This window comes from Triticum aestivum, chromosome 2A, assembly GCF_018294505.1.
Source record: "Triticum aestivum cultivar Chinese Spring chromosome 2A, IWGSC CS RefSeq v2.1, whole genome shotgun sequence".
Classification (NCBI taxonomy): Eukaryota; Viridiplantae; Streptophyta; class Magnoliopsida; order Poales; family Poaceae; genus Triticum; species Triticum aestivum.
This window is the reverse complement of record NC_057797.1, coordinates 741349221-741421309: the sequence shown is the minus strand read 5'-3', so window position 1 is coordinate 741421309 and position 72089 is coordinate 741349221. Positions and strand designations below refer to the sequence as shown.

Here is a 72089-nt window from a genome sequence, read left to right as displayed (position 1 = left end):
ATGATCAGATCGTAGAAACTTTATTTTCTTGTTACGATGATTTTCAACTTCACTCTGAAATTCTTTGAACTTTTCAAACGTTTCAGACTTATGTTTCATTAAGTAGATATACCCATATCTGCTTCAATCATCTGTGAAGGTGAGAAAATAACGATATCCGCCACGAGCCTCAATATTCATCGGACCACATACATCTGTATGTATGATTTCCAACAAATCTGTTGCTCTCTCCATAGTACCGGAGAACGGCGTTTTAGTCATCTTGCCCATGAGGCACGGTTCGCAAGTACCAAGTGATTCATAATCAAGTGGTTCCAAAAGTCCATCAGTATGGAGTTTCTTCATGCTCTTTACACCAATATGACCTAAACGGCAGTGCCACAAATAAGTTGCACTATCATTTTCAACTCTGCATCTTTTGGCTTCAACATTATGAATATGTGTGTTACTACTATCGAGATTCAATAAGAATAGACCACTCTTCAAGGGTGCATGACCATAAAAGATATTACTCATATAATATCCTCATTGCTGCTCAGAAGAATTACATCCTGGAAGCACCGCTGGGTGCCAGGCCTGCTGCTGGAGCAACACCAGATGTTATGAACATCTGGCAGAGCAAAGCTGGTGACTACTTAATAGTTCAGTGTGCCATGCTTTACGGCTTAGAACCGGGACTTCAACGACGTTTTGAACGTCATGGAGCATATGAGATGTTCCAGGAGTTGAAGTTAATATTTCAAGCAAATGCCCGGATTGAGAGATATGAAGTCTCCAATAAGTTCTATAGCTGCAAGATGGAGGAGAACAGTTCTGTCAGTGAGCATATACTCAAAATGTCTGGGTATAATAATCACTTGATTCAATTGGGAGTTAATCTTCTGGATGATTGCGTCATAGACAGAATTCTCCAATCACTGCCACCAAGCTACAAGAGCTTCGTGATGAACTATAATATGCAAGGGATGAACAATACTATTCCCGAGCTCTTCGCAATGCTGAAAGCTACGGAGGTAGAAATCAAAAAGGAGCATCAAGTGTTGATGGTTAACAAGACCACTAGTTTCAAGAAAAAGGGCAAAGGGAAGAAGAAGGGGAACTTCAAGAAGAACGGCAAGCAAGTTGCTGCTCAGGAGAAGAAACCCAAGTCTGGACCTAAGCCTGAAACTAAGTGCTTCTACTTCAAGCAGACTGGTCACTGGAAGCGGAACTGCCCCAAGTATTTGGCGGATGAGAAGGATGGCAAGGTGAACAAAGGTATATGTGATATACATGTTATTGATGTGTACCTTACTAGAGCTCGCAGTAGCACCTGGGTATTTGATACTGGTTTTGTTGCGAATATTTGCAACTCGAAACAGGGACTACGGATTAAGCGAACACTGGCGAAGGACGAGGTGACGATGCGCGTGGGAAACGGTTCCAAAGTCGATGTGATCGCGGTCGGCACGCTACCTCTACATCTACCTTTGGGATTAGTATTAGACCTAAATAATTGTTATTTGGTGCCAGCGTTGAGCATGAACATTATATATGGATCTTGTTTAATACGAGACGGTTATTCATTTAAATCAGAGAATAATGGTTGTTCTATTTATATGAGTAATATCTTTTATGGTCATGCACCCTTAAAGAGTGGTCTATTCTTATTGAATCTCGATAGTAGTAATACACATATTCATAATGTTGAAGCCAAAAGATGCAGAGTTGATAATGAAAGTGCAACTTATTTGTGGCACTGTCGTTTAGGTCATATCGGTGTAAAGCGCATGAAGAAACTCCATACTGATGGACTTTTGGAACCACTTGATTATGAATCACTTGGTACTTGCGAACCGTGCCTCATGGGCAAGATGACTAAAACACCGTTCTCCGGTACTATGGAGAGAGCAACAGATTTGTTGGAAATCATACATACAGATGTATGTGGTCCGATGAATATTGAGGCTCGTGGCGGATATCGTTATTTTCTCACCTTCACAGATGATTTAAGCAGATATGGGTATATCTACTTAATGAAACATAAGTCTGAAACATTTGAAAAGTTCAAAGAATTTCAGAGTGAAGTTGAAAATCATCGTAACAAGAAAATAAAGTTTCTACGATCTGATCGTGGAGGAGAATATTTGAGTTACGAGTTTGGTGTACATTTGAAAAATTGTGGAATAGTTTCGCAACTCACGCCACCCGGAACACCACAGCGTAATGGTGTGTCCGAACGTCGTAATCGTACTTTACTAGATATGGTACGATCTATGATGTCTCTTACTGATTTACCGCTATCGTTTTGGGGTTATGCTTTAGAGACGGACGCATTCACGTTAAATAGGGCACCATCAAAATCCATTGAGACGACGCCTTATGAACTGTGGTTTGGCAAGAAACCAAAGTTGTCGTTTCTTAAAGTTTGGGGCTGCGATGCTTATGTGAAAAAGCTTCAACCTGATAAGCTCGAACCTAAATCGGAGAAATGTGTCTTCATAGGATACCCAAAGGAGACTGTTGGGTACACCTTCTATCATAGATCCGAAGGCAAGACATTCGTTGCTAAGAATGGATCCTTTCTAGAGAAGGAGTTTCTCTCGAAAGAAGTGAGTGGGAGGAAAGTAGAACTTGACGAGGTAACTGTACCTGCTCCCTTACTGGATAGTAGTCCATCACAGAAAACTGTTTCAGTGACACCTACACCAGTTAGTGAGGAAGCTAATGATAATGATCATGAAACTTCAGATCAAGATACTACTGAACCTCGTAGATCAACTAGAGTAAGATCCGCGCCAGAGTGGTACGGTAATCCTGTTCTGGAAGTCATGCTACTAGATCATGATGAACCTACGAACTATGAAGAAGCGATGGTAAGCCCAGATTCCGCAAAATGGCTTGAAGCCATGAAATCTGAGATGGGATCCATGTATGAGAACAAAGTATGGACTTTGGTTGACTTGCCCGATGATCGGCAAGCAATTGAGAATAAATGGATCTTCAAGAAGAAGACTGACGCTGATGGTAATGTTACTGTCTACAAAGCTCGACTTGTCGCGAAAGGTTTTCAACAAGTTCAAGGGGTTGACTACGATGAGACTTTCTCACCTGTAATGATGCTTAAGTCTGTCCGAATCATGTTAGCGATTGCCGCATTTTATGATTATGAAATTTGGCAGATGGATGTCAAAACTGCATTCCTGAATGGATTTCTGGAAGAAGAGTTGTATATGATGCAACCGGAAGGTTTTGTCGATCCAAAGAGAGCTAACAAAGTGTGCAAGCTCCAGCGATCCATTTATGGACTGGTGCAAGCCTCTCGGAGTTGGAATAAACGCTTTGATAGTGTGATCAAAGCATTTGGTTTTATACAGACTTCCGGAGAAGCCTGTATTTACAAGAAAGTGAGTGGGAGCTCTGTAGCATTTCTGATATTATATGTGGATGACATATTACTAATTGGAAATGATATAGAATTTCTGGATAGCATAAAGGGATACTTGAATAAGAGTTTTTCAATGAAAGACCTCGGTGAAGCTGCTTACATATTAGGCATTAAGATCTATAGAGATAGATCAAGACGCTTAATTGGACTTTCACAAAGCACATACCTTGACAAAGTTTTGAAGAAGTTCAAAATGGATCAAGCAAAGAAAGGGTTCTTGCCTGTGTTACAAGGTGTGAAGTTGAGTAAGACTCAATGCCCGACCACTGCAGAAGATAGAGAGAAAATGAAAGATGTTCCCTATGCTTCAGCCATAGGCTCTATCATGTATGCAATGCTGTGTACCAGACCTGATGTGTGCCTTGCTATAAGTTTAGCAGGGAGGTACCAAAGTAATCCAGGAGTGGATCACTGGACAGCGGTCAAGAACATCCTGAAATACCTGAAAAGGACTAAGGATATGTTTCTCGTATATGGAGGTGACAAAGAGCTCACCGTAAAAGGTTATGTTGATGCAAGCTTTGACACTGATCCGGACGATTCTAAATCGCAAACCGGATACGTCTTTACATTAAACGGTGGAGCTGTCAGTTGGTGCAGTTCTAAACAAAGCGTCGTAGCGGGATCTACATGTGAAGCGAAGTACATAGCTGCTTCGGAAGCAGCGAACGAAGGAGTCTGGATGAAGGAGTTCATATCCGATCTAGGTGTCATACCTAGTGCATCGGGTCCAATGAAAATCTTTTGTGGCAATACTGGTGCAATTGCCTTGGCAAAGGAATCCAGATTTCACAAAAGGACCAAGCACATCAAGAGACGCTTCAACTCCATCCGGGATCTAGTCCAGGTGGGAGACATAGAGATTTGCAAGATACATACGGATCTGAATGTTGCAGACCCATTGACTAAGCCTCTTCCACGAGCAAAACATGATCAGCACCAAGGCTCCATGGGTGTTAGAATCATTACAGTGTAATCTAGATTATTGACTCTAGTGCAAGTGGGAGACTGAAGGAAATATGCCCTAGAGGCAATAATAAAGTTATTATTTATTTCCTTATATCATGATAAATGTTTATTATTCATGCTAGAATTGTATTAACCGGAAATCTAATACATGTGTGAATACATAGACAAACAAAATGTCACTAGTATGCCTCTACTTGACTAGCTCGTTAATCAAAGATGCTTATGTTTCCTAACCATGAACAATGAGTTGTTATTTGATTAACGAGGTCACATCATTAGTTGAATGATCTGATTGACATGACCCATTCCTTTAGCTTAGCACCCGATCGTTTAGTATGTTGCTATTGCTTTCTTCATGACTTATACATGTTCCTATAACTATGAGATTATGCAACTCCCGTTTACCGGAGGAACACTTTGGGTACTACCAAACGTCACAACGTAACTGGGTGATTATAAAGGAGTACTACAGGTGTCTCCAAAGGTACATGTTAGGTTGGCGTATTTCGAGATTAGATTTTGTCACTCCGATTGCCGGAGAGGTATCTCTGGGCCCTCTCGGTAATGCACATCACATAAGCCTTGCAAGCATTGCAACTAATGAGTTAGTTGCGGGATGATGTATTACAGAACGAGTAAAGAGACTTGCCGGTAACGAGATTGATCTGGGTATTGGATACCGACGATCGAATCTCGGGCAAGTAACATACCGATGACAAAGGGAACAACGTATGTTGTTATGCGGTCTGACCGATAAAGATCTTCGTAGAATATGTAGGAGCCAATATGGGAATCCAGGTCCCGCTATTGGTTATTGACCGGAGACGTGTCTCGGTCATGTCTACATTGTTCTCGAACCGGTAGGGTCCGCACGCTTAAGGTTACGATGACAGTTATATTATGAGTTTATGCATTTTGATGTACCGAAGGTTGTTCGGAGTCCCGGATGTGATCACGGACATGACGAGGAGTCTCGAAATGGTCGAGACGTAAAGATTGATATATTGGAAGCCTATGTTTGGATATCGGAAGTGTTCCGGGTGAAATCGGGATTTTACCGGAGTACCGGGAGGTTACCGGAACCCCCCGGGAGCCATATGGGCCTTAATGGGCTTTAGTGGAAAGGAGAAAGGGGCAGCCCAAGGTGGCTACGCACCTCCCCCCTCCCCTAGTCCTATTAGGACTAGGAGAGGTGGCCGGCCCCCCTCTCCCTCTTTCCCCCTTGGGGAATCCTAGTCCAACTAGGATTGGGGGGGGGAGTCCTACTCCCGGAAGGAGTAGGACTCCTCCTGCGCCCTGCTCCTGGCCGGCGCCCCCCTCCCCCTTGGGTCCTTTATATACTGAGGCAGAGGCACCCCAGAAAGACACAAGTTGATCCACGTGATCTATTCCTTAGCCGTGTGCGGTGCCCCCAGCCACCATATTCCTCGATAATACTGTAGCGGAGTTTAGGCGAAGCCCTGCTGCTGTAGTGCATCAAGATCGTTACCACGCCGTCGTGCTGACGGAACTCTTCCCCGAGACTTAGCTGGATCGGAGTCCGGGGATCGTCATCGAGCTGAACGTGTGCTTGAACTCGGAGGTGCCGTAGTTTCGGTGCTTGATCGGTTGGATCGTGAAGACGTACGACTACTTCCTCTACGTTGTGTCAACGCTTCCGCAGTCGGTCTGCGTGGGTACGTAGACAACACTCTCCCCTCTCGTTGCTATGCATCACCATGATCTTGCGTGTGCGTAGGAATTTTTTTGAAATTACTACGAAACCCAACAAGAACAACCATTATTCTCTGATTTAAATGAATAACCGTCTCGCATCAAACAAGATCCAGATATAATGTTCATGCTTAACGCTGGCACCAAATAACAATTATTTAGGTCTAATATTAATCCCAAAGGTAGATGTAGAGGTAGCGTGCCGACCGCGATCACATCGACTTTGGAACCGTTTCCCGCGTGCATCGTCACCTCGTCCTTAGCCAATCTTCGCTTAATCCGTAGTCCCTGTTTCGAGTTGCAAATAGTAGCAACAGAACCAGTATCAAATACCCAGGTGCTACTGCGAGCATTAGTAAGGTACACATCAATAACATGTATATCACATATACCTTTGTTCACCTTGCCATCCTTCTTATCCGCCAAATACTTGGGGTAGTTCCGCTTCCGGTGACCAGTCTGCTTGCAGTAGAAGCACTCAGTTTCAGGCTTAGGTCCAGACTTGGGTTTCTTCTCTTGAGCAGCAACTTGCTTGCTGTTCTTCTTGAATTTCCCCTTCTTCTTCCCTTTGCCCTTTTTCTTGAAACTAGTGGTCTTGTTGACCATCAATACTTGATGCTCCTTTTTGATTTCTACCTCCGCAGCTTTCAGCATTGCGAAGAGCTCGAGAATAGTCTTATTCATCCCTTGCATATTATAGTTCATCACGAAGCTCTTGTAGCTTGGTGGCAGTGATTGGAGAATTCTGTCAATGACGCAATCATCTGGAAGATTAACTCCCATTTGAATCAAGTGATTATTATACCCAGACATTTTCAGTATATGCTCACTGACAGAACTGTTCTCCTCCATCTTGCAGCTATAGAACATATTGGAGACTTCATATCTCTCAATCCGGGCATTTGCTTGAAATATTAACTTCAACTCTTGGAACATCTCATATGCTCCATGACGTTCAAAACATCGTTGAAGTCCCGGTTCTAAGCCGTAAAGCATGGCACACTGAACTATCGAGTAGTCATCAACTTTGCTCTGCCAGACATTCACAACATCTGGTGTTGCTTCAGCAGCAGGCCTGGCACCCAACGGTGCTTCCAGGACGTAATTCTTCTGTGCAGCAATGAGGATAATCCTCAAGTTACGGACCCAGTCCGTGTAATTGCTACCATCATCTTTCAACTTTGCTTTCTCAAGGAACGCATTAAAATTCAACGGAACAACGGCATGGGCCATTTATCTACAATCATACATAAAACAAGCAAGATACTATCAGGTACTAAGTTCATGATAAATTTAGGTTCAATTAATCATATTACTTAAAGAACTCCCACTTAGATAGACATCCCTCTAATTCTCTAAGTGATCACGTGATCCAAATCAACTAAACCATGTCCGATCATCACGTGAGATGGAGTAGTTTCATTGGTGAACATCACTATGTTGATCATATCTACTATATGATTCACGCTCGGCCTTTCGGTCTCCGTGTTCCGAGGCCATATCTGTATATGCTTGGCTCGTCAAGTATAACCTGAGTATTCCGCGTGTGCAACTGTTTTGCACCCGTTGTATTTGAACGTAGAGCCTATCACACCCGATCATCACGTGGTGTCTCAGCACGAAGAACATTCGCAACGGTGCATACTCAGGGAGAACACTTCTTGATAATTTAGTGAGAGATCATCTTATAATGCTACCATCAATCAAAGCAAGATAAGATGCATAAAAGATAAACATCACATGCAATCAATATAAGTGATATGATATGGCCATCATCATCTTGTGCTTGTGATCTCCATCTCCGAAGCACCGTCATGATCACCATCGTCACCGGCGCGACACCTTGATCTCCATCATAGCATCGTTGTCGTCTCGCCAATCTTATGCTTCCACGACTATCGCTACCGCTTAGTGATAAAGTAAAGCATTACAGCGCGATTGCATTGCATATAATAAAGCGACAACCATATGGCTCCTGCCAGTTGCCGATAACTCGGTTACTGTCGTGGATTTGTCACGTCAGATGTCCTTAGTGTCAGGACTTAGTCGCGAGGTTAACGCATCTATGTGGTAGCTTGAGAGGGGTTGAGCAGAATCGAGAGACGCAGGGCGGATCAACACGCAAGACAAGGGTTTAGACAGCTTCGGGCCCCGGGAAACATCATCCGGTAAAAACCCTACATGCTGTTTGAGGCTAGGTCTCATTATCATCACGAGGGAGTCGCCGTAAACCGGCTCTCCTCTTTGTGTCTAGCCCTAAGATTGTTCTTCTTGCTTGTAGCTTGTCCTTTCTAACTTGTCCTTTCTAACTTGTCCCTCTTTGGGGAGCCCTGCCCCTCCTTATATATGTCGAAGGGGCGGGTTACATGTGGAGTCCTATTAGGATAAGGACTAATCTATCTCTAATACAAACCGGATACAAGTCCGGGTCTTCCTTGTAAAGTAAATATTCCTCACGCCTTTTCTCTTAAACCGACCCACCATTGCGTGATCCGGCCTTCCATAAACCGCCCGTTGGGCCACCGGGTCTTGTCGCTCCTCTGACCCGCCTACCGGATTACCCATGAATCGTAAACCGCCATGTCCAAGTGGGTCGTCAGTGAATCGCCAAACTCTAGCCGGGTCATACATCCGGCGGTTTATACCGCGGGGTATATCCCCGACATTAGCCCCCAGTTTAATTTGGATTCATCCATGTTAAACTGATCTGCAACAAGAACAAATTTGTCGGGTTGTGCTCCGTTTTAAGAATTCTTTTGAACCGGTATCTGATCATTCTGAAGTCCTTGTCATTTCCTTCTTCTAGAAAATCCGGGTCAATAAACAGCTTCATACTCAATTTGCTGACATTAGTTTCTCACAGAGAAATATTGTGAAGAATAATCCACTTGAATCGGCTTCCAAAGCGTCAGTTTAAGAAATTTTGGTCTTGAAATACTCATCTGAAATTCATCTGGTTTGAAGATGTAGAACTTGCCGGTTTATGATTACCACCATTGTCGGGTTATAAAAACTGATAATTCTGGGTCATGATTGTTCCCAACGCCGGTTTAATCTGGTTTACTCCAAACTGAAAATTTGGAAGATACTTCTCCCTTATATCCATATTACCTGTAGCCCCCAAGTCTTGAACAAAACAAAGTTATGGTTTAAGACTTGCTTCAATATCAATACTGCCACTTTTGAAGAAATCCATGTTGTTCATCCCAGTCACTAGTAAAAACTGAATACTCCATACTATGTAGCCCCCAAGTGTCGGGTTGTCATGCTTGCAGCAACCTGGGACTTGTAATTGTCTTATACTCATAAAAACTTCAACCAGTGTAGCCCCCAAGGGCCGGGTCATTATGCAATAATGAGCAGGGACTTTGTAGGTATAATCATGTAGATTTGAGCAATGATGTGTAGTCCCCAAGGGCCGGCTTAGTAAGATAATATTGAGCTGGGACTTGATATATACTTCAATGAAAATAACATCATATGATGTAACCCCCATCATGGGACTTGAATCCACGTCCACAAGGTTAAGAGCCTTGTGCTTTACCAACTGAGTAGCGGACCCTTCAATATAATGAATAAAAAGCTTTGCACCTTCAACTGTTGACAGGAGCAATTGGTAGCCCCCAAGGGCCGGCTCATTATAATGTGATGAGTCGGGTCTTCAATAAGATGAACAAAAAATGACTTTGCATTAGCCCCCAAGTATCATGGTGCATGCTTGCAGCGACATGAGACTTGCATAATTGATGTAATCTCAACTTTAAATAATGTAGCCCCCAAGTGCCGGGTTGTAAGCCTGCAGCAACTCAGGACTATTCCTTCAATTGTAGAATAAAAATCATATCCATTGATAATATGATAGCCATTGCGCTAAAGCGACTTTGAAAATCTTAATTGTAATACTGGTTATTGATAACCATAATAAAAATCCAGCCATGTTGGCTATTTAAATAATATACCCAATGATTTATAAGCGCATAATTCCAATGGCGCAGTCCAAATATATGTTAGCGACTTTATAGTCCAAAGCCAGGCCGGTTTAATAAACACCGGATAATTTCTCATCATATACTGGCGACTTATCGTCTTAAAGCCAGGCCGATTTAATAAACACCGGATAATTTATCATCATGCTTTATTCAACCTGTTTCTGCATACAACAAGTTTAAAGTGTCCTGGCGGTTTACCGCCGGACGGGTCATAATGCCCAACATATAACCTGGATTTATAACCAAGGTTGCACTTAAGAATAATCAAATATGAAATATATCATACCTGTGATATTGAATCACATTGCTGGTTTTACCAACTTTTTGTAGTAAGAGTGATAACCCCAATCTTGAGTGATGATAACTCCTTTCATACTATGCCGGTTGATGATAAACCGTACCGGGTTGTGATAAACACCGGTTTAACCATATATAATACTGGCGACTCGTAGTCAAACCAGACCGGGCTGATAGTCTCCGGATTATAACTTGATCCTGTATTGACAACTTGTAATTGAAAGTCAAGCCGGGTTTATGAATGCCGGTTTACTCCATAATAGGATGATAACATAAAATCAAACCGGGCAGATAGTCTCCGGATTAGGATTTGACCGTGTTCCGCCAATTTGTAATTGACAGTTTGAAACGGATTAACAATGTCGGTTTAAAAACGCAACAAAAATCAAATAATAGTTATGAAAAAATATGGAAGCAAAGGCAATGATAAGACCATTTGCAAAAAGAGGCTTTACTGAGCCGATCAGATGGTGTTACCATGGTCGGACACGACCAAGCTCCCAATAAGGTGTAGCTATGGTTCAAGTCAGCCAGGTCCCCAAATGATTCGTGGCATATATGCCAGATCAAGAGGCGTGGCAATGGTTCGGGTTCGACCAAGCCCCCAAGTGATTTTGTGGCCTTAGGCCGACCAAGAGGCGTGACTGGTTCAGACTTGACCATGTCCCCAAGTGATCTGGTGGCTGTCGCCTATCAAAAGGTGTCGCGTTGGTTCGGACACGACCAAGGCCCCCAGTGATATAAAAAGCAAATTTCAAGGGGTAAACCGGAGGCCGCTTTGAGACAGAACCTCCGTGTAACCACGCATGATGTAAAAAAGAATAGAGACCCCGCTTTATAAAGCAGAAGCCCCCATGTGATCAATATGTTAAGCCAATAAGGCAGGATATCCATGTTTGAACCGCGCATCATGGCAGCAGGTCCTCTTTGGTAATTTTTAATTTTTTTGCAAGAGATGAATTCTTCTTGAACCGGGATCTTGAACCGGATATGGAGAGCTTCAAAGCTTTGTGGGAGACATCTTTCCCTTGAACCGGATTTTAAACCGGAATCTTCATTTTCAGCCGGAAATTTTCTGACGGCCTTTAAACTCGAACTTGCGAGAAGTTAATTCCTTTTTGAACTGGAAATTCTTAAATCGGATTTGAGAGCTTCAGTGAGACTAGCTTCCCTTGAGTCGGATTTTAAACCGGAATCTTTTCTGATAACCCGGAACTTCTTCATTGAGCCGGGATTTTGTATTTGTCATATACTTTCTAAGCCGGAAATTTTCTGACGGCCTTCGAATAACAGTAGCCTCCGGGACCGGGTTATCTTTCCCTCCATTGTCCTGGGGTTTTTAACTTTGCTGAAACTGGCAAGACTTGTTGCGTCATATCATCGTAGCCCCCGAGTCTCAAGGTGACTCGAAGAGTTGGCTTGAGATTCTCCATATTTGACCGTCATATAAACCGGCATAGGTTGTATATCATCGGTGTTGATAGCCCAATGTGAATCCACAGAAGATTGAGGTGACTGCGGCGGTTTATAAATGATCCCGTATGAGCCGTGTCAGCAACTCGGCCAATAGTTCCTTCCAACTGGCGATTTGAATTTAACCAAAACTGTATTGGTGGTGACTTGTGCGCCTGCCCATTGAACCATCCAGTGAAGACGGCGGTTGATAATATATGATAATTTGCCTCCAATTTGTTGGAAGAGAAAACCGGGCTTCCCAAGTAGTGACTTGCTCATACTCAAATGAACAGCTCACGCAGACAGGCGCGGCCAGGTGTGACGATGTAGACCAGGCCGCGAGAGACGGACGGTAAAGACGACCGCTACATCTGAAGCGGCACAGAGAGATGAACCGGCCGTGGCGTTGTAAGCCGGTGCGGACGGGCAAGTTGTCCTCCTTGTTGTAAGCCGGCGCGATCGCGAGAGACGGCCACGGCGTTGTAAACCGGTGCGGGAGTCCGTTGAATAATGATGACCACCTGCGCCAAAAGACGTTGGCGTGCCTCCATCTCCGCGGTATAATATCACTTTTTGTCATAAATAATTGCTCTGCATAAATAATGTTGCAGACCAAGGCAAAGATAAACGGCTCCTTGACAAAAATAATATGTATTATTAAAACAAACTTGGATGAATATCACCTGATTTGCCCGGACAAGAGATGAGTTGGCCGCGGCGCTGAAAACTGGTGCGGACGGGCGAGTTAATCGCAGGCGCGGTAAGCCGCGCGGACAGTCAAATCAATCGTAGGCGCGGTCAGCCTCGCAGACGGGCAAATTTGATGTAGACCGGGCCACGGGGGTGGCGACTTGTGAGCGTCCGTCTGGCGGCTTATGAGAGCGGGCGCGATGTTGGAGCCCAGAACGCGCGGGCGCGAACGGACGAGTCAGCCGCATCGTGGTAGCAGGTGCAGACGCTTGAGTTGGCTATGACGTTTAAACCGGTGCAAGCCTCATGTCTATGGCATGATGTCACTTTTGTAGGGGACTTTGTCCTGCATATATTAAAAGACAGAGTAATTTGTTCTCATAAAAATTGATACGTGCTAAAAATACTGAGAACAGATAGCACCTGATTTATCTTCCGGATGAACACGGATACTAGTACTGGATAATGTTGGACGTATCAGACAGCCTACGTATCAAGTATGCTGATGATTTCCTATTCTGTTCAAGGCGCGTGTGTGGTCGGAGTTGTTCAGTGCGTAGTGCTACGCTGATCATCCCCAACCGAGAATATATTCACTGTGTGTAGACATAGTAGCTGTAGACTGACACCTGATGTGACTAGGCCACTTGAAAAAGCTTCCCGTGAGAGATTTTTTGTTTTCACGACTGGCCTAGAAATTTACGCCTTTGAGATGCTTGCTCCTCCGTGTAGCAAAGGGAGATTAAAAAACTGACTTGATATTTCTTCACGCATCCAAGTGCTAGCTGAAGTAGTATTTGCTGATGGGTGGACTAGCAGCAGAAACTGCTTCGGGACTTGGAGCTTTAGACTCGAGCGTGGAGCAATAGTGCGACGCGCCGGAGAAACCAAATACTCCCTGGTTCTTTCCTTGCAGTGCCTCATCTTTTGACTGATGCCGACAGCTCCTGCTGTTGTGTTTTTAATGCATGTGTGGCTCTTGCTGAATTTAATGCATGTGCTGCTCCTGCGTTTGTTTTTTGTCACCCTATCCTCGAGTCAACGCGGCGGCTTGGTGCGTCAGGCGACAAAGGTCGCGCGTGGCCGAGGCAGAGTCGGAGCCCGGCGGTTCGAATCTGTGATGGAAACAAAGGCTGCCGGTTGAATCCATGGTAGCAGTCGATTCGAAACAGATATACATAGCCGGTTTGAAACAGATACAAGGCCGGGCCAGAGTAGGCGGCACAGTACAGCAGCAGAGCGGCGACTTGTCGCCGAACGAAGCGAGAGCAGCTGAGGCCTCAGCAAGGTGCGGGCGGCCCGTGGTGGAGAAAAACCGGGGCGGTTGAATTCAAATCCATGCTCACATCTCCTCCAGGACGGGTCATGGCTAGCTATGGAGACTTACGTTTGCTCCCTGACATTGCTAATCTTCTCTTCCCCCTTTTTTTTCCTAGTTAACATCTAGACCAGTTGAGGCCGGGTCGAGGCAGGGGCCAGAGTTTAACCAAAACGCCTCGGAACATGAAATTGATGCCGAGGGGTGGAGTGCTGCAATCCGGCAGACCGGACAAACGACCACCGCAGAATTCGTCCACGATGTAAACCTTTGCGTGCCGGCTGATGGATTTGATGCTGACGTAGATCCTTCCAGACCGGCGCTTGTTATCCGGAAATTGCGAACTTCTCGATCCTTCAAAGAATTCCCTCCAAGAACTCAACACCATCGTGTTGTGCCCCACAGTGGGCGCCAACTGTCGTGGATTTGTCACGTCAGATGTCCTTAGTGTCAGGACTTAGTCGCGAGGCCAACGCATCTATGTGGTAGCTTGAGAGGGGTTGAGCGGAATCGAGAGACGCAGGGCGGATCAACATGCAAGACAAGGGTTTAGACAGCTTCGGGCCCCGGGAAACATCATCCGGTAAAACCCTACATGCTGTTTGAGGCTAGGTCTCATTATCATCACGAGGGAGTCGCCATAAACCGGCTCTCCTCTTTGTGTCTAGCCCTAAGATTGTTCTTCTTGCTTGTAGCTTGTCCTTTCTAACTTGTCCTTTCTAACTTGTCCCTCTTTGGGGAGCCCTGCCCCTCCTTATATATGTTGAAGGGGCGGGTTACATGTGGAGTCCTATTAGGATAAGGACTAATCTATCTCTAATACAAACCGGATACAAGTCTGGGTCTTCCTTGTAAAGTAAATATTCCTCACGCCTTTTCTCTTAAACCGACCCACCATAGCGTGATCCGGCCTTCCATAAACCGCCCGTTGGGCCACCGGGTCTTGTCGCTCCTCTGACCCGCCTACCGGATTACCCATGAATCGTAAACCGCCATGTCCAAGTGGGTCGTCAGTGAATCGCCAAACTCTAGCCGGGTCATACATCCGGCGGTTTATACCGCGGGGTATATCCCCGACAGTTACAAAACATGATCATCTCATACAATAAAATTTAGCATCATGTCTTGACCATATCACATCACAACATGCCCTGCAAAAACAAGTTAGACGTCCTCTACTTTGTTGTTGCATGTTTTACATGGCTGCTACGGGCTTAAGCAATAACTAATCTTACCTACGCATCAAAACCACAACGATAGTTTGTCAAGTTGGTGCTATTTTAACCTTCACAAGGACCGGGCGTAGACACACTCGGTTCAACTAAAGTTGGAAAAACTGTCACCCGCAAGCCACCTATGTGCAAAGCACGTCAGGAGAACCGGTCTCGCGTAAGCGTACGCATAATGTCGGTCTGGGCCGCTTCGTCCAACAATACCGCCGAACCAAAGTATGACATGCTGGTAAGCAGTATGACTTATATCGCCCACAACTCACTTGTGTTCTACTCGTGCATATAACATCAACATATAAAACCTAGGCTCGGATGCCACTGTTGGGGAACGTAGTAATTTCAAAAAAATTCCTACGCACACACAAGATCATGGTGATGCATAGCAACGAGAGGGGGAGAGTGTGATCTACGTACCCTTGTAGATCGACAATGGAAGCGTTAACTTGGTTGATGTAGTCGTACGTCTTCACGGCCCGACCGATCAAGCACCGAAACTACGGCACCTCCGAGTTCTAGCACACGTTCAGCTCGATGACGATCCCCGAACTCCGATCCAGCAAAGTGTCGGGGAAGAGTTCCGTCAGCACGACGGCGTGGTGACGATCTTGATGTACTACTGTCGCAGGGCTTCGCCTAAGCACCGCTACAATATTATCGAGGACTATGGTGGAAGGGGGCACCGCACACGGCTAAGAATATGATCACGTGGATCAACTTGTCTCTCTAGGGGGTGCCCCTGCCTCCGTATATAAAGGCTCAAGGGAGGGGGGCGGCCGGCCAGGAGAGGCGCGCCAGGAGGAGTCCTACTCCCTCCGGGAGTAGGACTCCCCCCTTTCCTAGTTGGAATAGGATTCACGGAGGGGGGGAAAAGAGGAGAGAGAGGAGGAAGGGGGCCCGGCCCCCTCTCCTTGTCCAATTAGGACCAAGGGGGGAGGGGCGCGCGGCCCATCTCTGGCCACCTCTCCTCTCTTCCACTAAGGCCCACTAAGGCCCATATACCTCCCGGGGGGTTCCGGTAACCTCCCGGTACTCCGGTAAAATCCCGATTTCACCCGGAACACTTCCGATATCCAAACATAGGCTTCCAACATATCAATCTTTATGTCTCGACCACTTCGAGACTCCTCGTCATGTTCGTGATCACATCCGGGACTCCGAACAACCTTCGGTACATCAAAATGCATAAACTCATAATATAACTGTCATGTAACCTTAAGCGTGCGGACCCTACGGGTTCGAGAACAATGTAGACATGACCGAGACACGTCTCTGGTCAATAACCAATAGCGGAACCTGGATGCTCATATTGGCTCCTACATATTCTACAAAGATCTTTTATCGGTCAGACCGCATAACAACATACGTTGTTCCCTTTCTCATCGGTATGTTACTTGCCCAAGATTCGATCTTCGATATCCTATACCTAGTTCAATCTCGTTACCGGCAAGTCTCTTTACTCGTTCTGTAATACATGATCCCGCAACTAACTCATTAGTTGCAATGCTTGCAAGGCTTAAGTGATGTGCATTACCGAGAGGGCCCAGAGATACCTCTCCGACAATCGGAGTGACAAATCCTAATCTCGAAATACGCCAACCCAACATGTACCTTTGGAGACACCTGTAGAGCTCCTTTATAATCACCCAGTTACGTTGTGACGTTTGGTAGCACACAAAGTGTTCCTCTGGTAAACGGGAGTTGCATAATCTCATAGTCATAGGAACATGTATAGGTCATGAAGAAAGCAATAGCAACATACTAAACGATCGGGTGCTAAGCTAATGGAATGGGTCATGTCAATCATATCATTCAACTAATGATGTGATCCCGTTAATCAAATAAAAACTCTTTGTCCATGGTTAGAAAACATAACCATCTTTGGTTAACGAGCTAGTCAAGTAGAGGCATACTAGTGACACTCTGTTTGTCTATGTATTCACACATGTATTATGTTTCCGGTTAATACAATTCTAGCATGAATAATAAACTTTTATCATGATATAAGGAAATAAATAATAACTTTATTATTGCCTCTAGGGCATATTTCCTTCAATTACCACCAAGCTGCTAGAGCTTCGTGATGAACTATAATATATCAGGGACATATATGATGATCCTTGAGATATTCGCAATGTTTGACACCACAAAAGTAGAAATCAAGAAGGAGCATCAATTGTTGATGGTTGGTGAAACCACTAGTTTCAAGAAGGGCAAGGGCAAGAAGGGATATTTCATGAAACGGCAAATCAGCTGCTGCTCTAGTGAAGAAACCCAAGGTTGAACCCAAACCCGAGACTAAGTGCTTCTGTAATAAGGGGAACAGCCACTGGAGCAGAATTACCCTAGATACTTGGTAGATGAGAAGGCTGGCAAAGTTGATAGAAGTATATTGGATATACATTGTGTTAATGTGTACTTTACTAGTACTCCTAGTAGCACCATGGTATTAGATACCGGTTCGGTTGCTAAATGTTAGTAAACTCGAAATAAAAAGCTGTGGAGTAAACGGAGACTAGCTAAAGGTGAGCTGGCAATATGTGTTGGAAGTTCTTCCAAGCTTGATGTGATCAAACATCGCACGCTCCCTCTACCATCGAGATTGGTGTTTGCGTTGAGCATAGACATGATTGGATTATGTCTATCACAATACGGTTATTCATTTAAGGAGAATAATGGTTACTCTGTTTATTTGAATAATACCTTCAATGGTCTTGCACCTAAAATGAATGGTTTATTGAATCTCGATCATAGTGATACACATGTTCATGCCAAAAGATATAAGATAGTAATGATAGTACCACCTACTTGTGGCACTGCCACGTAAGTCATATCGGTATAAAACGCATGAAGAAGCTCCATGTTGATGGATCTTTGGACTCACTCGTTTTTGAAAAGTTTGAGACATGCGAACCATGTCTATTGGTGTATATGCATGAAGAAACTCCATGCAAATGGACCGTTTGGACTCACTTGATTTTGAATCACTTGAGACATGTAAATCATACCACATGGGCAAGATGACTGAAAGCCTCGTTTTCAGTAAAATGGAACTAGAAAGCAACTTGTTGGAAGTAATACATTTTGATGTGTGCAGTCCAATGAATGCTGAGGCATGTAGTGGATATCATTATGTTCTTACTTCACAGATGATTTGAGTAGATGTTGAGTATATTTACTTGATGAATCACGAGTCTGAATTATTAAAAGGTTCAAGTAATTTCAGGGTGAAGGTGAGAGATCGTCGTGACAAGAGGATAAAATGTCTATGATATGATCATAGAGATGAATATCTGAATTACGAGTTTGGCACAGAATTAAGACATTGTGGAAATTGTTTCACAACTAATACAACCTGGAACACCATAGTGTGATGGTGTGTCCGAACATCATAACTGCACCCTATTGGATATGATGCATACCATGATGTCTCTTATCGAATTACCACGATAGTTTATGGGTTAGGCATTAGAGACAACCAACTTCACTTTAAATAGGGCACCACGTAATTCCGATGAGATGACACCGTATGAACTATGGTTTAGAGGAACCTAAGCTGTCATTTCTTAAAAGTTTGGGGCTACGACGCTTATGTGAAAAAGTTTCAGGCTGATAAGCTTAAACCCAAAGCGGATAAATGCATCTTCATAGGACCCAAAACAGTTGGGTATACCTCCTGTCTCAGATCCGAAAGCAATAAGGGATTGTTTCTAGAATCGGGTCCTTTCTCGAGGAAAAGTTTCTCTCGAAGGAATTGAGTGGGAGGATGGTGGAGACTTGATGAGGTTATTGAACCGTCACTTCAACTAGTGTATAGCAGGGCACAAAGAGTTGTTCCTGTGGCACCTACACCAATTGAAGTGGAAGCTTATAATATTGATCATGAGACTTCGGATCAAGTCACTCCCAAACCTCGTAGGATGACAAGCATGCGTACTACTTCAGAGTGGTACGTAATCCTGTCTTGGAAGTCATGTTGCTAGACAACAATGAACCTACGAGCTATGGAGAAGCGATGGTGGGCCTGGATTCCGATAAATGGCTCGAGGCCATAAAATCCGAGAGAGGATCCATGTGTGAAAACTAAGTGTAGACTTTGGCAGAAGGGCTCGATGGTCGTAAGGCTGTTGAGTACAGATGGATTTTTAAAAGGAAGACGGACAATGATGGTAAATGTCACCATCAAGAAAGCTCGACTTGTCGTTAAGATGTTTTCCGACAAGTTCAAGGAGTTGACTACGATGAGACTTTCTCACTCGTAGTGATGCTAAGAGTCTGTTGGAATTATATTAGCGATTACTGCATTGTTTATGAAATCTTGCAGATAGGATGTCAAAAACATTGTTTTCTCAACGATTTTCTTGAGGAAAGGTTGTATGTGATACAACCGGAAGATTTTGTCAATCCTGAAAGATGCTAATAAGTATGCAAAGCTCCAGTAATCCTTCTGAGGACTGGAGTAAGCATCTCGGAGTTGGAATGTATGTTTTGATGAGATGATCAAAGATTTTGGATGTATACAATGTTTATGAGAAACTTGTATTTCCAAAGAAGTGAGTGGGAGCACTATAGAATTTCTGATGAGTATATGTTGTTGACATATTGTGGATCAGAAATGACGTAGAATTTCTGGAAAGCATATAGGGTTATTTGGAAAGTGTTTTTCAATGGAAATCCTGGATTAAGCTACTTGAACATTGAGCATCAAGATCTATAAGGATAGATCAAAACGCTTAATGGTACTTTCAAATGAGCACATACCTTGACATGATCTTGAAGGTGTTCAAGATGGATCAGTCAAAGAAGGAGTTCTTGCCTGAGTTGTAAGGTATGAAGTTAAGACTTAAAGCTCGACCACGGCAGAATAGAGAGAAAGGACGAAGGTCGTCCCCTATGCTTAGACATAGGCTCCATAGTATGCTATGCTGTGTACCGCACCTAATGTGTGCCTTGCCACATGTCTGGCAAGAGGGTACAAAGGTGATCCAGGAGTGGATCACCAGATAGCGGTCAAAATTGTCCTTGGAGTAATAAGGACATGTTTCTCGATTATGGAGGTGATAAAGAGTTCGGCGTAAAGGGTTACATCGATGCAAGCTTTAACACCTATCCGAATGACTCTGAGTGGCAAACCGGATACGTATAGTGGAGCAACCATTTGGAATAGCTCCAAGTGGAGCGTGGAAGCAGCATTTATAATATGACCTAGAGATTTGCAAAGTACATACGGATCTGAATGTTGCAGACCCATTGACTAAAACCTCTCTCATAAGCAAAAACATGATCAAACCCAGAACTCATTGAGTCTTAATCACATGATGATGTGAACTAGTTTAGTGACACTAGTAAACTCTTTGGATGTTGGTCACATGGCGATGTGACCTGTGAGTGTTAATCACATGGCGATGTGAACTAGATTATTGACTCTAGTGCAAGTGGGAGACTGTTGGAAATATGCCCTAGAGGCAATAATAAATTGATTATTATTATATTTCCTTGTTCATGATAATCGTTTATTATCCATGCTAGAATTGTATTGATAGGAAACTCAGATACATGTGTGGATACATAGACAACACCATGTCCCTAGTAAGCCTCTAGTTGACTAGCTCGTTGATCAATAGATGGTTACAGTTTCCTGACCATGGACATTGGATGTCGTTGATAACGGGATCAAATCATTAGGAGAATGATGTGATGGACAAGACCCAATCCTAAGCCTAGCACAAAGATCGTGTAGTTCGTATGCTAAAGCTTTTCTAATGTCAAGTATCATTTCCTTAGACCATGAGATTGTGCAACTCCCGGATACCGTAGGAATACTTTGGGTGTGCCAAACGTCACAACGTAACTGGGTGGCTATAAAGGTACACTACAGGTATCTCCGAAAGTGTCTGTTGGGTTGGCACGAATCGAGACTGGGATTTGTCACTCCGTGTAAACGGGGAGGTATCTCTGGGCCCACTCGGTAGGACATCATCATAATGTGCACAATGTGATCAAGGAGTTGATTACGGGATGATGTGTTACGGAACAAGTAAAGAGACTTGCCGGTAATGAGATTGAACAAGGTATCGGGATATCGACGATCGAATCTCGGGCAAGTATCGTACCGCTAGACAAAGGGAATTGTATACGGGATTGATCGAATCCTCGACATCGTGGTTCATCCGATGAGATCATCGTGGAACATGTGGGAACCAACATGGGTATCCAGATCCCGCTGTTGGTTATTGACCGGAGAACGTCTCGGTCATGTCTGCATGGTTCCCAAATCCGTAGGGTCTACACACTTAAGGTTCGATGACGCTAGGGTTATAAAGTAAGTTTGTATGTGGTTACCGAATGTTGTTCGGAGTCCCGGATGAGATCCCGGACGTCACGAGGAGTTCCGGAATGGTCCGGAGGTAAAGATTTATATATGGGAAGTCCTGTTTTGGTCACCGGAAAAGTTTCGGGTTTTATCGGTAACGTACCGGGACCACCGGGAGGGTCCCGGGGGTCCACCAAGTGGAGCCACCAGCCCCGGAGGCTTGCATGGGCCAAGAGTGGGAAGGGACCAGCCCCTGAGTGGGCTGGTGCGCCTCCCACAAGGCCCAAGGCGCAGCTAGGAGGAGAAAGGGGAAACCCTAGGCGCAGATGGGCCTAAGGCCCACCCTAGGGCGTGCCCCCTCTCCCCCTCTTGGCCGCCCCCCTCCATCCCATCTAGGGCTGCCGCTCCCTAGGGGTGGGAACCCTAAAGGGGGCGCACCCTCCTCCCCTTCCCCTATATATACTTGAGGTTAAGGGGCTGCAACACAGACGATTTGATCTCTCCCTGGCGCAGCCCTACCTCTCTCCTCCTCGTCTCTTGCGGTGCTTGGCGAAGCCCTGCTGGAGTACCACGCTCCTCCACCACCATCACGCCGTTGTGTTGCTGCTGGATGGAGTCTTCCTCAACCTCTCCCTCTCTCCTTGCTGGATCAAGGCATGGGAGACGTCACCGGGCTGTACATGTGTTGAACGCGGAGGTGCCGTCCATTCGGCACTAGGATCTCCGGTGATTTGGATCACGACGAGTACGACTCCTTCAACCCCGTTCTCTTGAACGCTTCCGCATAGCGATCTACAAGGGTATGTAGATGCACTCTCCTTCCCCTCGTTGCTGGTTTCTCCATAGATAGATCTTGGTGACACGTAGGAAAATTTTGAATTTCTGCTATGTTCCCCAACACTATTCACACCAGACTTATCAGGCATCAAATTAAACAGGAAGTTTTTGGCAACATTTCAATGACTTATAGGTCGAATGTTCTTGATTCTGTAAAGAGTTACCCGAGTTACCCATATTGTTCATATGTTTTTTTACTGGCAACATTACATCGGTTGTTTGAACTACTCATGGACAGTTATCAATTCGAATACTAGATATTATCGCAACCACCCACGTAACTACATCACTACTGTAGTGTTTTTGCTACTACCTAGCAAGCTGGGTAACCTGCATCATGCCATGGTGAGAATTTAGCATAATCAATCTGCTAACTATGTAAAATTCTTCCTAAACCTAGAGATATGATCACATATGCATGTCACCACAAAATCACAAGGGTAGAGTTAAGCATGCTGACATACTATAAGTTATCAAGCCGGAGCAGTGTGAGTTATGAGGCCAAAGCAGTATGAATTATCAGCTAGAACCAATTTAAGTTACCATGCTGGAAAAAAAGAATGAGTTGAACAAGCTAAAAGAGTGTGAGTTAAACATTCTGGCACTATATAAGTTATCAAGTTGCATAAAGCTCTCATGTTGAATGTAAAAATAAAGTGTTGAAAGCAAAATCAAATTAAACAATACACACGGTATAATTTATCAGGCTAAAGCAATATGAATTATCAAGTAGTATACCATGCCGAAAAAATAGATTCAATTAACCAAGCTAACAAAAAATGGTTGTTATCATGCTGAAATACTTGAAGTTAGCAGGCTCTAGCTGCATATGTCATCAAGATGAAGTAAAACATGAGTGTTGAAAGCAGACCGAGTTAAACATTGTAACACATCACAAGTTATCACGCCGACATTTTGTATTTATCAGGCTCAAGTCACATAAGTTATTTGGTTGAGGTAAAATTATAAGTGTTGAAAGCGGTTAGAGTTATACATGCTGACATAATGTAATTTATCAAGCTAAATCAATATGAATTATCAGGTGGAAACAAAATTGGAGTTGCCACACTAAAAAACAAAATGAGTTAAATAGGGAAATAAAAGTGAAAGTGGAAGTAAAGACATGAGTGTTGAAAAGTAGTTCAAGTTAATCATTCGGACACATCACAACTTATCAGGCTGACATATTGTAACTTATCAGTCTCAAGTTACATAAGTTATCATGTTGAAAGTAAAAAATTAAGTGTTGAAAGCGGAACAAGTTAAATTGCTACACACAGTATAATTATCAGGCCAAAAAGGTATGAATTATCAGGCTAAAAAGTATGAATTATCATGTAGAAATTGTTTAGGGTACCATTCTGAAAAAAAGAATTAATCAAGCTAACAAAATTGGTTGTTATCATGCCCACATACTTGAACTTATCAGGGTGATACATAGTATATTATAAGTTATCAGGCTCAAGCTGCATAAGTCATCAAGATGAAGTAAAAATATGATTGCTGAAAAAAGCAGCCCGAGTTAACCATTCTGACACATCACGACCTATCGTGCTGACATATTATAATTTATCAGCATCAAGTTGCATAAGTTATCAGGTTGAACGTAAAGTTAAAGTGTTCGAAGCAGATCAAGTTAAACTACCACACATGGTATAATTATCAGGCCAAATAACATATGAATTACCAGGTAGAAACAATTGAATTACCATGCTGAAAAATAAAATGAGTTAAAACATGCTATCAAAGTGAGTGTTATTATGCTGATACAGTAGAAAGCTACCAGACTAACATCGTATAAGTTATCGGGCTCTAGCTGAGTGGAAACAAATTCGAGTTAAAAAATATGAATTGTCAAGATAAACAGTTTAGATACCATGCTGAAAAAAGAGCCAAACAAGCTAACACATTACAAACAAAATCATACAGATTTTGCTAAGCAAAAAGTGATGCGAAGTTGAACACATATCATGCTGACACACTAGAATCTGCAAGGCTAAACAACGTATAAGTTACCAGGCTAAACATTGCCACAAAATAAGGAAACAAGGAACAAAACACCTGGTCCAGAAAAAAAAACCTGATATTATTGCCACTCATTTTCCCCAACCTCACATTCGTACCACAAATTTCCAATAACGCAAAACAAACTATAGTACTACATCAGGGAATAGAACTATAATTGGTGTTTGTCCTTGTTAATTATAATCAGTGAAGGTTGTAAATCCCACACTTACATAGAATCAATCTACATGGTACAGTAGATGCATAGTGCCCGGTATGTTAGTGGGTTCTGGGAACAACTACCACCCACACTATTCTAGCAGTACAAAAAACAAATCGCACTTGATGCATACATCACTCCAAAGTCTTGATAACAGACGAACTGGACGAGGCGCTGCTCCTCCGCGGCGGTGCAGGAGGCATGTGAAGGACGCGATGGCAGACGGGGCTCGTAGCAGCGTGGATGGACAGATCCGAGGAGGGGCGACGCAGATCCGGTGGCGGGGAGCTCTGGCAGGGTGGCGGCGTTCTGGGTCGAGCTTGGCTCCACCGTAGATGGCGGCTGAACTGGAGCTTCCTTGGGCTGCCATGGCTACGAGAAAGAATACGAAAGATGAGAGATGGAGGATATGGAAGGAGGAAGTAGAGGGACTGGCGGAGGAGGAGCTACTCACCAATGGGCTCCGGTGACCAACGAGCGGTTCAGAGGGGGACGCGCAGCTCGGGATCGAGCTTCACCTGGCGACGCGGGCGCTGGATGGTAGGAGCGACGCGGAGGCGCTCCGGAGCGAGTACCACGGGGCGGCGGCTGCTGTGGGAAATGGATGGACATGGATAGAATAAGCATTCCAATTTTGCCATCGTCGATTGCACTCAAACATACAACACAACGAAACTTCGTCGGCCAATGCGCAAATTCTCAATTTCTCATCAATGTCAGATGCCGTATGACGCCGAGTTTCACTCACTCATTCATTCACACACACACACACACACACACACACACACACACACACACACACACACACACACACACACACACACACACACACACACACACACACCGCGTCCTCCTCTGAGACCCCCACGCTCATACCATGATGACACCAGCCCGAGAGTACGTACGTCCTCCTACAAGGCCGGACTTTACGGGCTCCGTCACAGCGTTCAGTAGTCAGCAGCGACCCACCCGCCAAAAACTAATGCAAAAGCCACACACCAGCCAAATAATACCACGCCCTCTTCCTCCGCACGAACAACGTGCCCCGACCCGACCCAACCCGACGCGGTAGATGGCGTCGAGACAGCGTAACAACTCTCCCCAGCCTCCACTCACTCCCCTGCTACTTGAACCCACCAAAATATCGCACCTTCCTCCCCCAATCCGAGCTGAGCCAAGCTGGGTCGACCGAGAGAACACACACACACGAGGCCAGCTGACCTTTCCCCTCTCCTCCCCACGGTCTCCGTCCCCACGCAGCTCAGCCACGCCGATTGATTCTCCCATCGTTCCATCCCCACGCAGCTCCTTGGGCGATCGATGAAGTCCATCGGCAGCCGGGACAAGCTGCAGGCGGCGGCGGCGGCGACGGGTCCCCGGCGGGTGCTGCTGCTGGTCTTCGCCTCCTGCTTCGCCTTCGCCACGCTCCTCACCTTCCTCTACACCTCCTCCGGCTTCGCCTCCGCCGCGTCCTCCGGCTCGCGCCTGGGTTCGTCGTCCTCGTCTAACGCGGCGGCCGGCTCCGGGGCGGCGCTGCCGCTGCCGGTGTTCGACGCGCTGGTCCACTACGCCTCCTTCTCCAACGCCACGCACCGGATGACGGACACGGACATCCGGGCCATCTCCGCCATCCTGCGCGCGCGGGGGCCCTGCAACCTGCTCGTCTTCGGCCTGGGCGCCGAGTCGCCGCTCTGGCTCGCGCTCAACCACGGCGGCCGCACGGTGTACCTGGACGAGAACGAGTTCTACGTCAAGTACCTGGAGCCGCGCCACCCGGGGCTGGAGGCCTACGACGTCTCCTACACCACCAAGGTGCGCGACTTCCGGGACCTGCTGGAGGCGGCCCGCGGCTCCCGCGCCGCCGAGTGCCGGCCGGTGCAGAACCTGCTCTTCTCCGAGTGCCGGCTCGCCATCAACGACCTGCCCAACGAGCTCTACGACGTGCCCTGGGACGTGGTGCTCATCGACGGGCCGTCCGGGTGGAACCCCAACTCCCCCGGCCGGATGCCGTCCATCTTCACCACGGCCGTGCTCGCCCGCTCCGGCGCCACCGCCGCCAAGGGCCCCACGGACGTGCTGGTGCACGACTTCAACTTCGAGGTGGAGCAGGTGGTGAGCAAGGAGTTCCTGTGCGACGAGAACCGGGTCGCCGGCAGCGGCACGCCCTCGCTCGCCCACTACGTCATCCGCTCCGGCGGCCCCGCCGACGCCTTCTGCGCCGCCGGCCAGGACGGCCGGGCCACGTCCGAGGAGAAGACCCGCCGCAAGTAATCGAGACCCGCACTTTGATTAATTAGCCGCCCCCCTCTCCTCTCTAATTCTTGTTATTATCATTTCTTTTCTTCTTCTTTTTTGTGACATATACGAGTAATATATGTTTGTTGTTTTTTTGGGAACAATAATTGTAACAAGAAAGGCTCCTTCGATCAAAAGTGTAACAATCAATCGTGACGGCATGATTGATCGCCTCGAAAAAAAAATGAAATAGTAGAGGTTAATTTACACTTTGACAGATTGCTTGGGATCGATTCGACATGTGCTGGTGGGTGGGTGGATCCATCCATCCATCGATCGGGTTGCTTTTACATTTTCCTTTGCCCTGCCCGGTTGCGTGCGTTGCTCGATAATAAAGGTGGTGGGATCATATTCATTTGCCCGTCGTATTTTGGTCATTAATGAGCGAGGGCGTCGTTGCTTTGATCTGATCTGATCAAGAAGTGTCTCGGATCGGCAGTCAGTTCATTGGAGTCGCTGTCGTTGGGCTGATGCGCCGTTGGATCCGTGGAAGATGTCCATGTTTCGCAGCAACGTCCGACGGCTCAACGAACTGGGGGCATAGCGTATCCTCGTCTTGACCCTTTGTGGTATGCCAACATGGGCAACATGTGCAGTCTACGTGGCAGTGATCAGACACCAACCATGATGCCAATACAAACGAGCACATGTGTGATCTCTGCTAGACTAAAAGAAACTTGATATTGGGACAGTGCTACAGATCAAAAGCAATTTTTCCCAACTTGATTGACTGTGCTGCCCGCCGCCGCTGCGGCGTCGTTGTCGCCGGTCGCTGACGCTGGCGCCGGCAGGTACGGGGGCGGCGGTTAGTGGTCAGCTCGGACGTGCTGCCTGTCACCGGCTTGCGCCTGTGCGCGATCGTGTGTGCCCAACAGCTCATAGGACGATCATAAATTGGATTTGGTTAACTTCAAAAAAAAAAATGGATTTGGTTTGCAGGGTATGGAAAAGAAGGAGCGTTGGTACAGCCTGCCCCACGTGCCGTCGGTCTCAAGAGACTTTTTTCTTCTTATTAGCCGGAACGGTCGATCGGGTGACGTGCCACCCACCCTCCCTCCTCCTCCGGACACGAACCGTGAGCGAGCGACGGAGCGAGCGAGCACTAGTGCTGGTTTTCTGGTACCAACCCACCGATTAGAATAGGAGAATTAGGAGCGAAATGCTGGTGCAGCGATCAGATCAGAGGCTGATACTCTTGCTTTAGCACTTTTCATTTCCCCTGGAGAATAATGTGGTAGATGGCGTCGTGGTTGCCAAGGGTAATTTCCGTTGAATTCCCATTGACGGGTTCTCGCACGGAAAGACTGCATGTAATGTAATTTTGGTGGACGCAGTCGGTGATACGTACGTAGCAGCTAGGAATTGACGCGTTCGGTGGATTTCTGCACGGACCAGAGTACGGGTAACTACGCGTTTTCTACCTCCGGCAGTTTGTCAATCTGTCAGTCCTTTGTGACTATATAAAACTAGTGCGACGAATTGGTTGGTTCTTGAATAGCTATATAAGCTACGGACATGTACTCCTACTGCAGTATTGGTGCGTGAAGCAAGCAGTGGCCCTAGTTTGGCGATTTCCGGTCCAACTTTTCTGAGTTCGTTCGTTCGACGTAGCGATCGAGCTAGAGGAAGGAGTCTTCGCTTGTTGCTTCCTTGGTCAACGAGCTAAGCTAGCCTTGACAGTGATGAGTTCCGAGATTGCTCGTCCGGGAGCGAGCCTTTGAGCTGTATTTTAGTCGGCTTCCGTGTGTACAGGCTCCGTGACGTGCTGAAAAAAAGTTAGGCCCGCATGGCCGACCGACCGAGTTTTGACGTGGGAGTGGGACGCGCTCCATTGACCCCTCACCGACTGGTCCCGTTCCGTTTCTTGCGCGGGGCTCGACTCGATGGGTCTCCAATAATCTAAGCATCTGTGCGCCTCAAGAGAAGTCGAATCCAAGGCACATTGGCAGTACTAGGACTAAACTGCTGCTCTGTGTTTGTAGTTGAAGCCAGATTGGTGGATCATAATCGCACCAAACGTTGTGGGTTAAACTAAACAGGGGGGGCGCTCCTCTTAGCTAGAGGGCACGTTTACATCGAGCAGTTTTTTTTAAAGCAGCAGCTTACTTTTTTTTTTTGAAAAAGCAGCAATTTACTTGTTTTGTTTTTGATTTGGGCGCATTTGAGCTTTTTGTTTTGAGCGCATCAGGTTGAGCGGTTTTTTGTTGTTGTTGTTGTTGTTGTTGTTGTTGTTGTTGTTGTTGTTGAGGCAGATCGGGTTGAGCAATTGCCAACTTGCCGTGCCCGTGGGAGGTCCAGAGCGGAAAGTAGTGGCTGCGCCCAAGTTCAGGTCAGCCCAAATCGACCATCGAAAGATCCAAGTATTCGATAAAATAATAATGATTACTGAACAAACATTCTCTGGCGACTTTTCCAAACAAACAAACAAATAAAGGCATCTCCAACGCTACCCTCTAAAACGGACATAGTATGCGTCCATGGACATATCCGGACGCGTCTGCGGACAATGATATAGGAGCCGCCATCCAACGGAGACCATTCACCCCATCCGGAGGGCACAGAGGGACAAATGCGCTACAACCTTGGCCTCCTCGCACATCACTGACTAGTGGATGGGCATGTCTACGACGAGCAAGGCGGCCATGGTCGTGGAGGACCCGACCTTCGTCGACCAGCAGCTCTTCGAGGTTGCGTGCCGGTTACAAGGCGATGGTGGCGTAGGCGGTGGCAGTTGAGGACAAAGACACTCCAACCACTATCATGAGTGTCTCCTCGTTCGCGCCAGCCCGCGACGACTGTGAAGCGGGGCCGTCCAGGTCAATCATCGACCTGACCGCCACCAACAAACATCGGCAACCAGGCAGCGGACTTCGGCGAGGAAGAGTGGGAGGTGGGACTCGGACGTGCCCCCATGTCCTGCTCTTCCTCGCCGGATGTGGGAAAGAACAGGACGTGGAACTCAGACATTTCCACGGCCGGTGAAGATTTAGACCAGGAACTTTTGCTCTATTGAAAAATCTCATGTCCGCTTTGTTTAATGAAATATGTCAATTTTTTCATGCATTTCATCTAGTTTGATTGAAGATTGTCCAGTTTGCATGAAATTTATCGTGTTTGTTCATGTCATGTTTGAAAAGCGGGCGGACGGACAACCGGCTTCAATGCATTAGAAAGTTTTCCCATCAACATATCCGGTACGTCGCTCTGGCATTGAACATGTGCGAAAACTGAGCAGACGCGGCGCAGACGGTGTTCTCGGATGGCGCGCTGCTTCAATGCTGGCTCCAGTGACCGATCGTGTCCGCTTTGGGTCGGCATGAATACGGTGCGGGAAGCGAAGCTGTCGGGCGGGAGAGGACGCGGGCGTGGGATATGGTTTTGGGTGGGATCACATTATCGGACGCGTACGTGGCGACGGTCTGAACGCCTGCAAAGCTACATCGGGACAGCTTGATTCGGATGTTTGCGGCCTATTTGAGGATTCACGCTGGGATGCTTTAGGTATTTGTCGGTTGCCACATTTTAGTTAGTCTTACCATGAATCATGTACACAAAAATATTCATCTGAGGTTCTATTCTGAATCCAAAACAGTGACATTTGTGTTCAGCGAAATACCCTCTCTCTTTGTCTGTTCACCACAGCGCAAGCCTTCACCACTTTGCAACTGTGAACCTAGTCCAGTGATAATAATAGACTCGTAATTGCAGATTACTAAGTACAGACTATCTTTGGATAACTTTCTGACGATGAAAATGCAAATCCATGGTATTATGCTGCCGGTGCAGTGCACCTATATGGGGTGTTAGTAGCAGTGTCAATTTCAGAACTAGAGCATGTTTAATAAAGCCCTCAAATCCTCAAATCTTTAAAGCAGTTTTAAAGGTTGAGAAGTGCTAATTTTTGGCGCTTTTAAGGATTGAAAAACAGGGGCAAAGACTAGGATCCTCAAACCCAACCCTTAAACTGCTTTAAGAGTTGGGTTTGGGGGTTCTAGTCTTTGCCTCAACCCCAACCTTTAAATCTATCATTTGACATCTCATAATTTATGACTACAAGAACACAATCAACCTCTAAACATACTACCAAATGACAATCATTGATGCACGGTTTAATAGTTTACATCACAAAATCATCATCTTCCCCCTCTCATCGGCACCATCATCAAAAAGTTGCACCTCGGCGCCGTCTCCTAGACCACATGCGGGCTCCATCAAGCATCTCCATAGGCGCCGGTGGAGTAGTCCACACCGCCATCACCACAACTACTCATCGGAGTGTCACCTCGAAAAGTAGAGGATGCACCACGGAACATCCTCTTCCTCTCTGCGATGTCCTCCTTGTAGTCCTTCCACCATTGCAATTGATCTTCATCCTTGTCCTTCTTGGACATCATCATGTGCTCCTTCTCTTCCACCATGAGTTCTTTCCATACCTTTGCCTCTTTGAGCTTGATCATCCTCTCCTCCAAGTCGGCCTTGCACTTTGCTTCTTCACGCTTTGCTTTAACTTGTGCAAGCTTGACCTCTTTCTTCTTCTCGGTGATAAGAAGTTTCGTCTCAAATGTCTTTGTTGTCAATTCCTCTCTTGCCTTCATCATGTGCTCCATCTTCTCCCTTAGGCTTGACGCCTCTCCTTCCATCTTCACCCTTAGCTTGCCCTTCTTGGTTCCCTCGGGCTTTCCCAAGTTCCTCTCCTCCTCATCTTCACTATCATCCATCCTAAGCATTGCCGACTTCTTGGGTGCGGTCTCTTGATCCCTCAACTTCCACTTGTCAAAGGTTTGAAGAATTTCCCAAGCATGCTTAAATGGGAATGGCTTGCCCTTGAAAGCGGCCATCTCCTTGTACCTCATGCCGGCAATTGTCTCCTATCAACCACACATAATCACATAAGAACCCACCAATAGCATAGTACACACACATAATCAAAATAGTGAAGAGATATGTACTCACATAGTCACTCTCCACGGTTCCACTAGGTGGTGCATCCCTCACTTGGTCCATGGCCGCACTCCAACGAGCACAAGCGGGCTTCATCAACTCCCACCGGCCTTGAAGCGACCGGTAAGTGCGAGAGATGAACCCACTATTCTTCGGCTTGATCCTACAATAGTTGTCCTCGATCCTTTGCCAATACCGTTTACCGGTTTGATCGGTGCCGGTGCTTGCATCCATCCCCACAGCTGTCCAAGCACGAACCAAGAGGATATCTTCCGCCTCGGTGTAGTTTGTCGACCCCGCGTGTGGGCGGGAAGTGGCGGTGAATGCCTCCTCCCCTATCTCGGCCACCTCCTCCTCGTCATCCCCTTCATCCTCCTCATCTTCCTCCAAGTCGTCACCAACCTTAAAGGGTTCTAGAGGCGGAGCCCCGAGGTCCACCTCTGCATCTTGGAGGAGGTCCATGAACGAGGATGGGGTTGCCATTTCCTCGAACACCTCGTGCGCTGTGGGAGGAGGTTCGGCGACGGCGGCGGGCGGGGTCGCGGGCTTCTTCCGCGGCTTCTCACTAGTAGAAAACAGGGCTTTGGTCCAGGCCGGGTCAGCCCATTAGTCCCGGTTCAGTCCAGAACCGGGACCAATGTGGGCATTGGTCCCGGTTCGTGAGCCCAGGGGGCCGGCCGGGCCACGTGGGCCATTGGTCCCGGTTCATCTGGACCTTTTGGTCCCGGTTGGTGGGATGAACCGGGACCAATGGGCCTCGCTCCTTGCCCACCACCATTGGTCCCGGTTGGTGGCTTGAACCGGGACCAAAGGCTCCCCTTTAGTCCCGGTTCATGTCACCAACCGGGACCAATGAGGTGCCTATATATACCCCTCGCTCGCGAGCAGAGCACCCCAGTGCTCTGTTTTTCTCTGGCCGAGGGGGAGAGGGCTTGGTGGTGCTCTAGCTCACCTCCTATGCACACAAGGTGTTCGATGGAATGCCCGAGCCACACTACTTAAGCTTTCTCCTCTCCAAGCTCGACCTCCAAGCTCCATTTTCCATAATATTTGTCTAGGTTTAGCGGTCCGTCACGCCCCGTCCCCGTCTTCACCGCCGTCGATCACCCGCGCCGAGCTCATCGCCGGCACCACCGTGGTGAGCCTCTTGTTCTTATCTTCTTTCTGAAAGGAAAAATATTCTTACTTGTATGTTTACATAGATACTTGTATTATTTTCTTACTTTTATTATTGCATCTTATATAGTGCGATGGTTTTGGTATCCGCCCCCGTCGGCCCTCGTCCTGTCTATGATTCGGATGTGGTATATATATTATCTTTATAACTATTGGTTCATTTATTGTTTATGAAAATTATGCCGACCAACGTGACATAGATTTTATTTATGTAGGATGTATGTGAATCGGAAATGCCAACCGACCCTATTGTCGAGAGGTTAAATTTAGTTGAAGAAGAAAACAATTTGTTGAAGGAAAAAATAAAAAAATTGAGGAGGAGAAGATGATATTGGAGTTGCATGTTGCGGATGTCGTCGATGATCACAAGATCAAGATGGATGCAATGCGCTTGAAGATTAGAAAGATTAGAAAATATGCCATTCATACCGAGGCTTGGTATCATTATGCCGTTGGATCAATTGTTACCTTGGTTGCGATTATGATCGCATTTGTTTTCGCATTGAAATGTTTTACATAGTTTCAATGTATGGTTTAATTAATTAGATGCTCTGGAGAGCTATATGTTGTTAGATGAGAACTATGTATGCACTTTGGTTTTAATGTGATGATGAACTTCTATTAATTTGGACACTTAATTATATATAATGCACGCAGATGAACCGGCAATGGATGTACGGTGACAGACACACCTGCGAGTACATTAAGGGCGTGCATGAGTTTCTCGATGCGGCTGAGGCAAACAAGCAGAATGGTTTTATGTGTTGTCCATGCACTGAATGTGGGAATACGAGGTCTTACTCTAACCGGAAAATCCTTCACTCCCACCTGCTTTACAAGGGTTTCATGCCACACTATAATGTTTGGACGAGGCACGGAGAAATAGGGGTTATGATGGAAGACGGCGAAGAAGAAGAGTACGATGACAACTATGTGCCCCCTGAATACGGTGATGCTGCAACGGGGGGAGCTGGTGAAGATCAAGAGGAACCAGACGATGTGCCCAATGATGCTGCAACGGGTGAAGCTGCTGAAGATCAAGAGGAACCAGACGATGTGCCCGATGATGATGATCTCCGCCGGGTCATTGTCGATGCAAGGACGCAATGCGAAAGTCAAAAGGAGAAGCTGAAGTTCGATCGCATGTTAGAGGATCACAAAAAAGGGTTATACCCCAATTGCGAAGATGGCAACACAAAGCTCGGTACCATACTGGAATTGCTGCAGTGGAAGGCAGAGAATGCTGTGGCTGACAAAGGATTTGAGAAGCTACTGAAAATATTGAAGAAGAAGCTTCCAAAGGATAACGAATTGCCCGACAGTACATACGCAGCAAAGAAGGTCGTATGCCCTCTAGGATTGGAGGTGGAGAAGATACATGCATGCCCTAATGACTGCATCCTCTACCGCGGTGCATACAAGGATCTGAACGCATGCCCGGTATGCGGTGCATTGCGGTATAAGATCAGACGAGATGACCCTGGTGATGTTGACGGCGAGCCCCCCAGGAAGAGGGTTCCTGCGAAGGTGATGTGGTATGCTCCTATAATACCACGGTTGAAACGTCTGTTCAGAAACGAAGAGCATGCCAAGTTGATGCGATGGCACAGTGAGAACCGAAAGAAAGATGGGAAGTTGAGAGCACCCGCTGACGGGTCGCAGTGGAGAAAAATCGAGAGAAAGTACTGGGATGAGTTTGCAAAGGACCCAAGGAATGTATGGTTTGCTTTAAGCGCGGATGGCATTAATCCTTTCGGGGAGCAGAGCAGCAATCACAGCACCTGGCCCGTGACTCTATGTATGTATAACCTTCCTCCTTGGATGTGCATGAAGCGGAAGTTCATTATGATGCCAGTTCTCATCCAAGGCCCTAAGCAACCCGGCAACGACATTGATGTGTACCTAAGGCCATTAGTTGAAGAACTTTTACAGCTGTGGAATGGAAACGGTGTACGTACGTGGGATGAGCACAGACAGGAGGAATTTAACCTTAAGGCGTTGCTGTTCGTGACCATCAACGATTGGCCCGCTCTCAGTAACCTTTCAGGACAGACAAACAAAGGATACCACGCATGCACGCACTGTTTAGATGACACTGAAAGTATATACCTGGACAAATGCAGGAAGAATGTGTACCTGGGCCATCGTCGATTTCTTCCGACCAACCATCAATGTCGAAAGAAAGGCAAGCATTTCAAAGGCGAGGCAGATCACCGGAAGAAGCCCGCCATGCGTACCGGTGATCACGTACTTGCTATGGTCAATGATTTACACTACGTAATCTTTGGAAAGGGTCCCGGTGGACTAGCTGTTCCGAATGACGCTGAGGGACACGCACCCATGTGGAAGAAGAAATCTATATTTTGGGACCTACCCTACTGGAAAGACCTAGAGGTCCGCTCTTCAATCGACGTGATGCACGTGACGAAGAACCTTTGCGTGAACCTGCTAGGCTTCTTGGGCGTGTATGGGAAGACAAAAGATACACCTGAGGCACGGGAGGACCTGCAACGTTTGCACGAAAAAGACGGCATGCCTCCGAAGCAGTATAAAGGTCCTGCCAGCTACGCTCTTACGAAAGAAGAGAAAGAAATCTTCTTTGAATGCCTGCTCAGTATGAAGGTCACGACTGGCTTCTCGTCGAATATAAAGGGAATAATAAATATGCCAGAGAAAAAGTTTCAGAACCTAAAGTCTCATGACTGCCACGTGATTATGACGCAACTGCTTCCGGTTGCATTGAGGGGGCTTCTACCGGAAAACGTCCGATTAGCCATTGTGAAGCTATGTGCATTCCTCAATGCAATCTCTCAGAAGGTGATCGATCCAGAAATCGTACCAAGGCTAAGGAGTGATGTGGCGCAATGTCTTGTCAGTTTCGAGCTGGTGTTCCCACCATCCTTCTTCAATATCATGACGCACGTCCTAGTTCATCTAGTCGACGAGATTGTCATCCTGGGGCCCGTATTTCTACACAATATGTTCCCCTTTGAGAGGTTCATGGGAGTCCTAAAGAAATATGTCCGTAACCGCGCTAGGCCAGAAGGAAGCATCTCCATGGGCCATCAAACAGAGGATGTTATCGGGTTTTGTGTTGACTTCATTCCTGGCCTTAAGAAGATAGGTCTCCCTAAATCGCGGTATGAGGGGAGACTGACTGGAAAAGGCACTCTTGGAAGAGACTCAATAATATGCAGGGACGGATATTCTTGGTCTCAAGCACACTACACAGTTCTACAGAACTCTACCTTGGTGACCCCGTATGTCGATGAACACAAGAACAGTCTGCGCTCCAAACACCCGGAGCAGTGCGACGACTGGATTACATGTGAACACATCAGGACTTTCAGCAGTTGGTTGGAAACACGTCTCAGAGGTGACAACACTGTTTGTGATGAGTTGTACTTGTTGTCCAGGGGACCATCTTTGACTGTATTGACTTACAAAGGATACGAGATAAATGGGAATACATTTTACACGATCGCCCAAGATCAAAAGAGCACCAACCAAAACAGCGGTGTCCGCTTTGATGCAGCAACCGAGAGCGGAAAGGACACATATTATGGTTACATAGTGGACATATGGGAACTTGACTACGGACCTGATTTTAAGGTCCCTTTGTTTAAGTGCAAATGGGTCAATCTGTCAGGCGGCGGGGTACAGGTAGACCCACAGTACGGAATGACAACAGTGGATCTGAAAAATCTTGGGTACACTGACGAACCGTTCGTCCTAGCCAATGATGTGGCACAGGTTATCTATGTGAAGGACATGTCTACCAAACCGAGAAAAAGAAAAGATAAGGAAGCGAATACATCATACGATGAGCCAAAGCGCCACATAGTTCTTTCAGGAAAAAGGGACATCCTGGGAGTGGACGGCAAGACAGACATGTCTGAAGATTATGAAAAGTTTCATGAAATTCCTCCCTTCAATGTCAAGGCTGACCCAAGCATCCTGATAAACAATGAAGATTATCCATGGTTACGGCGCAATAAGCAAATGACACAAGCGAAGAAAAAGTGAAGACTTTCTCCCGCAACTATTATGATGATACCATGCCAACTTTGTAACACACGAACATGCTACCATTGTCCGTTTTGTACATGCACATGCTATGTGGGTGAAATTATGATACCATGCCAACTTTCAACTTTTTCAGAGTTCATTTGAAATGCTTTCATGTCTTATGGTTCGGCCCTCGTAATACCATGACCATTAGTCCCTGGCCCATGCCAACTTTCAACTTTCAACTTTCTAAAACTAATGGCACTAACAGAAAGTTTATAATTTTGCTCCTCGCCCCTGGCCCATGACCATTAGTCCCGGTTTGTGCCACAAACCGGGACTAAAGGGTTGGTCCTCGTTGCGGGCAGAGTTTAGTCCCACCTCGCCAACCGAAGGGGGCTCACACCGGTTTATAAGCCCTTCCCTCTCTGCCTTGTTGAGCTCCTCTCAAAGTGAAAATAGATGCCCTAATAGAGAAAAGTTTAACCTAAATTCATAGTGAATTTCTCTGAAATTCATAGAAATTTACTATGAATTTAGGTTGAATTTTCTCTATAAGCGCATCTATTCTCATTTTTTAGTAAGTTAATCACAAACTTGTGATTCAAACAATTTTCAAAGAATTCAAATTTTAACTATTCAAATTTGAAAACTAATGGCACTAACAGAAAGTTTATAATTTTTCTAAAACTAATGGCACTAACAGAAAGTTTATAATTTTGCTAACCTAAAAGCAAACAGAATTAAAAATTAAAGCAAAAAACAAAAGAAAATAAATAATGCAAAAACAAATCAAAAAAACAGGAAAAAACTATTTTTATAGTAAAGTTAATCACAAAATAAAATGGCACTAACAGAAAGTTTATAATTTTTCTAAAACTAAAAGCAAAAAGAATAAAAAAATAAAGCAAAAACAAAAGAAAATAAATAATGCAGAAAACAAAACAAAAAAACTGGAAAAATAGCAACAATAAGTATTTTGTTGTAAGTAGAAACAAAATAAAATAAATAAAGCAACAAAGAAAACAAAAAAACAAAAAAGTGTTTTCAAATTTGAAAACTAATGGCATTAACAAAAAGTTTATAATTTTTCTAAAACTAAAAGCATAAAGAATTAAAAAAATAAAGCAAAAAACAAAAGAAAATAAAATAAATAAAGCAACAAAAAAACAAAAAAATGCCACCTACTGGGCCCCCACGGCCTGAATACGACTAGAAACCCATCAAAGGGCCAGGATTCAGGCCCGCAGGAGGCCCAGTAGGCCCACAGGCATAGCAGTGACAATTAGGCCCGTAAGCCTGCAATGGAGAGAAGCTCGAGAGGGGTGCGGCAGTGGGGCTTATAAACCACTGTGCACCCCTCTCAACTAGCAAGGTGGGACTAAACTTTCGACACCGCAGCCGCACAAGGCCTTTGGTCCCAGTTGGTGGCACCAACTGGGACTAAAGTGGGGCATTGGTCACGGTTCGTGGCACCAAACGTGACCAATGCCCCCCTTTAGTCCCGGTTGGTGCTACCAACCGGGACCAAAGGCCGCCGCTTCCCGCCCTTTGGTCCCGGTTGGTGGCACCAACCGGGACTAAAGGGGGCATTGGTCACGGTTGGTGCCACGAAGCGTGACCAATGCTCTGTCTATATATACAGCACTTGTGAAAATTTTGGTTCAGTTCTTCAATCCCGCCCCGACGACGCCGCCAGGCTGCCCCTCTGCTCGCCTCGCCGTCGCCGCCGTCGCCCCTGCCCCGCCCCCGAGCGCGCCCTGCCTCGCCGTCATTGCCGGCCGCCCGTCCGCCGCCCCGAGCACCCCCTGCGCCGCCGAGCCCGTCCGCCGCCCCCGAGCACCCTCTGCGCCTCGCCGTCACCGCCGTTGCCCCTGCCCCGCCCCGAGCGCGCCCTACCTCGCCGTCGTCGTCGGCCGCCCGTCCGCCGCCCCCGAGCGCGCCCCGCCGTCGCCCTCGCCCTCGCCGACCCCGAGCCCGTCCTCGTCGCCGTCGCCCCTGACGCTGGCCGCCCGCGTCTCCTCCCCAATCCCTCCGGGAGAGTAGCTACCGCCCATCCTCCCCCCTTCCTTCCTTCCCTGCTCCTTAATTTGCATAATACTGTAGATGTATATATGATGAATTTTGATATTTTTTGTTCATATATAATGTAGATGTCTATGTATGTATGGAATGATATCGATGGATGCATGTATATAGAACATTCGTAGAAAATATGACGAATCCGATATGACCAATGTCCCCCTCCGGTTCACTAGGGAACACTAACTCTCTCGGAGAAAAAAATGTTATCGGGGTCGAGGGTCATCGAACATGAGAGGAAGAAGAGGATAAAAAGAAGAGGAAGAAGAAAAAAAAGAGGAGAAGAAAGAATAGAGGAGCTTCTCCTCTATTCTTTCTTCTCCTCTTTTTTTTCTTCTTCTTCCTCTTTTTTTATCGGGAACGAGGGTCGTCGAGGGTCGCCGAGCGGTAGAGGAAGAAGAGGATAAAAAAGAAGAGGAAGAAAAAAAGAGAGAGGGGTCGACGGTCGCCTAGGGGTCGAGGGTCGAGAGGGGGTCTAGGGTCGCCGAGAGGGGAGAGGAAGACGAGGAGAAATAAATAAGAAGAAGAAAAAAGAAGAAAAAGAAGAGGAGAAGAAGAAAGGAATAGAGGAGAAGAAGAGAAAAATAGAATATATATTCTATTTTCTCTTTTCTCCTCTATTCCTTTCTTCTTCTCCTCTTTTTTTCTTCTTTTTTTTCTTCGACACGTGGGGGGGGGGGTCGAGAACGTCGGACATTCATGAGAGAGGCGAGGAAGAAGGGGAAGAAGAGGGAGAAGAAGAGGAGAGGAAGAAGAGGAAGTCTTCTCCTCTATTCTTTCTTCTCTTCTTTTTTCTTCTTCTTCCTATATGTATTAGTTTTTTTATTTAGGTTGTTAATTAGTAGATATTAATTTTGTTCATATATGTATGGATGCATGTGATATGTATGTATGTATGTATGTATGTATGTATCGGGTATGTCGTTGTCGATATACCCCCTACCCGATAACTTCGACATGAGGGGGTCGAGAGGGGGTCTAGGGTCGCCGAGGGGTCGAGGGTCGTCGAACATGAGAGGAAGAAGAGGATAAAAAAAGAAGAGGAAGAAGAAAAAAAGAGGAGAAGAAAGAATAGAGGAGTCGAGTTCTACTCCTCTATTCTTTCTTCTCCTCTTTTTTTTTCTTCTTCTTCCTCTTTATTTTATCGGGAACGAGGGTCATCGAGGGTCGCCGAGCGGTAGAGGAGAAACCCTAAATAGAAAGTATCGTCGGTGTGAGATACATGTACCATCGGTGTCGAACACTACATCCACGTCCCACAAGTGGCGCGGGCTTCGACGCCCACATCACTTGTGGGACGTGGATGTAGTGTCCGACACCGACGGCCACATGTATCTCACACCCACGATACTTGCTATTTAGGGTTTCCTCTACGGTTCGGCGACCCTGACCCTCGATGACCCTCGTTTCCGATAAAATAAAGAGGAAGAAGAAGAAAAAAAAGAGAAGAAGAGGAAGAAGAAGAAGAAAAGAGGAGAAGAAAGATTCTTTATTTTATCGGGAACGAGGGTCGTCGAGGGTCGCCGAGCGGTAGAGGAGAAACCCTAAATAGCAAGTATCGTGGGTGTGAGATACATGTACCGTCAGTGTCGGACACTACATCCACGTCCCACAAGTGGCGCGGGCTTCGACTCCCACGTCACTTGTGGGACGTGGATGTAGTGTCCGACACCGACGGCCACATGTATCTCACACCCACGATACTTGCTATTTAGGGTTTCCTCTACCGCTCGGTGACCCTCGACGACCCTCGTTCCCGATAAAAAAAAAGAGGAGTAAGAACTCCTCTATTCTTTCTTCTCCTCTTTTTTTCTTCTTCTTCCTCTTCTTTTTTATCCTTGAAGCGTTGTCGAGGCCACCTCAAACCCTAGAGAAGCAGCATCGAGGCCACCCCAAACCCTAGAGAAGCAGCGTCGAGGCCACTAATTAATATTAGTTCTACGTTTGCCACTAATATATCCATCTGTCATGTTTGAATAATAATTGCCATGTTGTCATTATTTGTAGAAACTATGGACACCGCCCGAGACGAAGTACAAGAAGAGTTGTTGGGGGACATAATCGCACGAGGAAGTGATGCCGTCGTCTCGTTGTTTCTCAATGACACCGATGGTCTGGAAGCAGCTGGCTATGATTATGATGGCTCCGGTGACCTAATGCCGGTGCAAGAAGGAGACCGTGAGGACGGCTCCGGTGACCCAATGCCGGTGCAAGAAGGAGACCGTGATGACGTCTCCGGTGACCGAACCGAGTCCGGCCAGGTATATATATTAGTTAAGCTTCTGCTGACTAGCTAATTGATGCATTCATTGTTTTGGTATGTACACATATTAATTAAGTCTTTGTTCTTTTTTCTAGCCCTCCGGATCGAGCACAACTTCGGTAAAGAGACGAGGCCCGAAGAAAAAGTTGAGCTCGGATGAAAAGTTTGAGATCATAGCAATCGCGCCCGACGGCCAACCGATTGAACCCCTCCGGACAAAGAGCGCATTTGTTGCTCAGTGCGGGGTTTTGGTTAGGGACAAGATCCCGATCAGCATCCAGCAATGGTTAAAGCCGGCTACAGAAGACCCTGAGGTGTCTTATGTCAATGATATGCAGAAAAATGATCTTTGGACTGAGCTGAAGTCAAATTTCACCCTACCGCCAGAGGATGATCCAGAGAAGCCAGTTAAAGAGCAATTAATCAAGTCTTTTGCTCTTAAGAGGATGGCAGAACTATTCAGGAGGTGGAAGAAAGAGCTGAATAAGTTTGTCAAAAATAAAGAGACACCAGAATTCAAGGGCAGATATGAGAAGATCAGAGATCACTGGCCCGCATTTGTGGCCCACAAGACATCGGAAAAGAGTAAGAAGATGTCGGCGACAAACAAGCAAAATGCTGCGAAGAAGAAGCATCACATCGCACGGGGTCAGGTGGCTACCTCGTAGCCCGGCCTAAGTGGGCCAAGACTGAGAATGATCTGGTTGATAAAGGGATCGAACCAGAGACAATTAACTGGCCAGACCGTTGCCGGACTTGGTTCTTCGGGGCTGGCGGAACCTTGGACCCTGTAACAGGGAAGTGCATTTGGACGAACGATCAAATGGACATACCAGTCAGGAAGCTTCAGCAGTATATCGAAGCAGCGCAGCAAGGGACGTTCTTTCCAGATAGAGAGAACGACGAGCTCACAATGGCCCTCAGGAATCCTGAGCACCCTAGACGGACACGAGGCACGCCAGGCTCCATTCCGTGGAAGGTTGGGTTTCCGGACGCAGGCGGTTACAAATCCCAGGAGAGGAGGAAAAAATTGCAGCAGACCCAAATGCAGGCGCTGCAAGCAAGGGTACAAGCGATAGAGGAACGAGAAGCAAATCGCAGCAAACGTACTGTCGAAGTTTCCCCCGAAGCTACCCCGCCATCTCAGCGGAGAAGCAGCGTGGCTTCCACCGAGCTGCTTCAGCTGGAGCATGCCTTGACGGCTCCTGCCAGCTATCCCGTGGATGCTATCACGGAGTCTCAAAATTGCCACCTTATGACGCAATGGATGAATTTGAAGGTCAAGGCGGTTGTTGGCTCTGTTTATCCTACTGAACCCGGCGCAACTTTTCACTGCCGGCCGATTCCAGAAGGATATGCTAGGGTGATGGTGGATGAAATAACGGAGGGATTTGAGGACCTCTAGCTTGACCACCCTACCGGTGAAGGGGAGACTAGGCTGGGGTCTGCTCTGAAGACTCCATGCCTATGGCGGAAGGAGCTCATCAACCTTTCGAACTGGACGCCTTCGCCTCCTCCTTCTCCTCTGGCAAGTCAGGGCACTCCGCCTCCTCCACCGCCTCCTCCTCCGGCGTGTCAGGGCACCCCGCCTCCTCCACCGCCTCCTCCTCCTCCAGTGAGTGACGATCAGGGCACTCGACCGGCTCCTTCTCCGGTGCGTGGCGGTACTCCGCCTCCTTCTCCGCCTTCGCCGACGCGCCCGAGCAGCCAGCCTCCTCCTTCTCCGCCTCGTCAGCAAGGGCGGAAGAGACCTGCCGCCACTCCGGCTGCTCCGGCGCGTCGTAGTCCTTCTCCTCCGCCTCGTAAGCAAGTAAAGAAGACAACCGCTCCGTCTGCTCTACCGGCATCTAGCAGTACAGCCAGAGGCGGGAGGACATACAGATTCGGTCCTTCTCTGAAGACTCCAGAGAAGTTACCATACGAGAGGACCCCAGAGGAGAACACCGAGATCGCGCGAGAAGAATTGAGGAACTTCTTTGAAGGGGTGAAAGCAAAGAAACATCCACCTCCGGAGGATAAGGTAGATCCGGTGAAAGCGAAACGCACTCTGGCTGCCCTGACAAAACCACCCAAGTCTTCACCGAAAGAAAACTATGAGCGCATTATTGGAAAGGAATTTGCCGAAGCGGAGCGGTCGGGAAGTACTGTCAGTGATCAAAGGCTGAAAGAACGATGAGCTGGGAAACAAATTGCCCAGCTCGGTGAATAAGCGAAGCAATCGTGCCCCCCGCTCAAGGTGCCTAGCGACAACGTCGCTAATGATCCGAGGATGGTGCCAGGTTATAGTAATCTTGGCGATTACCTGCCCGACGATGTACATTATGAACCCATGGAGGTGCAGATACAAAGATACGAGTACGGAAAGCCTCTCATCAAAGATGAAAGATCTCTATCAACGATGATGCGAAGATTGCATGATTGGTACTTGAAAATCTGCAGAGACTCTGGGGGAGGAGTACTTTGTATGTGAAAGTTAAAAAGGAGCATGACCTCGTTGGAATTGAACTGTTGCCTGTTCCATTTGAGGAGTTCTTTCAGTTTTTCAATCAATTGGCCCTCGATAAAACAACGGTCACCTGCTACTGTCTGTAAGTAGTACTACTTCTGTCATTAAGTCTCTCTATATAGCTCAGCTCTTTCATTGCATGTATTTATAATCATCCTCACTATATTATGCAGATTGAAGATCGCCGAATTGAAGAAAAGACAAGTCGGTGATATTGGGTTCATTAACACATATCTCATAGATGCAACTCAGGTTAAATTTCATGCCGCAGATACCGAGGCCAACTTGCTACGATCGTTGGTAATAAATGAAAACAAAGATATAATACTCTTTCCTTACAACTTCAAGTGAGTGTTACTGTCTTGTGCGTATTCGGTTTCCCTTATATATTAGTCAAGGTTATAGTAATGTAATTGATGAGTTATGCATGTGTGTGCAGTTACCACTATATTCTCCTAGAGATTAAGCTTGAGCAGGGACTAGTAACTGTCTTAGACTCAAGACGAAAAGATCCCCAGGACTATGCGGACATGACTCAAATGCTCGAGAAGTAAGTTAAATCGATCATTATCCACCATATCAGCAACTTTGTTCATTTCCTGATATATCAAGTAATTGTTTTCTTTGTCTGGCAGGGTTTGGAAAAAATTCTCCAAAAAAGCTCCAGGACTCCCGAAGAAGCTGCAATTTAGACACCCGAAAGTAAGTACTATAGTAGCATGTTCCGCGCATCTCCTATTGATTTGGCATTCTTGCTTATCAGTTTGATTGACCTCTATTTCTTGTAAAGTGGTTGTGGCAGGAACAAGGGAATGATTTCTGTGGATACTACGTTTGCGAGTCCATCCGCCACACGACCTGTGAGCGGGGCTACACTGACGAACAATATGAAGTACGTAAATAACAACATTCACAATTTTATTTTATTACCATCATTTGTGTTGAGTTTCATTCATTCATATATATATGTATTGACCCCCTTCTTCAAATTAGATGTTTCGGAAGCGGGATGAACTCCTAGCACCAGCTCGCATGCGAGCAATTCAAGAGGAATTGGCGGCATTCTTTCTTGACCACGTGATCGCTGAAGACGGAGAATACTATGTGGACCATGAGTCCGTATGATTATATTTGTAAGAGATAATTATTGTATATATGTAGCCGGTAGTGTCGGATAGATATACGAGAACTTCTTGTTCGACCAATCTCTCGGAGAAGGAGAGGTGGTCGATATCACTTCTCTCTGTATGCATATATGTTCATGACGATCTTCTGTTTCCTTCGTTTGCTTACTAGCTAGCTAGCGTGTCTTGTCCTCTCTATACGTATGTATAGTACGTAGCGTCGACCAAAGCACGGACATAAGAGAGGACACTTCTCTCTATTAATTATAGCTAGCTAACACAATATATGAAACATCTAAATTAACCCCCCAAAACCCCCAAACCCCCCCCCCCCTTTCAAAAAAAAACCCCCGGCCACAGAAATGCTGACGCGTTGATGCCTATTGGTCCCGGTTGGTGCCACCAACCGGGACCAAAGGGTCTCCTGCCTGGGCTCCGCGCACATGCCACGTGGAGGCCCATCAGTCCCGGTTCTGGATTGAACCGGGAGTAAAGGGACAGGGCATTAGTACCGACCCTTTAGTCCCGGTTCAGGAACCGGGACAAAAGGCCCTTACGAACCGGGACAACAGGCCCTTTTTCTACCAGTGTCTTCACGGCCAGGGACGAGCCGGCGACCTTGGAGGAAGCCCCTTGCGGCCCACGGGAGGCCGCCTTCGGCCGGCTCTTCTTGGGGGCGGGCGCGGCGGCGGGGACGGGGGCCGGGGCGGGAGCCGGGGAGGCGGGAAGAGGCGGTGCGAGGCCCGCCCGCCGCCGCTTGGCCCCGACGTGGGTCGCCGCCACCACGTCGGCCACGGTCGGGTGCCGGGTAGGTGCGGGTGCGGGTGCGGGGGCAGGGGCGGGGCCCGAGTCGGGCGGCGCGGGCGCGGCGGCGGCGGAGGCCTCCATGGCCGGCGCGGGAGGAGGCGGCGGGAGGAGGCGGGAAGGCGGGGATGAAATTTCCCTCCCGCGCGAGAGGAAAGAGGAGTGCGGGTTGGGGGGAGTTTTTCCTCCCAACCCTCACTTCTACAGGTTGGGAAACAGTTTGAGGGTTGGGCCTCTATTTTTTTTACGGATTTAAGAGTTTAGAGGTCTTACTTTACGGGTTTTTTCCAGCGAAAACTGTAAAAAAAACAGTTATTTTTAGGGTTTGAGGATTTGAGGGCTCTACTAGACTTGCTCTAACGCACACTTCTATTTTTGGCGAAAGAAGACGTAGAGAATTACAGTAAGGCACCGCTTGGAATGGGGGTAATTTTATACGCGTGTATTTATTCTACAGGTGTAAGTTACAGGTCAACAGTTAAGATCAGCCTGAAATGAAAACGAACCGGAGGAGGTCCGTATCTTATACCGGCCAGAAAACGAGCAGAAACGCTAATCCAAACAGGGCCTAACACTTCAGTTCGCAGAGTATCTACATCCAGGACCAGGTGGCCTACAAGCTTAAAATTTGTTGGTATCCGATGATGCTTATTGCTCATATGGTTCATATGCTGGATTCAGTGCCTTCTTTTGCTTGATGTGTGTAGCTCTTGGAGCAAAGCTTGCCCATGAAGTTCAGACCACTGAAGAACTCTGAACATGAGCACTTCAGTCTGAAGAAATCGACACCCCTTGTGTCGCAGCTCAGTGATGCTGGTAATGAAGATCCAACGGCTGGGAGCGTCGGTGTTTCCAGCATCTTAAGCAGCTACAGGTCTGCTGTTTTCGCGCCTAATCCTGCAGCTCGTCCATAGTCACCACTGTCTGTATTTATGCCTACGTACCAACCTAGCTGCTCTCGCATTCCTCACTCCTCAGTCCACGCCAAGTCCACTCTCCACTCCAAGCTCCGTGCCCTAGCCCGCCGTTCCGTACGCCGCCGCCTTCTGCCTTCTGCCCAGCTTCCCGCCGGTGACAATCTGGGAGAGGAAGCTGGAGGCCGCCCCCTCCTACAGCCTAGCACTGTAGCTGGTGAGATCTCTTTATGAGCTGCTCCTCACCGCTCCAGACCTCCAGTCTCCTCTAGATCTGAAAGTAGCCTCGGTTCTTTGGTCTGCCATTGTGATTTGCAGATCAAGCGGATAGTTGGAGGCGCGACCCAGCTTCTTGGTTGCTGCTCGTGGGCTGAGGGGGTTTCATCCCGGCCATGAGCGGCGTTGGGGGCGCCATTGCGAGTGCTGTGGGGAAACAAGTCGTCAGCAAGCTCGGTAGATTCGCGGCAGAGGAGATCACTCTGCAATGGAGGTTCAGAGAGGACGTGCTGGACATGGCAGAGAAGATGAACGATATGGAGGCCTTGTTGCTAGACGCCGACGACCGACGACTGACGACTGTTGGAGTTGTGTCGAATATAGTGTAAGAGGTAGATTACAGTTGGACTTGTAGTTGTATTGTGTTTAGATATGATATGGAGTCGTGTCCAAATAGGACACTTGTATCCTAGTCCTCTCATATATAGCGAGGCTAGACACACGATGTAACCTATGCCAACATAATAGCACAGACGCGCAAGGGGAAGCTGGCGACGTGTGCCGGTGCCCGGTGGGCAGGTGCGGTATTGTGACGGTGTCACGGGGAGGAGCGCCCGTAGTCAAGCCCTGGAGATGTAGCCATATCGGTGAATCTCGTTAACAAATCTCGGTGTCGTGCTCGTGTGATTGCTTGGTCCTCGGATAATCGATGGAGTGCGTCGGATTAATTCTAACAAGTAGTATCATGAGCAAAGTTTGAGAAGGCTACGGAATTGATCTAGAGGATGAGAAGTGCTCGACATGGATCAACCTTGTTGCTCCTATGAAGGTGGTCGCCGTAGAGCGACTTGTGCGGACGTGGACAGATGGGAGTCAGCGTTTTCTGGAATAGCAATCGGAAGCGCAGCAGATCGGCGAAGCGTGGTCCAGGAGCGGCTCGGAGTAGGGACGTGTGGGCTGTGGCATGCGCCAGGACGTGGCCCACTAGCTGGGAATCTGGGATCGTGCGTGCAGTAGCAAGCAAGCCCAGGCGGGGCTGTTGTGCTATTGCAAGGACTAGCGGGCGTACATGTTGACGAACGAGTATGCGGACGGACCGAGGACGAGGTGCGTGGCGCTTGGAGCAAGCCGGAGATTTGTTTGTTGAAAAAAGGGAGCGACCAGGTTCACGTGTGTGTACAAAGAGCAGTTTTGGTTGGATCAAGTACGATCTGTTTTCTGCTATAAGATGCACGGAGAAGCAATAGCAAAGAGTGACAGGGAAGAAGAAGATTTGTGCAATTTGCATCGAAGTTTTTTCTGGATCGGTTTGCTGAGATTGCTTGGAACACGTGGATAGGCTGCGGAGGCGCGTGGATAAGTGCGTCATACAGGATCATGCATACACATGGCGTCTAAGACATGCACAGATGTGCGGGCGGACACGACGCATGGTGGAGCATGGTTGCAGTCGGATATATTCGGCTGGGTTGGACTAGACAGTCTGACGGATCGACGTGAGTCGGTTAGTACAGAAGACGGTGGTGGGATCGGCAACGACGACATAGGTGCGTGATGCTGATGGTGACCAACTTCTGGGGTGTGGAAACACGTGTGCAGGCCTGAGGGCTTGTGTGACTTCGACAAGACTATGGCGTGGGTTGATTCAAGGTGATGTACACACGGAGCTTGAAGTCGACGGGGGCGCAAGGGTGGACTTATCATCTACCATGGAGTCATGTTGAAGGTGGAGCTGGATTGAGGGGCTACGGTATAAGGATCCAGGGAATCGAAGCCTATTCAGCAAAGGGAGAAAAGCGAGTGACACGTAGTTCGGACTGGAGCCCAGTGGTCTGATGGAAGCGTGAAACTCGTCATCGGTCGGTGATGATCGATGGTACTCTGCAGTGGGGGTTGAGTGGTGTGGTTTCGCGACCCTTGAGCTCGACCGGGACAGCGGAGGCTCGACGCGGTAATAGCGGCGATGCGTGCGGTACACACGGGACATGGAGACGGGCCAGAGCTCTGGTGGTCATACGTGTGGTGAGACAACTACGAATTTGACCCGGGATGACTACAAACAATGGTGAAATTCCTTCAAGTTTCAGACAGGCGGTCAAGAAAGGAGCGGTGATGTTGAGTTCAGGTAACTCTTATGTGTCACACCCAATATGTGAGTTGTTCATTTTCACGCAGGTCAGTGATTAGTGCGTGATGCGTTGAACGAAGCTCTGGAAGTTGGGAGCATACCCTAGAGTAAAAATGAACTTAATTTTGCTCGAGTGTTGACAGTGGTCAAGAAAAGAAGGGACTACAAGTTGCAGGTGGAGTCATATGGAGTCTATGGAGTTGCAGCGGTGCTCATGGAATAAACTCAAGTCCAATGTACATGAAAGTTTGATGCATGGACAAATCCAGGGTGGTGGAGTATATTCGCCAAGGTGGAGTTTGTTGGAGTTGTGTCGAATATAGTGTACGAGGTAGGTTACAGTTGGACTTGTAGTTGTATTGTGTTTAGATTGGATATGGAGTCGTGTCCAAGTAGGACACTTGTATCCTAGGCCTCTCATATATAGCGAGGCTAGACACACGATGTAACCTATGCCAACATAATAGCACAGGCGCGCCGAGTAGTCAAGTCCCGGGGATGTAGCCATATCGGTGAACCTCGTTAACAAATCTCGGTGTCATGCTCGTGTGATTGTTTAGTCCTCGGATAATCGACGGAGTGCCTCGGATTAATTCTAACAACGACAAGTCGCGCCGAGTAGGAGAAGGTGGAAGGGTCTTTCAGCGGTGGCTTACAAAATTTCAGGGCGTCGCCTATGACGTCAAGGACGTGCTGAATGAGTTGGACGCTGACGAGCTCATCAGGAAGAGCCAGTCCAAGGTATTCGTTCAAACAATGATGATTCTTTGGTTATCCTGTTTGGAATAAGTTTCTTTGTGAATTTGATTATGCCATAGCCCGTATTTATCCAATATGCAGCTTTTTTTCTACATCCATGTATGTGGTTGCTCCTGCGCAGATGGGAGTCTGAAAATAATCTAAAAAAAGACGTACCTAAAAACTGACGTTGACTTCAATTTTTATGTATGCAGACCAAGGTATGGTTTTCAAGAAACAATCAACTCTTCCAACGAATAAACATGCCGCACAAGATGAAGAACATGAGGAAGAAAATAGACGAGATCGAAAAGGAGGGCAAAAGGAAGCTCAATCTTGTGCCTCAGGAAGCAAGGGCAGAAGGGAGCAGAAATAATGAAACTTTTGCAGCCAACAATGGTGAAAGCATGATAACCGAAACGGTGGGAAGGGAAATCGAGAAGGTGAAGATAATCAGAGTGCTACTGGCAAGTGAAGCTAACCAGGATATTTCCATCATTCCTATTGTTGGCCTTGGTGGTATAGGCAAGACAACATTGGTTGAATCAGTTCTCGCAGACAAATGGGTCACTGTCTTCGATGTCTCACTCTTTGTCAGTGTGTCCAAGTCGTTCGATTTGCGGAAAATTGGGTGTGCCATCCTGAAAAGGATGAACAGCAGTATCAACCTTGGTAATTGTAATTTGCAGTTTCTTCTCGATAATCGGAAAAAAGAACTTGATAATAGAAAATACTTGATTGTTTTGGATGATCTTTGGGAAGAAGATGGATATACACTGGAAGAGCTGAAGCGGATGCTGAAATATGGCTGCAAGGGAAGCCGGATTGTAGTAACTACCCGAAACCTAAGTGTAGCGCAAAGACTGCGTACAGGTTCACTTGCAAATGAAAGGAAAATTTGCCCTGTGCCTGAGTCTGATCAAATAGATTTGGGTGTTTTATCATCGGATGAGTGCTGGAAATTAATGAAACAAAAGGCATTTGGGCCCGATGATGACCACCATAGCTTGGAACAAATTGGAAGGCAAATTGCGGAAAAATGTGGAGGTCTACCGCTCATGGAAAACTCTCTTGGGCAAGTAATGTCAGAGCTAAGGACTGTGAGGGCATGGGAAGATATAAGAGACGCAAAGGTTGATTTGGGTTTGAGAGAACAACATCAAAAGAAAACATTAGAGGGTCTAATGCTGAGCTATTACTACATGAAGCCAGACTTCAAGATGTGTTTCACGTATTTGGCAGCCTTCCCCAAAGGCTTTATCATGGATGGCAATCGTCTAATCCAGCAATGGAAGGCACTTGGATACATCTGTTCAGAGCATGATGGTCAAAGGTGCATCAACTACCTTTTGGGGATGTCCTTTCTTCAGATTCCAAACTCCTCTTTGGTTAGTATTTAAACACCATTTCTTTTGTATGGTTCTGTGTGGACACACATCTAGCCCAGTGGTAGAAGCGTGGTTGTGCGTCTTCCCCTGTTGGTCTAGTTTCTTTTTGGTATGGTTCTATTTTTTTACTTTCATGTTTTGTTTAACTTTATATCCAGGAACCTGCTTTCATAAATTATACTCTATTACGCTTCTGGATTGTCCTCTACATTTAGTGTTTTAGTTTAGTAAATGCAGTTTTATATATGCATTTCTAAATTTTAAATTTGTTCCTACACTAAAGATTTCATTTTCTACAACTGAACATATACTTTATCGTACATACCGCCAAAACACATACATACTGCCATGGAGAAATGAGATATGGACAGACGACGGAATGTTGTTGCACCCGGCTGTGGCGAGCACAGTGTGGGCCAGCAACCTAACCTCGGTTCAAACAAGCATGTGTCATGCTCGTCACCAAACGATCACGCCAATAAAAAACGAGTGATTGTTGAAGGGGTGAGGTCAGAGCCACGTGTAACTAGAGGGTGTACCCTCACAACGATTTTGATGACATATACAACAATAACTTTGATATAGTTTAAGATTAGTCGAAACTTGTTGAACTAGTTTGTAAATAAGTCAAACTAGACATCCAAAAGAAATTCGAAAAATTCCCACTGCTCGTATACAACCTATGCTTATGAGTCATACTCCTTTATCAACTTTATTTACTCTGAGTGTTATCCAATATTTAGTGGAAAGGAAATAGTTTCTCGCCCATGGTTTCTAGCAAAAACAATTATCTAGGAAAATTGTTCTGTACTCATTGGAAGTATCACATGAGTAAATAAGCATACATATACATATAGGATATATAAATCGCTTACTTTCACAATATAAGCGCTCAATAGATTTTTAGGAAGGTGCAATTTTACTGGATCTTACTGACTACTGTATTATCTTAACTCCGTTTTAACATTTCCTGTTTTCAAGGGGTTTTTATTTTTTATTTTGAAACACTCTTACTTACTTTCACAATATAAGGGCTCATGAGATTTTGAGGAAGTTGCAATTTTACTGGATCTTACTGTATTACCTTAACTCCATTTTAACATGTCTTATACTATATTGATAGTAGTTACCTCTACAGGTTAGTCCAAGTTCATTGCACACCAAAGCTTCTCTAGAACTCATCATGCATGATTTGGTGCATGATCTTGCATTAACAATTGGTGGTGATGAATTCGTTGATCTGGATTTTACCAAAAGCATCGATTGGTACAAAGCTTGATACTGCCGACATGCACAGTTAACCAACTACAAGAATGATCCTGTGGTTTTCAAATATCTTCCAGGCAAGGTCAGATCCCTCCACTTCAAGGATTTAGGGGGACTGCAACTCCCCCAAAAGGCATTTACTAGATCCAAGTATACACGTGTCTTGGACCTAAGTAGGCGTTCACCTAAAGGACAATCTGCTACAAGCAACATAGTGCTCCCATCTTCGGTCCATCAATTGAAGCTACTTAGGTATCTTGATGCCACAGGCTTGCCAATTACATCAGTTCCTAAGCATTTTCACACACTTCAAAACATGGAAACTCTTATTCTGTCCAATTCCTTGTTTGAAACCTTGCCTCACTGTATTTGTAGCCTTCGCAAACTTTGCTATTTGGACCTTTCTGGCAATATCAGCCTTAATAAGCTACCCGCATCACTGGGGGACCTCTCTGAACTATCTTTTCTGAGTCTATCACGGTGTTCTATGCTCCAAGAGTTGCTTGATTCAATCTGTGAGCTTACATACTTACATCACCTAGGCATGTCAGATTGTTGTGCTCTCCAAAAGCTCCCTGATAAATTCGGCAGCCTTCCTAAGCTCTCCTTTTTAAACATGTCTGGCTGTTCCAAACTCACCAAACTACCTGACAGTGTTACTTTTCATTCTTTAGAGTATCTCAAACTATCAACTTGCCATGAGCTAGAAAAACTACGAGAAGATTTCAGTGATCTTCAAAAACTTGAGTTCGTGAACCTCTCTGGTTGCTATAAGGTTTCAATGCTGCCAGAATCATTTTGCAAACTCAACTGTTTGAAATACCTAGATCTTTTAGATTGCAATAACCTCGAAGAACTGCCCGAATGTTTTGGTAACCTTTTTGAGCTGGAATATTTGAACCTAACTAGTTGTCTTAAGCTCAAACTATTGCATGAGTCGCTATGCAAGTTGTTGAAGCTGAGGTGTCTCTATTTGTCATACTGTCTGGGCCTCAAAGATCTCCCCTCCTCATTTGATGGCCTTAAGCTTCAAATACTGCACATGAATTGTCTTCGATCTTTGTGTGGCTTGCCTAATAGCATTGGTGACATGACTAGTCTCACCCAGTTTGTGATGGACACTGTAGCTGATGGTTTGGTTGAAAAGAATCTAGCAATCAGAAGGCGTCTAAATGTGTTAGACAGAGTAGAGCATCATGTACATGAGATAGAGGGCAGATGATGTAGCAGTATAGTGGATCTTGCGGGCTTGACTTGTTCAGACCTGATACTTGCAGACCTTCAGAATGCCAGGCATATGGAAGATGCGGAAAGAGTCAAACTGCGTGATAAATCAGATATTCGAGTACTAGCTCTTTTATGGGAAAAAGATGGAAGCAAATCTCTCTGGACATGCTCATACCTCCTCGGACTCTTGAGCACTTCGTGCTATATGGGTATACGAGCAAGGATTTCCCATGTTGGATGTGTGACATCTCTTCCTACCTCCCTTTTCTCAGGGAACTATCTCTTAGTAATTTGGAAGCGTGTGATTGTCTTCCTCCATTAGGGGCACTACCAAATTTAAGAAGCATGCGTTTAGAAAACATTCCCAACATCAGGAAAATTGGTAAAGAATTCTATGGAGAGGACGGACCTTGTATGAAACTAAGAGTACTTGAATTGAGGTTGATTGAGAATTTGGTGGAATGGTGGACAACTAAGTCAAGTAGAGAGAACGAAGAGTTTCTGATGCCTAATTTGCATCTTTTGGGTGCAAAGAACTGCCCAAAATTGAAGTTCCTACCATATCCCCCAAGAAGTATGACGTGGTGGTTGGGAAACAACGATCTAGTTTTGCCAGAAAGAGGATTTGGGAAGCTTTCTTCTTCCACCCTTCCTTCTAAGATGAAGATAACTGACTGCAGTTTCTCTCAAGACAAGTGGGATAGACTTCAACATTTCCCCACCCTTGAGAATGTTGAACTTGTCTCCATCAGTGGCTTGAGGACTTTGCCAGAGGTCATGCAATGCTTCACCTCCCTCAAACACCTACATTTGAAGTCGTTGGAGGACCTGGAGATACTCCCGCTAAGGTTGGGGCACCTCGGTTCTCTAGAACTCTTTGACATCCGAGATTGTTGCAATCTGACATACCTCCCAGAAAGCATGAAGAACATCATCGCTCTTAGAAATCTGCATTTGATAGGGTACAAAGGCGTAGAAACATTACCAGGGTGTTTGGGACAGCTGACTTCCCTAAAAAAGATTTACATCCAAGATTGCCCCAACCTGATATCTTTGCCTGAAGGCATGAAGAACCTCAGCGCTCTAAGTGTCCTGACTATGAAAACGTGCAAATGCCTACAAATGATTCCAGGATGGTTGGGACAGGTCACATCCCTAGAAGAAATTTACATTGAAGATTACCCAACCTGACATCTTTGCCTGAAAACATGAAGAACCTCAGCGCTCTTAGAGAGTTGACTATAATAAAGTGCAAAGGCCTGGAAATAATACCGGGATGACTGTGACAGCTCACATCCCTAGAAGAAATTTACATCGAAGATTTCCCCAACTTGACATCGTTGCCTGAAAGCATGAAGAACCTCAATGCTCTTAGAGAACTGACTATAATTAAATGCCAAGGCCTAGAAATAATACCAGGATGGCTGGGCCACGTCAGTTCTCTAGAACTCTTTGATATCCAAGACTGTTGCAATGTGAAATATCTCCCTGAAAGCATGAAGAACCTCACCGCTCTTAGAAAGCTGCATTTGATAGCGTGCAAAGGCCTAGAAATATTATCAGAGTGGTTGGGACAGCTAACTTCCCTTGAAGGAATTATCATCGAAGATTGCCCCAACTTGACATTGTTGCCTGAAAGCATGAAGAACCTCAGTGCTCTTAGAGGTCTGACTATCAAAGAGTGCAACGGCATAGAAATAATACCGGGATGGTTAGGACAACTCACATCCCTAGAAGAAATTTACATTTGTGATTGTCCCAACTTGACATCGTTGCCTGAAAGCATTAGGAGCCTCACCGCCTTGAAGAAACTCAAAATTGTGCTCTGTCCAAGTCTGTTTGCGAGGTGCATAGGGGAGGATGCTCAAAATATTTGTCACATCCCCACCGTCCAGATTTACAACTTTATTAAGCAGGTATCAAACTCCGAAAAGCGCAATGAATAATCTATGTTTTCCAAAATGGCTGTGACAGGAGTCACTATGAAGCAATATGCTGATCTGTCCATACAAAATTGTTGTTCTCTTATGCAGGGATGGGAAACACTTAGCGAAGCACAGGAGAGGGAGATGTCTGGATCGTCCTTTGATGCAGAAATGCTGTTTAGATTATGCAAAGCCTTTTTATTCACCGAGGAGATGCAGAGGGCTGAGAGCAACAGCGTGGAAACTATGGATGTGGCTGAAGTGATTCCATCCAGATGCCCTTTGGCCAGAGGACGAGGAGGTGGAGGTGCGCAGCAAGGACCCCGACTTCGTCAGCTCATTTTCCGAGGACATCGTCGCCGGCTCCCCGCTCACCTCTCCATCTTTCCTCCTGGTTGGCGTCACGCTCTACTCCATACTCACCGACAAGGACGAGCCCGTGGAAGGCTCCAAGGTTCTTCGTGATGTGTTGGAATTCAGTGAAATGTCTCTCTGGCCGTGCCAAGTGTTGTCTCCCTGTACGTGTCAAGGAGCATCATGGGTCTCTCCGACGAGCCACTGCTATTCCTGGTCAGCTCTGACCCCATCCCAGGCCACCGTAAAATTATTTCATCTTTTCTGAACCATTTTTTTGCATTACTTATTTCATGCATGTAATTTGCCTATTGCATTACTACTTATACATCTCCCTGCATTCTGTGCTATCATACTTCTAATGTGGCTATTGTCTTCCAGATAGTGCAGATCTTTGGAAAATGCTACCGAGTGTGCTAGCTTTACTGGCGCCTTCAGTGGCTCCATATAAACCTTTTATGATGCTTCTCTGATGTATGCAGTTTGCCTATTGTATTACTGCTGTGACTTTCTGTGCTATAATACTTGCTCACGTGGCTCCTGTTTCTCAGACAAGGTTGATCTTCGAACCACCCGCCGAAAGTACAACAGGGTGTGCTGTGTCAGCATCACTGATCCTGGTCCGTTGCTATATAAATTGCTCCTGTTTTTTTCCTTTTCATTCGCCCCCTAGTAATATGTACTGAATGATTACTTCATAATGTTTCAGGTGTCAGACATCATCAGTGCGACGCCTGGTGCCCAGTGAAGATGACACAACTGCTGCATCTTCAGTTATGTAGGGGGTTCGGTTTATCTTGCAATGCCTAACAAATTTTGCTATGCTGAATTGGGAGCTGCCATTAGAATTCATGGAGCAGAGTAGCTCTGTTTTTTGTTCTCACTTGGCATCCCCTACGTGTCAGCTGGCGACTGAATATTACGAGTTTGCGTGTGGATTGTGAAGTGTGTGGTTTATCAGCTATCTATAAATCCGTCGCTTAAAGTTCCTGCAGATTTATATTTCACTCTTCACTGACGGATGATTATGAAATTTTGAACAGAGCATCATATAATGGACCAGTACTAAGCATGAACTAGTTAATAGCATAACACTGAAATAAGTTTACTTGTGGCTAAACTGGTTTACAAAGTATCAAAAACTGGGCATCCCAAGGCTACATCTGAATCGAAACGAAAGGGGGAGGATTCCCGGCCAAACCACGAGAAAATGAAAGCAAGAAAGATGCATGCACGACGCGGTGCTGCTGCTGCTGTCCCATGGGTGCCACCGACATAGCCACCGCCGGCATCCGCGTCACGTGCGCTGCCGACATAGCCGCTGTCCCATGGGTGGAGCCAAGATCCGGTTTGGCATCGGCCTATCCTTACCGGTCGTCCATTTGCGCTGAGACGCTGAGTCCTGAGTGCCGGCATTGCAGGTGACTGAAGGAGGTAGCGACGTGGAGAAGCGAGGCGGGCAAAAAGGGATGGAGATAGAGGAAAGGGCACGCTGAGGATAAGCAATGGCGGCGGCGGCGGTGCGCAGACCTCGGGTTCGCCGGGAGGACGGGTCGATCCCGGTGGAGCGACTAGCCCAGTTCACTGGTTTATTTTTTTGGACCGGCTTAACTAACAAACGTTCGCTGGGAAGCATGACAAGCACACACGTTTTTAATTGTAAATTCGGGCAAACAAAGGATTTACTGCAAATATTGCCATGTTCGTTTGAAGGAATTGTCATATTCCCGACAACATAAATTGCCATAAAAAATCATTCGTTTTGCCATGCTCCCCGTTGAACACTCACTGAATAGCATCACTATCTTTTTTACTATATAATTCAATGCCACTGAGTTGGCGTTGGCTCTTGGATCTTTCTCTCTCAAGCATTGGTCTCGCTTTATAAATAAGGCCACACGATCTAACAATACAAACTATTGAGAAATCCCTCTTACAAAAGAATAGATAAAAAATCAGACAACAAACACAACAATCCAAGAAAGTGTACAAAACATGCACTACCAGCCGCCGCCAACTGTCCCTCCCCCCAAACATGAACACAAGAGTATCTGCACCATAGGAAGAAGTGCCAGCAGGCACCAACGAAAGGAAGCCTCGCCACCTAAAGGAAGTACCGCGTCGCCACATCGTCACCAAACTATCATTGGAGAGGAACCTCTGCCCTCCTACTCCAGATCGAGGAGGGCTAACCCTGCCATTGAACAATGAGGAACCATAGCATGAATGATGCAAGAATATAGGTTAGAAGTCATCGCAACACACATGAAGGACCTTAGATCCCCGACGACGCCCCCAAGAAGGTCACGACGTAGTGCGCTGCTGACGTCGTGTCCGACAACGCGGTCATGGGTTTTCACCCTGCACGGGGGAGAAAGATCACCGTGGCCACCTTAAAGAGGGACACACCATTATTGAACGTTCGGATTTTCAAGTCGCTAGGCACCAAACGCGCAAACCATATTTACAAGTCCGCTGCCTCCATCGACATGCAAAAAGTTAAAAAGCTGCGAGGATTTGGGGACAGAGGGATTTGAACCCTCACAACTTATAAAGTACACGAATTTTCCTTTTACTAGAAATTTCATTGTTGTCTGTATTGACATGTAGAATAGGACTCTTTGTCCTCGTACGATTAGTCTACTTTTTTTAAAGATCTCTGAAACTTTGAATTTGAATTGAAGAATTTGATTATTCAATATTTGATTGGAGTGGATTCACAATAATCAAAACTTTTTATGATATGGTTTTTTTTCTTTCATAATCATTTTTAAATTCATTTGAGAGAGAGAAAAAGTAATCATGCGAGGGAGAGAGAGAGTACTAGTACTAATCTTACATTATTAAAAAGTTGATCCCCACTATTACCTATTCTCTCAACATGCAGCCCATCCACATCATCATCTATCCACCTCAGCAAATTTCACCCACGTCACTTCATTTCTTCATTATTATTTCTTCTTCTCCACGTCCACAGACAGTAACAGCTATGCATGTGCCCCTTCAGCAGAATAATAATAATTTTTTAATTAACAAATCCTCCACCTCATCCAAATTTAAAATAAAAACCAACAAATCTAGGAAGATAGACCGCCATACTAAGAGCATCTTCAGCCGCGCCCCCAACAGGCCCCCCAGGCCACTTTTTCGGCGTCGGCGCTGAAAAAATGGCCCAGTCGCGCCCCAGGAACCCGTTTTCCGCCGGATTGGGCCGGAATTGACGTCGGCGTACCCAACTCGAACTCGGCGCGCTGGGGGTCGTCTGGGGGCGCCGGACGGACCGTTTTTGGCGCGAACTGTGATGGGCCTGCCCTGTCAGCGACGCGCCGCTTCGTCGTCCACATCGCCTCGTTTCCCGCAGGAATCAATGCCAAAGCTGCCGCGCTGCCGCGCCGTCGCCTCCATTGATGCCGCGCCTGCCGTGATGCAGCGCGCCGGTCAGCATGCCCATTGATGCCGCGCAGTGAAGCGTCGCGTCGCCCAGCGCCACGGCCGTCCACCACGCGTCGCCTGGCATGCGCCTCCCGCCGCCCGAGCTCCGGCTATAAAAGCCGCCCGCCTCGCCGGTGAACGCCACACCGCAGCACATCGCCTCTCCCCCCCCCCCCGCTCGCACACTCCACTCCCCCGCCGACGAGCAATGGTAGCGCGGTACCCAGGCGATTCCGCGGCGAAGAACGGCTTCGGCCGCCGCCACCTCCACGAGTGGGAGGCGCGCCTCCTTTTTGAGGCCGACTACCCGGCTCCCCTGGACATGAGTGTGCCGGGCGCGTGGCGTTTGAGCGCCGGCGGTGTGCCGCTGCCACCCGCTCCCACCGGGGCGGACCGGCGGGCAGAGATCGCCCGCATTAGGTCGTCGCTGGCGGAGGAGCAGTGGCGAACGCCGGCGTACTCCCCCGACAACAACGCGTTCTGGAGGATCTACTTCGACCACCGCCGCGACGGCCTGATCGCCTCCACCAACGGCGTCGTGCCTCGCGGCCGCCACAACGCCGAAGGGCGGCGCGACTGGTGGGGGGTGCCCGGCCGCACCCTCGAGCACGTCCTCGACTACATCGAGGCCGGCAACACGCCGCGCCTCGAGTACCCCGCCCCCGCACCCCGTTCTTCTCTCGCCGTCGTGGCAACTCGTGGATGCCGCGGCGGTTGTCGGACGCGACGACCTCCTCCTCCTCGGGCGGCTCGCCGGCGGCCTTCGCCGTCAAGCCCGAGCCGCAGGACACGACGGGGGAGTCCCCGCTAGGGCGCCGCACCCGCAGCGGTGCCCTGACCATCCCCGAGGAAGGCCGCGGCGGTCGCATGCGCCGCGTCCGGCCGAAAACCGAGTCGGAGCCTCCCCTGCTCCCGGTGAAGCCGGAGCACCTTGCGATGGCCGCCGCCGACGAGACGGCCATGAGGTGGGCAAGGGAGGACTACGTCCGTGAGCAGGTGGCTCGCCAGCGCCGCGCCCTCGAGGAACTCAAGGCGCGCCACCCCTGCCCCGTCCGCGAGGTGGACGGCGTCCTCTACCTCGACAGCGACGAGGAGGAGGCCGGGCCATCCCGCGTCGGCGACCCTGGACAGGGCTGTAGCAGGGACGGCGGCGGGTGGCAGGGCGACGACGACGACGACTACGACGGCGGTGGAGACTACACCGACTTCTACAAGCTCCTAGGCATGTAGAAGTCGGACGGCGGCGAGACGCAGCGAGGACGGCGTAGCTAGGCCGTGTTTTTTTATTTGTTTGTACCAATTTGAATGAATGTCGCCGAGTTTGGATGAATTTCGACGAGTTCATGCCAAAAAAACGCCGAATTCGTTTAGCCCTGGGGCCGACCTGGGGCCGACGACTGGGAACGCAGTCGCCCCCATGCCGAAAATCTCGCCGGCTCGCCCCAGGACGCGGTTTTTCGGCGTCCTGGGGGGCCGAACGGCTGGAGATGCTCTAAACACCGAAGCGACCCAACATTTACTCTTCATAACAAACGAGGCAGCCCACAATAAGTAGAAGAGGAGCCTAGACCCCAACGATGCATCTTCCGTTGAGTTGCAGCCACGACAACTGACTGAGCTCCGGCAGGAGCGACCTCAACGCCAAGATGGGTCTGGATGATGCGCGCCCACGCAGCACCTGGACGGAGCCACCGCAAACCTACGATGTGGTGTAGTTGGCGCACGCATGGCCTTCGGTCGGTCGTCCACCTCCGACTATCCGTATGGACTTCACCCGGTTGGCTGCCATCCACACCCCAGTCTGCTCCGTCATTGCACCGTCGCACACTTCACACCTGCCTGGGTTCGCTCTGCCGGCCACCTCCGACTGTCCGTACGGACCTCACCCGGTCATGCTGCCTGCACACCCCTGTCCGTGTCATCGCGGCACCAGCAAGGTACCGCCGCACGCCTACAGCGCGTCGTTGGCACCCGTATGGGATTCCCTCTGGACCGGCCACCTCCGACCGTCCGTACTAACTTCATCTGGTCGCGCTGCCCTCGACACCCAAGTTTGTGCCATCGCGACACCAGTGAGAACTCCTCCTGCTGCCGTGGTGGAGCCCCACAACCCTCCTGCCTTTGCTCTGTCATGGAGCGCGGTCAGTCGGTCGGCGTGGCATGCGATGTGAGTGGAAGAAAAGGGCTCTTTGCAGGAAGGATATCTAATTTCTCTTATGTTGTCTCAACATCTAGAGCCGGAAGCTTGTGGGATTTCATTTCAATTGGCAAGCTGAACTTCTATCATTGGATTCACTATTCCTGTCTGCAGGTAAACGGTTTTCCTTCATGATTATCAAATCTGAAGGCCAGTGCTATTATTGATATATACACCACTTGACCATGAATCAATAGCCAATTAGACATCACACCTTAGAATTGGACGATTTGCCCCAGTGCATTTCACTCATATCTGTGCATCAGGTTTTGTTTACAGATTCTTGATATATATACTTACAGGAGCAGTCCACGGGTCCATCTCTTTCTGTTTGTTATCTGTCGATCTTCCATTATTGTGTTAATTAAAGAGGGCATAATGGATGAAGCGGAAGGTTAATTCATGTATAGGAAGCTCAAGTGATTTAAGCTATTTCGTCATAAGAACTACTTCAATGCTAAATTACCTTCAGTGTTTTAGAGTTCTCTCTTAAAGGTATAACATTCCAAACCATTTTCTGATTTCAGATTAACAATGCTATGTTCATTCCCTATTGTTGTGACCTCCATGGTTATTATTGCGACATAATTCTAGCAAATAATCATCGGTTATCTATGGTTCTCTAGCTGTAAATGGTTCGATATCAATTCACTGAGTTTTTTTTTGCTATATTCATATGTAAATTTCTGTCCAATATATGCAATTTTCATTTTTCTATCCGTGCAGACTCATGAGGTTATTCAATTTTTCTAAATGTGATGGTCGATTTGCCCACCGAGGAGTAAAGTGGGTGCTCTAATCTTCCTCTTTTTTAGATCTGACATCTCTTAGTAATGTTCCCTTTCTACTGGTGCCAAAGTGGGACATTTCTTAATGAAAACTTTAACTCTATGACCACTTCTGTTTTTATTTTTTACTCATGTTCTTGAATTTTTTTTGCTCTTTCGCTGTCGTTCGGCGAGTAATAGTTATTTATTCTGTCATGGCAGCATTTTATATTCGTCTACATAGAGAATAAATATAGAATGCAATGGTGGGCTGAATTCTTACACCACTATGCTAGGTGACACATCTGTCCTTTTTCCCCATCTCATGATGTCATGTGATTCATATTTTTGTAGGGAATAATAATCCATATATTGCTCAATGATACAATTGTGAACTTTCTTATTGTTAATTATGAGCTTTCTCCCCTAACATCTATTTGACATTGAAATTCCCATTCTGGGTGTGGTATATAGCATCTTGATAACGTATTTGCAAACTTTGATTGATGGAGAATTCAGGTTGTTCACCCCTACAACTAAAACAGAATCCAGGGAAACCAGGGACATGAAATCCATTTGCTTTGCTACATGGTTATGTTGTGGTGGAGTGTATTCTTTCCACCAACTCGAAACTTAATTCCATGTTATCGAAAGAGTGCCCTAATCATGAAAATTGCCACTTACTATAATCATGAAATCATTATTGTTAATATTTCAACCATATATTCCCGCAGCAACGCGCGGGGAATTTTCTAGTACTAGTAGTTCTTCTGCTTGTAAATTTTGCACTATTAGAGCAGATCGTACCATAGTACTTGTGTTTCGGTCGAGGGGACCTGAAATCCCGAGCGGAGGTAGTACTAACCTACTGCATTTCTACTTCTGGTAAATGATTATAGATATACTGTGTGTCACACATGTACTTATTTAGGACCATAGAAGGCTCACGTGAGTATTAGTAGTACCTAGGTAGGTCTCCTTTAGTTTGTAGGGTAGGAATATTACAGGAATGAGAAACTTGTAGGGAATGAGATGCCATATATATCTCAAATCCTATAAATAGAAATAAAAAAAGAGATGTCCTATGGTTCAGATTTTTTCATTGAGTCTAGATTAATATTTATTTTCTATGAAATATGGAGGATAAGAAAAATACATAGGAATATAATTCTATTTCTACAAACCATAGGACTCAAAAGAAAAAAATTCTATAAAAATCTATCCTATGGAATTCCTACAAAATCCTTTAAACCAAAGTAGGTCGTAGCTTGTTCATCAAGCACGATTAATGGCTCACCTCATAAAGTAACTTCATATCAAGTCCTCTATATAAAAGGGAAATAACACACCGAGCACACGCTTGTACCCATCCGCCAGCCGCACTAGGGTTCCTCCCGTCTCCCGCCGGCTCCGTCCCCGGTCTACCTCGTCTCCTGTGGCCTTAGGGCCATGGAGGCGTGGTAGATCTCGGCCCTTGCCGGCTTCATTTTTTGATGTTTTTTTGAGCTTTCTTAGGGTTTGTGTTTTGCTCAGAGAGATGAGGCGGCAACGGCCCTCTGAAGATGGAACAAGGTTCTCTTTTCCTAGCCCCCATCCCGGTGGTGCTTCTAGTATCATCACAGGCGTGTGGAGGTTTGTCTTCGGCGGATCTCGCGATATTCAGTCCGTGTTTGTCTTCGTGAATCCACATGGATCCGGTCTTTGTCCTTCTATATGTTCGTGTGTCTACAGGTTGGATCCTTCTGATCTAAGCTTCTCTTCAACGGCGACGGTTGCTATTCTGGTGCGCTGATCTTGTAGGGCCTTACCATGACGACTTTCCGATTGTCTACTACAACAAGTTTTGCCAGGCTCCAGGGAGGGATGGACGATGATAGCGGCATGCCTTCAGCTCGCTTTAGTGCTTGTAGTCGTCGCTAGGTGGTCCACGAATGTGGATGTAGTTTTTATTATATCCGGTATTCGTTGTACTATCATGATTGATGATCAATAGAGTGGAAATTTTCTCGAAACACACACACACACACACACACACAAAACTGCAAGAGATTATTTACAGCATCACATATACACAATTATGTGTGGTAGAAGAAGCCAAATTTTGGTATTCAATTTTTACTCTGCTGGAAAAGCATGAAATTTTCTGGAGACCAAAAACCTTCTCTCCCCGCCCCTAAAACCAGTTTTTGGTCTCCAGAATATTTAGTATGCTGTTGAAGATGCTCTAATCACATTCGCAAAAAGAGGATGCTCTAATCACAGATATCATGAAGGAGAACCCAATAATTCTTGCACGCTGAGTTGGCATGGTTTTGACCCTTGTGTGACGAGTTGATCTGTAATACGCATTACATCAGACCACGCACGCCCTCCTACACCGGCGGCGCTGGCCCGAAGGCGGGGCCGCAACCGGTGTCGCAATGTAGCTGGGCTTCCGCGCACGCAACGGCGCAGTCCGGCAGCTGTCCAGCGGCCTTCGTGGAGCACCCGCTGGTGCACCCAACGGCCGCCGTCGCACACCCCATCACGCAGGTGACGAGGGAGTTGACGTTGGCCCGCCCATCGCCAGCATCCGCGTCGCCGGCGGCTGCTGCGCCGACCATGAGGAGGAGTATCACCGCGACGCTGGTGAACGGTGAAGCCATCCTGTCCTGTTCGTTGTTTTTCGTGTGGCGACAGTGGCGTGGCTAGAGTTTCAGAGAACGTCCACTTTGTGGTGCGACGGGCCACGGCTTCGGAGGGAGAATTTATAGAGCAGCAGATTGAGTTCGTGCGTTCCGGCAAGCGCGGTCGCATGCAAGAAGTGTGACGCCGGCTTTGGCGCCATCATGCAAAGGAACTAAATCGTGATGATCACTTGCTACATACTTTTGGTAACCTACACTATAGAAATAGTGTGTCTTTTGGCGTTCTTCTCATTTATCTAAGAATTCCACAGGCTATTAAATAGTGTGTCCTTTTGATGTGACCACACAATTTGACACTCAGGTTTTTGTCACACATGCTTGAAGGTTGCAACGATCCAAGTTGTATGACCCTGTGATATGACCTTTGTAATCATCATATAAATATAATGTATACTATATCATGCCATTTTTGCATCCGATGTGAATATATTTGCACAGTGCTTGATTGGTTGTACCATAGGCAAACAAATGGGTTGTTCCAAAACGTTTGAGTCAATGCAAATTTCTTGTAAATGTAGTGCAAGGAAATATTAGGATTATTTAATGGGATTAATCAAAGAAATCAAACAACTTAAAGTAAAAAAAATATTGCTAGTAATTGAGAGGGCAATCACCTTGCTCCGATTGTATTCGCCACAGGAGGGCTTCTTGCAAGACACATGTCTGGACCGCTTGAGGGGAAGAGGGTGTTGGTAGGTGAATAAAATATAATGTTGTTACTAAGAAGTTTCTAAATTTTCTTAAAGATTTTAATCTTCTCTTCACATACTTTGAACTACTTATTTTGAAAATTTTGGTTTCATTGTCACACATCATGAGGATAACCGGTATTGGTTTCAATCGTCGGCAAGTCTATCAAGAGCTCACGAGATGCCATTCCGATTTGACAGAAGTTGTAGCAAATGTTGTGAGTTATGATTCAATTGTTGACCTTGTTAAGATGGTCTCCTTACAAGACCTACATTAAACAACTCCACATCCAAGATTGATATTTTTTTCCAGTTGTGAACTTCATCGCATTAACATCATAAAATCCAGTTTGAGTGATATAAGTACCATTGGATATCCAGCATAGTGAATGATATAACTCAATGCCATTTTTAGATAGAGTATAACTCTCTCAAGAGCAGGTCAATGATCATCCGGTGGGTTGTGAAAAAATTATACATGATGATTCACAGTCTCTCATACTTTTTTCGGGAGCTAAAATTATTTTTGATAAAGGGTGCTTTTGCAAGGGTGCATTACCTAGCCACATATCCTTCCAACTTCTATTCCTGGGGGCATTCTTAATGGTGAAATATCCAAACTGAAACAAATTCTTCTTCATACAGCTGTCCCAAAAATACGAACCCGCGAGTTTCCATTTAACCTGAAAGATAGCTTTAGATCGACTTATTACGTTGCCGATCTTGCCATACTCCGTGCGCAGTGAGAATCTTGAATAACCATTTCCCGAGAAGAGTGTCGTTCTTGACCTCGAGGCCATGTATCCCTAGACCACCCTACTCTTTTGGATGATGGATCACATCCCATTTGCCCAGTCTATACTTTTTCTTTTCAGGGTCACTTTGCCGAAAAAATTGGACATGCGTGTAATAGTCCAACAAACCCCTTACGATATCTAACATTGTCTTTGGAGAAGTCTCATGTAATTTTCTCATGACATTTATGGCCTTATGGTATGCCAAAATAAATTAGTATTGCAAAAATTTATGCACTTCCTTAGCACCAACTCCGCATCATTAGCATAATTTTGGTAAACCTCCAAGTTCTGCCTAATATACTAGAACAAGGCTTGCTTTGGTGGATCAGTTACATTTGAGGGTTCTCTACAAACCTAGTAGGGTTAGGATCAAAAGGCAGAATGTTAAAATCATCACATGCTAACTTCTTAGAGGCTCTCACATGAAGCTAGATTCAAGTTTTAATTTTCTCCATCACTTCCACGCATGGATTCAATATGGTATTTGTTCTAACTTGACCATGAATATATTTTCCTGATAGGGTTCTCAAACACTTTAGACTCACCCAAATGGCCCCTCGGGATAAGGAAGGTTCCTAAAGGATACATAAATTTGGCTAACAATGCAGTGTGCTCTTGATTAATGTTGCTGGCTAAGGGAATATAACTCACACAAACCGGTATAAGTTGCAGTCCTCTCAATTGTACGAGGTTTATTGCATATGTTGTGGTGTAGACACGTAAACTTTTGATATCTCTGGCACAAAAATCTACCAAAATGTTACTACATGACAGTAATTGTGTTTGAATCCTGAAAATGAAATTACCAACATTGGAAATTTATCTTGTGCGGATCACATGGACAATTTCTAAAGGGGATATTTTGTTTTGGCCCTCTTACGAGTCACAACAACATACAAGAGTACATGGCATCACACACATGCTCTTCTATCCACACCTTGTAATGTGTACTATTACCTCTTAATGCATGACTACATCATAGCTTATGCATTCAAATGCACTATTGCTGATGGCTTCCGGTAATTCACCATATGTCAATACCATAGGATCACAATAGTCATGAAAAAACTAAGACTAGATCCAAATAACTCAGTAATTTCGCTTAATGAATGGCATAAGCGTAAGGCAAGCAACGGGACCAGGCCCAAATGACTCAGCCCAAGCCTCACTGCTAGCTAAGTCCTCCATTTTCTTCATTCACAACCACCAAGTGGTCTATCATGTACTTGTACCAAACCACCTCATAGCACACTTGTATACAATCTTGTGCGTTAATCAAGGTAGGGCAGTCACCCTATCTTGCCCTACGAGAGCTTTGCCCATGGCTGCAAGGGATGCCTTTGAGCGATGAATCATCGTAGACATGGTTGATGCTACACCATCATCGACACTTTATGCCCAAGGGCTTCATCAAGTGATCTGAATTAACATATTCATCAATGTATTTGATTCTCAAATGTCAGGATGCACTCAAGTCGGGGTTGACATGATACATAGGCAATGGCGAGGATACACACGCCTGGACAGACAATTAGCTTCCGCGAGACACATGACTTCAAACGATTGCAAGCCTCAAATGGGAGCAACTGCTCATGGTGAGTGATTTCATTGATCAATCAATGAAGAGATGGAATTCACAAAACCTTGAGGAATACTTCATACCCATGGATTTTAGGGTGATTAAGTTGAACTCCTTTGCACGTGCAACCAAGAGGAATGTTGGGCCTCTCGGGGCTATTGATGAAGCACACGTGGCGCGCCCGATTGAGCATGAGACTCTATCGACCAATTAGAAAAGCTTCCCGGGATATCAATCAAGCAACAAAAATCATAGTTGTATAGCATTGCCTCTTTTTTGTGGGGATGTATAACACAATCTTGAGTGCTGACGTTGTGTTGGAGGTTTAGATCTAGGTGGATGTGCTACTCCAACCCGTTAGAGACAACCAAAAGGTTCACCACGGGATCCCTGTGTGACTAGCCTCTCCTACCCCAGCTTGCTGGTGTCATCAATTTAAGAACCGACGCTGCTGGGAAACATGGTGCTGCCGCCCGGGTTCCCGTCCCTCTTCCTCCCGGTAGGAGGCGGTAATGGCTGCCTCCCTCAGACTTGATGGCTCAAGGCTATGCGTCTCGTGGTGTGTGCCACAATCTCACCCAAGAAGCGATCAAGAAGTCAAAGCGTATGCCGCATCATTCTCATGTATGACCAAAGTGAATTATCCCAACAAGTTCAGTGACTGTTGCTTAATATCACAATCCTCTTAAATGGTGCCTGTTGGGCTGCAGCCCACCAACGCGAGCTAAACGTCAACTAGCTCGCTCGATTATGTGCTTACCTGGTTGGCCTTGGTAGGACCATCAGCCGTTGACCATTGACTTTTAAAAAAATGAAATCAAGTTTATTTGAGAATTTATGAAAAGTTTATAAATTGGAAAAATGCTCACGGATTTGAAAGAAAAGTTCATGAATTTGAAAAAAAAAACTTAGCAAATTTATAAAATGTTTATGGATTTCAAAGAAAACTTCATGAATTAGAATAAACATTGTGGATTTTAAAAAGTTCCTGAATTTGATTTCTTTGAGAAAAGTTCATGAATTAGAAAAATTGTTTGCGAATTTGATTTTATCATCAATATGGAAAAGTTTGATATTTGAAAATTATACATGGTTTCCAAGAAGTTCACAAATTTGAAAAAAATCATCATTTTTATTTTTTCACTATTTTCCAAAAAGTCCATGAATTTGAAAAACACGTTCATGAATTCAAAAAAGTTAACGAGTTTGAAAAAAACATTCAAGAATTCAATAAAGTCCACAATTTTTTAAAAACTTCATGGATTTGAATAAATACAAAAGCAAAACAAAATATGAAAAAAGAGAATAAAGAAAAATAAACCATGGAATAAATCGGTTTGAAGCTTCATGCTTTTTCATGTTTTTTCTGCGCTATACATAGGTCGGTCTAGTCATGGTGCTCCTGTGCTGGAGGCCGACGGTTTGCTGCAGTGAGCGGGGTATAGGTGCTCCCGTGATATTAAGCCAATTCCTATTCGGCATTTTCTACGCCACTTATAGGTTTACTTGCATTATTTTTAGCAAACTTATAGGCTTATTTGCAGTTGGCGCACACCTCCCCCACTGCACATCATAGGGAATGGGATGGCCCATGTAGCTAGAAGCTTTCCAAAATAGGGTGGTGTAAAAAGCCGTTCATGAACAGAAAATGCACAATGCTACATATGTTGACCCATTCCCTACAATCTGCTCTGGGAGAGGTGTGCACCAACTCCAAGTAAGCCTATAAGTTTGCTAAAAATAATGCAATTAAGCCTATAAGTGTCGCAGCGGATGCTGAGGAGGAATTGGCTTGATATCATGGGAGCTCCTATACGCCACTCACTACAGCAAAGAGTCCCCCCCCCCCCCCCCCAGGAGCACCCCGACTGGGCCGGCCCACGTATAACGTAGAAAATCACGAAAAAGCAATGCGGCTGGTAGGGTCAATCTCATGTTGTCGCAATCACCTATGCGTAATGCTAGGCAATACACCTTATGGCTTCTGGTGACAGATGACAACCTAATTAGTATTTAAAAACTCACTAGATATTCGCTTCAACACCATAATTACTATAGAAAAAGTGGATTTTTAAAATTTGGCAAATAAGCTTTTGAGTTACACGAGCAAAACTAAGGATTACGAATAATTTTTGAAACTCTGAGAACATTTTCGAAAAATGTAGACGTGATTTTGTTTTCAAATTTCATACATTATTTGAAAAAAATTGTAAAAAATTTGTGAGTCTACATATTTTCTGAAAAGTGACCAAAATTAGGAAAGCTATATATTTTTATGGAAGCATGAATTTTTGCTTGAAGTTCCCTTCTTTTTTTGAAATATTCTAACAAATTTTGAAGATTTGAACTTTTCTGAAAAAGAAAACAATTTTCAAAATTCCAAACATTTTTTAAGAACTCGAACAAAATTTGTCATTCCTGATATTCGACAACTTACAAAATGATGAACATTTTATAAAAATGCGATCTATAAAAATTCTGGGCATTTTTATAAAAGAAGGGAACAAAATTTGAAATTCTAACCAATTTTTGAAGGTTTAAACATTTTTTGAAAATTGTGAATTTTTTAAAAGGAAAATACATGAAAAATAAAAAATAAAAAATAAAACGAAAAGAAGCATAAAACAAAAAAATAAAAAAGATATGGTAAATGTAAATCGACAACACAAAAAATAAAATAAAAAACCTGAAAAACCATAAAATAAACAGGAGAACAAGGAAAAAAAAACCTCGCAAAACTGGTATCTGTGAAATGCGAAACGAGCCGGACTAATTAATCGCTCGCCTCGCTCGGTTTGTGCGTTTGCACGACAACTCGATGCAATGGGTGTCATAGAGGGGTTTCCTAATATCACTCCCTAACGTGTGTGCTAACTGTGACGGGCTGTGCTAGGTTGTGTACTTTGGACTCACCGGGTCAGGCTTGGCCCAACAAGAAAAGTAGCCCAATTTCTTAGTTGATGGCTCAGCTTTTTTTATCTATTTGCCAAGCCGAAAAGCATGAGCATCTCGTCCGGCCATATCCACCTCCATTGGTGAAAAGTGATGGATCGTGCTGCTCATCACTTGTCATGATATACGCCAAGACATCCGGCAGGTGCGGTACAATCATGGAATACCCAGGTCTGGATATCCCTACCAGCTGCTTTGCTAAGATCAATGTGCAAGGTGGATTATTGCGGGCGGGAATGACTGGAGTAGCGGCTGCCTTCTATAGGGATGACCAATGTCTGTACTTAGGGGCATCGACCCTAGTCCTAACAGGTGTGATAGATACTGCTACTTTGGAATCCTTGACGTGTCGAGAGGGTCTTGCATTGACAAATGGTCTATATGTTCAGAGGTTGCTTGTTGCATCTGATTATCAAAGTGTCATCAAGAACATTGCTAAAGAGACATGAGGAAGATATCCGGCAGTCATCAAGGATATATCTCTTAGAAATCTAGTTTCATCTCTTGTAATTTTACTCATGAACTTAGAGGCTCGAATTATGAAGCCCACATCTAGCTAGGCATGCATCGTCTTTGGCTTAGGGGAGACAAACTTGGTTTGGTCACCCCTATGATCCTATTTGTATCCCTATGTCTATTATCCAGTAAAGTCTAGGTAGTTGCGCTAAAAAGAAGCTAGCCACATAAGACTTGTGACAGATCAATTTTTTTAGTTGCTTTCCTTTCCCCATTTGCAAATCATGAACAAGAGACACCAAAAGGTCATGGGTTTGAAGCAATCCATTGGGTTCTTACTTCTCTCATGTTGCTTAGTATCTGATTTATTTTTTAGGAGATTATTTTCTATCAAATCCCGACAAGAAATTCCCAACTTGCACCAACCGCAGGATTGGGACTAATATTCCACTTCTAAGTCTAATCCCTCAACAACCTTCCCCTTATGAACTCTCATTCCTTTTCCCTTGAACTACCAAACATGCTGTAGAGCACAACTAACAGAACTGAGGACCAAATCATCGAGTAGGTAAGCATCGAAGGCAATAGAACAACAAATATTAAAGGTCAAAATGAATAAGCAAGACAAGTAGGTGGGAGAAATGCGGGCAACAACGACATCCCTCAACATGTCCTCTTCCTCCTCTCGGCCAGCTTCCTACCTCCGTTGTCGTCCCC

At 46.1% G+C, this 72089-nt stretch overlaps 1 protein-coding gene, 1 long non-coding RNA gene and 1 pseudogene across 2 annotated transcripts; 2 read left to right on the top strand and 1 right to left on the bottom strand.

Moving 5' to 3' along the window:
* Positions 1-24306: 24306 nt before the first annotated feature.
* On the bottom strand, positions 24307-25220 carry LOC123190773 (uncharacterized). Its single transcript, XR_006496561.1, has 2 exons — positions 24916-25220; positions 24307-24833 (listed from the first exon to the last, which is right to left on the bottom strand). It is a non-coding gene; the product is annotated as an uncharacterized lncRNA (long non-coding RNA).
* Positions 25221-25517: 297 nt separating this feature from the next.
* On the top strand, positions 25518-26965 carry LOC123190771 (protein IRX15-LIKE). The gene has a single exon (XM_044603488.1). The coding sequence runs from the start codon at positions 25782-25784 to the stop codon at positions 26730-26732; it is 951 nt and encodes a 316-aa protein (XP_044459423.1). The 5' UTR covers positions 25518-25781; the 3' UTR covers positions 26733-26965.
* Positions 26966-46451: 19486 nt separating this feature from the next.
* On the top strand, positions 46452-56564 carry LOC123191963 (putative disease resistance protein RGA1; annotated as a pseudogene).
* The last annotated feature ends 15525 nt before the right edge of the window (positions 56565-72089 follow it).

Excerpts from the sequence above, each read along its gene's own strand:
- LOC123190771 (XM_044603488.1), top strand. The coding sequence starts at position 25,782 with ATGAAGTCCATCGGCAGCCGGGACAAGCTGCAGGCGGCGGCGGCGGCG.